General features: G+C 36.4%; 1 protein-coding gene across 1 annotated transcript; it reads right to left on the minus strand.

Annotated features, from left to right (window-relative positions):
- Window positions 1–22,143: 22,143 nt before the first annotated feature.
- On the minus strand, window positions 22,144–39,074 carry LOC112566911 (poly [ADP-ribose] polymerase 14-like). The gene is made up of 26 exons (XM_025243338.1): window positions 38,843–39,074; window positions 35,947–37,454; window positions 35,484–35,544; window positions 35,083–35,256; window positions 34,470–34,613; window positions 33,908–33,973; window positions 32,907–33,092; window positions 32,318–32,497; window positions 31,833–31,979; window positions 31,508–31,573; window positions 31,221–31,406; window positions 30,577–30,756; window positions 30,043–30,186; window positions 29,664–29,729; window positions 29,294–29,479; window positions 28,284–28,523; window positions 27,752–27,865; window positions 27,006–27,071; window positions 26,483–26,668; window positions 25,946–26,176; window positions 25,528–25,703; window positions 24,752–24,946; window positions 24,213–24,426; window positions 23,679–23,836; window positions 23,113–23,287; window positions 22,144–22,910 (listed from the first exon to the last, which is right to left on the minus strand). Exons 2-26 carry the CDS (start codon window positions 37,435–37,437, stop codon window positions 22,633–22,635), a joined length of 5,310 nt encoding a protein of 1,769 aa, XP_025099123.1. The 5' UTR covers window positions 37,438–37,454; window positions 38,843–39,074; the 3' UTR covers window positions 22,144–22,632.
- Between the last annotated feature and the right edge of the window lie 33,015 nt (window positions 39,075–72,089).

Below are 72,089 nucleotides of genomic sequence, written 5' to 3' on the forward strand. Positions count from 1 at the left end.
CGGTGCGTGTGTGTTGCCTTTCCACTCCTGGCGCCCTCTATTTTTACCACTCGCACCATCGGACTAGTTTTAATTATCTTCGCCATCATCTCCCAGCTTGGTTTTGTCTGTCAGCCGTTGAAATATGATGTTATTCAAAAAAAGATTTTAGAAGTGTATCAATGGGAGTTAGTTGCTTCAAAATTCTATCTTTCAAACAAACTTCTAATTGACACAATCATATATACTGTCATGCATGTTAGCATTCCTTTAATTACTTTCTTTGTCGTGTCGCTGTCAACCTTCATCACCGTTCTACTGCTGACTGCCGCAGTGGCATGGAGAGCCAAGACAAGTTCTACAAGTACTGGGTTAAACGCCCAGCAGGTGGCGCTTACTAAGATGCTCGTACTCTCCTCTGGCGTGTACATTGTGTCTACCATACCAGTCGTCTTGCACAAAATTGTTCGTTTGTTTGTAGAGGAATATTCAACAACTGGTAGGTATCACAATTTTTACGACATCTTCAGCAGACTCGTAAACGGATTTCCCGTCATAAACAGTTCTGCAAGTTTTTTTGTTTATTATAGTCGTTCCTCCAAATATAAAAAGGTAGTAAATAAATTAGCTTGTAGAAAGCTTAAAACAGTGGGGAACGTTTCTTAGTTTAAAAAAAAGCGAACATATTAATCATGTGATACAAGTTAACATATATGTCCGGACATACTTTTCTTCTATTAATCAGTTGCAAAAGAACATGGCAAGACAAACGTGAAAACTAGAGTAAAACTCCCCAATTAAATTGTATGAAATTATAGTCTGACATATCTTAAACACATTACGACCTACAAAGTGCAATTTTAACTGACTTTTAAATCGTTTTAATAACTAGAAGTTGGCTTCAGAAGACCTGTGCAGCTCTGACACTACAATGAATTTCAGGGGTACGATTACTAGTAGACCCTCTAGAAAAATACATAAATCCTGCAAGTAGAATACTATAAGATTTTTTTGAAGTTCTAAGGCGTCTCGCACAGTTTAAGCACTGTGTTAGCAAGACTGAGGTCAGTATTTACAAAACCTAACACGCAGCGTGTGGTAATCATGTTGGATGAGCAGCCGTCACTTCGAGTCTTCGTGAGACCGTCTGTGGAGGCAAAGAGCAAACTACCGAAATATAAGAGTTTATAGAGGAGGACAACGGGTTAAGCAGTTTCAGGAGTGTGTGAAAAATATCGGTCTGAGAGAGACAGATAGTAGCAGCATGTGTCAAAGTCTTGCGTCTTGACAGCAGAGACCCTGGACCATTGACCCAGTCGCTCCTTCCATCTCGAGCGAGTTCTTTGGCAAAGGACAGAAGTGAAAAGAGAATGTTGAGTGGAAATGTAAGGAGATTTTTGGCCTGTGTGTCAGATTTTTATTTTCTTCTCCCTTTAAGTGTTGTACAGCGCCCTGGAATTGTCGCAACATCATCAACGTTTATCGAAGAGCGGGATAATAAGACTTCTTGGACTCAACCTATTGATTCAGAATGATTCTGTTTTGACAAAGTTTTGGTATACTATTAGACATTTCTGCTGCTAAATTTGCCGTATTAGCAATTTTGTGCTTATGATCTTCTCAAAGGATCCTTGAGAAGAGTTTATGCTCAGTGTAATGACATATGTTAGTAGTGCAGGTATATATATATATATGTGTGTGCCTCTTCTGTCTGTGATTTCTTTATTTTTAACCCACTAGAAAATGTTCCTGTTCTTGAAAATATAATATGTATGTTATGGCAGACATAGACTCTCTGAAAATATGAAAGACCACGCGTGTCAGACCTTGAACAATAGTTAGCTATGCTTTGCTTACTGTTTTACTATACTTTTCAATGTCTCTCGGTGGACTAGCCCTATGGCTCTGGGACATGATATTGTGCTTGTAATCTCATCCAAGAGACAACAGCCTTGAAGGAATTATTCCCAGGAATAAGTTGCATGTCATTGCCAGAAAACATTCAAAATCAAATCAAGGCAATTGTGACCATCGTGCTTGCGGACTTTTGATTTTGCAGACACATATGGCGCGGCTTTAACTTCAAGAAAACCTTGTTTTAAAAAAAGTGGGAGCTTGTGTGCTTGTGTAAAACCTTTTACAGAGATATTTGTAAATCAGCTTGTCGAATGCTGACCAATATTGCAGACAATTGTTTTAGTGTTTTAACCTTAATGTTTGTGGTTTACCTACTCAATATTCTGCAGTTAAACTACACGAAGATTGACATATTTCTACACTTTGCTTTGCGCTCGCCTATTTCAGGGTTTACAGCTTTGCATGTCCATACGTAAATTCAAACTTTGATAGGTTTCATTTGTTGTTTGTTGTTGTTATTGTTGTTGTCGTTCTTGTTCTTCTTCTTCTCCTTCCTGGTTTTATGCAATCCAATGTCAACAACCCTTCAAACTTTTGAGATAGAAAAGATTTAGTCGTTTGATTATTTAAATATAATTTATTGTCCACTACTATGATGTACTTTCCCCGCCCGGCAGAAAAGAACTAAATCGATCTAGCAAAAGGAGATGAAGGAACTGGCAAGAATGAAGCAATTAGCTAAGAATGATTGCTAGGGTTGCCTGCCCCTTGCCTGCCTCCCTTGTGTTATAAAAACTGGGTACAACTATTTCATTTTAAAATTAGATAGATGGCAAACACGTTTAAAACATTGGCAATATACCCAACAATAAATGCAAATGTATGATTAATAAAATGGACTCTAAGACAATTAGGTAGTTTTACGCTTTTAAAATCCTATCTTCCTAGCTTCATTAAAAAAATTCTCTCAGTGTTTTTTAGCCTATAGACACGTAAAGACAAAAAAAAATATTATTTGCCAAGCTGTTTAATGTTTAAATGACAATTAACAAGTGTTTTAATCTGTAGACTGTATAACAAAGAACTTTAAAAAAGGGTTCACATTTAAAAGTGGCGGGTGCTTATTAGTATGTACCAAAAATGCATAATTATGTCTATTGCATCTTTGTGTGTAAAATGTTTTTAAGAAAGTTGATTTTATTTCCTACTGAGCCTTTACAGACACTCATATTATTTCACCTACTAAATATTCTGAAGTGTGTCAGATATCGGGAGCCCATTAAAATGAAACAAAACAAGAACGAGGCTACTCTCGCTTGAGGAACTCACTTGTTCTCTCGCTACCTCCTCCCTAGCTCAGGGGAATGGTTTCCCCCCTCCGTCGGTAACCATACAAAGGAAAAGGGTTCAAAAACCATCCACAACTGGTCTAATGTTAACAAAAGTGGAAAAGACGAGGTACCTTTCAGGGTCCAGTACCTTTATTTTTCCAACAACGGTGAAACACCGGGTGATTTACATGTCATTGTCTTCATCTTCTTCACCTTTTAGCAGCAAACTGATTGCATCAAGATTCATTTTTTACTTGCACCCAGCATTAGAAAAATGCTTTCACTTATTAAAACGCTTATTAAAATCGTAAGTTCAATATTAGTTTTGTTAATGACCACCTATCTATTACACCTGTGTTCACTTTGCTCAGCTAAAAGCAAAGAATAAAAAGCAATGTAAATATATTAAAATGACCATAATAAATCTTATCTCATTAAAAAAAGACTGTAAAAGTTAGTATAGGCTCTCATACACTAATATGCCCGTATCAATTTGCAAAAGCTTTAATTTGTCTTATTATCAACTCCAATAAAACTCATTTTCAATTCAAACGGTTTCACACTTGAAGGCATACATCAAATATTATGCTCATTGTTTTTGGTTTTTTGCAGTTGTAAGTTTCGGTCACAGTCTTCTTAGTAACGAATGAGTCTGAAAGACTTAGGAAAAAATTTAAAAAAGGGGACAAAAAAGACTTTTTTTCACCACATAGACATTGTGTTTGTTTTGTCTCACAGAGTTACTGAAATGTTTGCGAAACATTTTTGCTGTAACTTTTAGTTTTCCGGTTTGTGAAAACTCACAAGTGAAAGAAATGTTAACAATCTAGAATTCTAGATGAACGAAATCGCAACATAAAATGTAATGATATAATTACTAAACATTATGATAAGAGTATCCTTTTCTCTTACTGCATCAGCCATGTTATTTTTGTAGACTCTGAGGTTAAATGTACTTTTCCTTTTCAAGAAACAAATGTGTTGATAAAGTATACAAAAGGTATATCTTAGAACAGGCATAACGCAGGCGCTCACTGATATTTTAGTAAATGTAAAAGTAGCAAGAAAGTTTAGAACAAACGTATCTTTTTCCATGTACCAAGTGACCCCCATCAGTGAGGTCACCAGCTTGAGACTGGATTGTGATTTGGCAAGTTTTTCTACGTGACAACTTCATCTGGTGTATGAAACTCATCCATCTACCAGCATTTCAGGAAGACAAGCTGTTTATTCATATTTTAGAATTGTACAGGAATTCTTGCAGGTTCCCATGAAAAAAGAGCGAAGGTTCACATATTTAGGACATGGTGATCTATGAAAACTATAACTGATTCCACCTGGCAATATGAAGACAAAAAGATCATCGTCTTCTTCTCTAGTATCTTTAAACACAACAGTCGACAACACAGCTGTCACACATTACCTAGCCAAGATAAAATATATCTTTGTGCCAATAGCATATGTTATACCTTTTCACAAACAAAATGTTTTCATAAACCTCGCTGCTCCTAAGATAATAAACGCATGCTGAACCGCGTAAACTTAGGTAGTTAATTACAAATAATATTGCTTCTGGCTGATAACATAGCTGTTGATTGTAAATTTAGCCACAACTACATCGATGATTGAATAGCCTAAATTACTATTTTGGTATCGATTTATTAGTGTTTACTGTTTTTTCTAATTACTGACATAAATGCCATTATAAATATGTAGATATAAGTGAGAAATGTAATTTGACATTATCGAAAACACTACAATATACTCTAGAACTCTTGTATTATTTTATTTTAACAACTAAAGAATTTTTCATGAAAACTGTAAACTTGTTTTGTGTGTGTGTCCTTACATTATAAAATTCACTAAGGTAATTCAGAAGCATGTCACAACACTTTTGTAAAAGTTAGGTAAAACACCCGTTTTTTCAGTTGCAATTCTTGATCTTATTTTGTATTGTGTATGACAAAACCTTCGTTAGATAATCTATAAAAACCTTTTATTATTGGACTCGATCAAATTAATAGAACGTTTTACTGTGTAGTACTCCATCTCGGAACTCTTACTTTCAGCAACAATAAGAACGCCATTCTTCTCAATATTCATCGTTTCCTTTTTTAACGATATCTGTTTTTGCTCTGTGGTTATGGCATAATTTTCATAGTTCAAAGAAAGAGGAGATAAATGTTTGTTATCACAAAGTTTTTTCAAATGAATTTGCGTTTACGTTGTTTCTTATCAAATCCCTCCTGTACACAAAGATCACATACAGAGAAAACATGCTCGTGACAGTAAATTCAATAAACTAAACTGAACTTTGTTTAGATAAAAAAAAAATTATGGAAATTTAACTATGTTAATGTTCGGTTTTTAAACGTTTAACGATGCTTATTAACTTCGATACAATATTATAGTTGTGTTCATGTCCCTGAACTCTACTGCATCATCACCACCACAAAATGATATAAATCGAGGTTAATATTGGCCAGTGCAATGCACCTTCTGTTTGCTGCTTTTTAGTTGAATGTTGTTTTCTATAAGAGACCATTTAAATTTGTGGCCATAAAAATGTAAGTACTAAGACGGAGGTAAATGTCGACCATTGTATACTATGACTAAGAGTGAATGAGTTTTAAATTTTGCCATTAATCTTTTTCCAAGATTATGTACAGAAAAGGTTTGAGTTATGTGTGTTCCTTTTTTTTTGTAACCACAAAAGGGTTGAACGACTTGATTTTATCGTGGTCAGTCACTAAAAAAAGGTTTTGTTGTCATCCAAAGATGTCGCTCAGCAGTAAAAACATTATTTTAGTTCCTACTTCCATCTCAATGGTTGTCCTTAACAATTTCATGAAGTGTATATGCGCGCGTGACTGGGAAGTCGACTTGTACCTTTTAGCAATGTCAACCTACTACTTACTATTGTCTGAGCTTTTCTCGAACAAACTTGAAAAGATTTAATCTCGATTATCAAGGTTCTTCAATTACTAACTCATTCTAAACATTCATGAGCTGCTGCACTACTCATTCTGTATATTCCACCAAGAGACACTAAGAGAGTCTGTCATCATGAACGGTTGCAATTAGACACAATTACATTATATTGACAAACGCGATAGAAATAGGAGGAACCTAAGATTATTTCATTTTCATGATAGACACATCTGTTACGCGCTCTGAAAGTTATGTCCCTTACATATTACAATTGCTGCTTTCAGTTTCTGTTTGTAACGACTTGAACGACTGCTGTATATAAAGATATTTACAGAGCTATTTACAATGGAAAACGCATCTGAGAGAAAGATGCAGATAGAGTAAAGGTTACTCTGCAAGCCGTTAATGGAAAAATCTTCTTCAAAGAGACGCCAGGCCTTGATCACTACGCAGGGAGTTGAGCAGAGGACGTAGACACACGCGACGAACACCAGCATCTTCGTCAGCGCCACCTGCCGGTAGTTTTGCTTGATGCTCGCAGAACTCGTCTTCCTTCGCCAGGTCACAGCGGAGGTTAGGCGCAGGACAGTGATGGACGTTGCTAGGGATACGATGAAGAATGTCACCAAAGGAACTGTGACACCGAATGTTGTGTACACCACCGCGTTGATGATCTCCTTGTTGTTTAGCCAGAACGTGGAAGGAACAAATCTGAATTTTTTGCAAAATGTCTTGGCCACGTAATATTTCAAAGGTTGACAGATAAATCCAAGCTGTGCTATTGTAGCCAGGGAAACTAAAATCAGCCCCGTTGTTCGTGTACTGAGAAAGAATCCTGCTTGAAGCGGAAACAAAACACAAACACATCGCTCCACAGCAATGACCATGGTGTACAGACCGGAAGTAGTTTTGAGAGCGTACATCTCACCTGCCATGTAAATACTTGATGTGATGTGATGCTCCTCACCAAATCCGAACATTTTTAGCCCAGTCAAAATTTTAGCGGAGCTAAGGAGAGTAAAGAAAAAGACAAACAGCGCGTCGTTGAATGAGAGTAAAAACAGAGACAGGTTCATATGATCCTTCAGCCCTTGGCTGTAGAAGACCAAACAGTTGACCACGTTGGCCACAGTGCCGAAAATACTGATAATGAGACACGTGAACCCCGCAATGAATGTGCGCACCAGTAGCTCGGCATCATCACTAACTATGACCTTTCCTCTAGTGTCTTGTGCGCTGATGATGGCACAGACCTCGGGGTCCAGACATGTGGAGAGGCTAGTGGTCAACATGGAGTCGTTGCAAGCCATTGTCATCGATATGACAGTTCAGGCATGTGGACAAACATGTATGTCGGACTTTGTCGAACAGGTTCGTACATTGAACAACCAAAGCATTTTGTAATATGCCATGAACACAATACTACTTATCCTTTTGAAAATGTTTTTTTAGTCCTCTTAAAAGCGGGAAAGTGCTTTATTTCATTATTTCTTTCTTGGATAGGTTTAATCTTACTGTCATGTTACTGGGATTTTTTAAAAGAAAATGAATTTGAGAATCTGGGTATGTGTACGTGTGTCTCAAGTAACTTGTGTGTGTGTGTGTGTGCTTGCATGTGCGAGTCCATCGTTGCATAAATGTATATGCACATGATTGTTGGGTAAACTATAAAAATAAAGACAAACGCTTTAATGGTAAAACTAATTGCTTGTAAAATACTCTTGAAGTGGTACTTTTTCTGTAGCAACACGACGAATGTTTTTAAGCTTTCAAACTCCCTGGTAAAATAAATGTCAGCATCGTCAGCTTCGACAACTGTAGAAGAATAATAAATACGACGAAAATGCTGGCGATTACCAGATGCTTTTCTCAAGCAGAGTACAAAAATATTATGCAGAAAGCTAGTAACGAACTTAACATGAATATGTTTCCCGAGACATACAACTTAAAAAGAATTAACAGCCAAGGAATTCACCTTTTACGAAGTAGTTAACCATTTTTAGTGTTGTGTCTAATTGGGAGATTTGTAGTCATGTCATTAGAGGTAAGTGTAAACAGAAGTAAAAATTCCGGTGGGTTATTCTCATTTTGTCCCAGAGCAGTTTCACTAATAAGGAAACACTTTTCTTTAAATACGTAGCTCAACTGTTATGAAGCAATTAGTTGGTTGGTACCTACACATCCTGTGTGCACATAATAAGAACTTCGTACCAAACACGTATGAGGTGGACTTTGCCCTCTGTTTTACTTAGTTCTGTTTGGTTAACCGTGTCAGCGTCTGTCGTGGTCCTGATAACGAGTAATACATATATATATTTTTTAACTTGAGGCAAACAGGCTGTCTGCATTCAGAAGTCGGTGAAACTCTGTGAAAGAACATTGTAGCTGCTTCAAAAATTACGTTGGACATGAACTTGTATTACTGGACTGCTGGTAAAAGATTTTTTTTTTCTAGTTAACTGGCAAAACGAGGCAGGTGTGTACAAAGCTTCCGGTTTAGTCACATTTATAAATATATTTAGTGCTTTCATTTTTCTACTCTATTTAGTCCTTTAATACTCTGTGTGTGTGTGTGTGTGTTTTAGTGTGTGTGTGTGTGTGTGTGATCTTGTGTGTATATTTATGTGGACTGCGTCAACGAGTCTAAGAATATCTTTTCTTTCTATATACATGTATTGCCTACTGGTATCACTGGCAGCAATCTTGCAGTTGAAGGGCATCGTAAAAGGGACGTAACTGTTGGTACCTTTAGAAACTGTGCCTGTAACAATTACTTCCCTTAGAAAACACCTTGTCAGGTACAGTATTTTGCTTTATTCCAAAGTAAGCAGTATTTAAATCTTTCATTCGCCATGTTTAAGATAGTTGCTGGTTTCCTGATTTGACACTCATTTGTAGTTTATTTCTTTCTTGTAAAGGTTTAATCTTACTGTCATGTTTTGTTGACGAAAATGAATGTATTTGAGAATCTGGGTATGTGTACGTGTGTCTCAGGTAACTTGTGTGTGTGTTTGCTTGCGTGTGCTAAAAACGTCGAAAAATAGAAATATTTAAATTCTAACGTATATTCCGACAGAATTATTTCTTCGCACATTGTATATATATATATAAAGTGTAAATAATGCGTTTTTTAAAATTTTATTTAACTTGAGCTCTCCGTCTGTTACAAAAACCATCTGTTATTTGAATTAAGTGCAAAAAAAAAAAAAAAAAACAATTATGTGTTCGAAAGTCGTACTACGTCAATTTGACATTGTTTCAAAATCATTAAAGAGTATGACTATACCACATCTACGCTGCCTAGCATCGATATCAATTCCCTTATTCTTTTTCCTACACTTAACACTGTTTGTCATGTTATACTACATATAGTAGATTTCTATCAGAACCTCCATGGTGTCTCAGAAATGATTGTGAGCTGGTCTAGAATGGATAAGTCGCTTTTTATTCAATAGTTAGTGATACTGTTTATATGATCCACACGCTGGTTCATTACAAGTTAAGTAGAAATTTCAACCCTGTTCTGTCTCGTTATTAACCCTCACTATTCTAACCCATCAAGTGCTACTTGCACGCGTCTGTGTCCCTCGTGCCATTATTCTGTAGCTGCGTTGCGGACCTTCTCCTCTGTAGTTGACCCGCAGAAGTCTCCAGAAGCTCTTAGTTTCAAATTCATGATCAGTCGCTTTGATTCGGCCAGCAAAGTCCACGTCTCGTAGACGTACAATATGATATGGACAGGCTCAAGTGTTTCGAAATCTCCCTTTTATTACCTTTATTCATCACGAATTTATCCCATTATGTAGCAGGAGGTATTAGAAGAGGTAGGAGTCTATTACCATTTTTATGGAGGCTATTTATGAGTTGAAAAGAATGAAATCGGTTTGCATGAAAAAATGTGAATAAATTCATTATAAATTTACAAACTTCTCCCCTGTGTGTGTGCCTTTCCACGTAAGACTTTGTAGAAACAGAATCATCATATACATGTATTCTTTGATATTCCTTGTTGCTTCGTGCACGGTTAAATCGCAAAAAAGCTGTTGTAGAGCACAGAGCACACATAACGAGACTAAAAACCTATCCTTTTCGAAGACGAACAAGACATCGAAGAGACCAATTATCTGAAAAAGCACTGTCGTGTGAACAACAAGTACAAGTATGTAGAAGATGGGAGGAAAAAAGCCAATGGCAAGACAGTAACTTAACTAGCTCATTCGTGGAATATTCTTCTCGAGAGCTTTTATTGTCGTAAACATAAAAGAGGAGATGACTTCCGCTATGGTATAGAAGAGCTGCGACTGGAACTGATGGTCTGGCCAGGTGTGTAGTTACCTGGTAAGAAGCGAATCAGTCCCACTGCCACGTGCATCACGGTTACTCCCTCCTCCTTGTGTCACCTGCACAGTTTAGATTCTTTTGTCGTAACACCTGAAAGTGTCAACGCGACCTGCCGCTGGATTTGTTCAATACTTGTGAAACAGATTCTCCTTTCACAGAGCCACGATAATTGGTGTCTTGTGCATCGCACTACAAGCCTTCGATAATGACGAAGTCCCGGATGTAGTTAATTAAGTGAACCTAATGATGCTCGCACTGTGCTACTGGTATAATGTCTTGTCGATATCTTGCTAACAATACAGGAATGGACGAGAAACTACTAAATCAGACTTGAGTATTTTTCTTTAATTGCAGAAAATTTTAGGGTTAAATGGTAAGACCTGGATGACTGATCATAGGATTAATTTAATTAAGGATGCTCTGTGTTTATAGTAAGTGCATTACATACATCCTTTGTCCAAATATCAAACATTTATAAATAGATAAGAGCAATAGTCATTTACGATGTACTTAGCAGCAAACAGAATATTAGCATATTCTCCCTAGTTCACAGCATTAGGTGTACGTGGAATCTTTAGGTAGTACTTCTTCTACACTCGTGATAGCGAGTTTCAGCATCGTGCCAACTGTTCAGTGTTCCCACTCTGCCCGCAGTAAGATAATATTACCATTAATTACTCTATATATATATATGCAGCCCCGCCAGACATTGTGAGGCTTAAATTTACTAAAAACAGAAAATATATTTTTGCAAATGATTATTTCTGCTTGTAGCGCATATAAGTCATTGAGGTAACAGTATGATCAGAAAAAAACGAGTTTCTTTCTGAACGTTCACAATGATGCACATGGAAGTAAGTAAGTAACAAAACAGCAGCAACAATAACAAAAATACACAAAGACAATCCTTCACTGGAAATTTTTTTTCGTAAAGGCGTGGTTTCTCAAGTAAATTTAGACACAGAATCGAGGTAAAAGGGAAAATGTCATCCGGGCTTTTTAAAAGTCGAACTTCAAGATTTTACGTCAAGGGAATCTGTAAACGAGGAGAGTGTTAAAAAATAAAATTAACTGAAGTAACAAGACTTGTTTCGATTGCACAGTTACTCGTGTCATTAAGAGACAGTGGAGCTTTAAAGGTCAATGCTTTAAGTGATGTTACACTTTTTTACTGTGTGCGAACATGTTGCAATGGTAAATTGTTTTTTTTTTTTACACTGTAGGCCTCGTAAAATGTCTTGTTCTGTTTACCAGTTATGTAAGGATTGCCAACCAGGTTATAAAAAGACTGTAACTTGTGAATAAAGACATGTTTCTTATTTAGAGGCGGTTTACTCACTATAATAGAAGGCTGATGCCATGCAGCCACCCAGTACTCACAGGTCAGTAGCCATCTCGCCGGGTCTCCTTCACGATGCCAGCAATGCAACTGTAAATCTTACCTTCAAACAGAATTCTAACACTAGGGAAGTTTCCGATTTGGTTATTATTTTTGTCGGTGTCGGGGAGTCTATCATTACTATTCTTGCAGTTATCAGTATTGTTACCAATGTGATGAACTGTCTGGTCTTCTACCAACAGGGCCTGCGAGATCGAATGAACCTTTGTCTCTTCTCGTTGTCCTTATCGGACATAGTGTTTGTTGCCTCGCATGCCTACTTCGGTATTACCAGCTTGATAAGCGACAAACAGGTGTTTGGGATTGGTAGAGAGGAGTATCAAAAATCTGTGTCGTATTTTTATGGAATTAATTTTGCTTTTAGAACCACTTCCAGTTTCTATGTCATGGTGATCGCCATAGAGCGGTGCGTGTGTGTTGTCTTTCCACTTCTGGCGCCATCTGTTGTTACCACGCGAACCATTAGACAAATTTTAATTGTCTTCGCCATAGTTGCTCATCTTGGTTTCGCCTGTCAGCCTTTTAAATATGATGTCATTAAGACAGAAGTAGCGGAAACATCTCAATGGGTTTTAGTTCCTTCACAGCTATACCTCTCTAACAAATATGTGTTCGATTTAATTACATTGACAATTTTTCACATTAGTGTTCCGCTAATTACTTTCTTCATCGTGTCGTTGGCGACTTTAATAACTGTGATACAACTGACAGCTGCCGCCGCCTGGCGACGAAAGACAAGTTGTACAAGTATTGAACACAACAGCCAGCAGGTGGCGCTGACAAAGACTCTGGTACTCGCCTCGTGTGTCTACATCGTCTGCTCGATACCCGGGGTACTGCACGTGATGGCTGGCTTGTTCCTGGAAACCTATTCTCCATACGGCGCCCTCTACAGGCTTTACGATATCAGCAGCGGATTCGCGAACGGATTCCCTGTGATACATAGCTTCCTCACTTTCTTTATCTATTACAGTCGCTCCTCTAAATTCATGAACGAACTGAGAAAATTATCTAGTTTAATCAGCTTATGTAAACGTGGAAAGTGAGAACATTTTTTTATTGGCATAACATTTCTTCATGTCGATACAAACTGGAAACTTGAGTGTGAGCCTTGTTTAAAACGGTGTTAACTGAGATAAGTACATTGTGACAACCACAGGTCTGTAGAAGAAAGATAATGTAAGGTCTACTGTGTGTCAACATCTCGCTCCCTCTGCCTTATGTGGTTTTGCCATTCTGTTTACTCTGATGACATCAAAAATGTCCAAGCAAACTTCAGACTATCATTGAATAATTATGGCCATTCAAAAACAATCTATGAGACACCTAGATAATGTCAACAAAAACCTCAAGGGAGAGAGAAATATGAACATCGTGTCAAAATGCTTCAGGATCATCACTTTTATCAAGGATTAGATAACAATGTACAATCAGCTGCGGTGGAAGCTTGTTTATTCAAAGATTGTAACTGTGGATAGTACATGGTAAGTAGATGGTGCGTATAGAACCTTAATCATATCTCTACAAGCTCCTTCCAATGGCTGAAAGTATTTAACTTAGTGTGCAGTTTAATTCAAATGTAGATTATTTTTGATGAAGAGAGCTAAACAAGAAAAAGTGGTGAAGCTTTGTTTCTAAAATATATCGCTTGCATCTCCGAACTACCATACACTTTTTACTGCCGCTTTTATAAAATTAAAATCATTACATTTACGTATTCATATAATTTGTTATTGTTTAGTAGGAACAAAACATTCGTAAAATTTTACAAGTACAAGAATTTTTTTTATTGCTAATTTGATCATAACAACTAATTCTAAATATGTTTTAAATAAATCCACTCTGTGTTGACATACAGAAAATATTTTGCTGAAAAGGAAGTAACACATTTGATTTGAGCTCCATTTTTATTTGCTGGGGTAAACTGCTTATGGTTGTGGTTTGGCACATCAGGGCTATCTACTGTCAGTTTTCGGTTTTTACAGTCTTTAAAACAACTGCATTTTAAAAATAAATGATTTCGATTATAGATCAGTCTTCACACGAAAAAGATATAAATATGACAATAGTTGTCAGGTTCTTATTTATAAGTGTTTAGTTGTTATTTTGCTGTATTATCAGGACCAGATAAGTAGAGCGCTCAAATTAAGAATGCCATACTAAGTCAATAATACAATAGCTCAGTGGTAACATGGATATTATAAATTTAAAGCACCATTATGCCCCAACAATTTCACTGCCTATATGTCATTAATACGATGCACCATTGTCATCAACATACTAACATATAATATATGTATAAGCAGAGTGAGACTTAGAAGAAGAAAACAACTTCTTGAGCTACTCAAAGCCTACGTTTTCCTTACAGAGACATCGAACTGAACAAAATCAAGCAGACATTATAGTTGAACACTACAAATTATAATTTTTTTTATAGAAAGTTAAGAACATGAGATGACACAGAATGAGATTCTTTAAATGTTTATTTTTTTACATACGTTTGCTTGTTTTTCATCATCGCTAAAAAATTTAGAAGTTAGAGAAACTCTCAGTCTAATGTAATTGAACTTGTTAAGATCCCGCCAGTGTCTGCCATAGGTGATGAATATTTTCAAGATGGAAGCATCAGTAATTACTAAATAATTTAAAAAAGAAGAGTAGAAGGCCAGTAACTTTTTTATATTCGCGATCTGGGGGGCTTCCCGCTATCAGATTATTACTGTTTACTGTGATCTTTCATTAAAGGAAAGTCTTAAAATTGTGAATGATGATTTGTCAGACCTATACATATTTAAGCGCCCACTACCTGGAATTAAGCCAGACAGCAGATCTGTTAGTCTACTTGGCCAATGTTTATTTCAAGCGGTGAAGACTTTTTATATTCCGTGTGAGGGATTGAGTGAATAATAGTAAACAACGACTACCTTCCAGTCAGCGCCGACTTGAACGTTCTTTTTTTGGCAGAAAAGTGTGTAAAAGACAAATATTTTTTCCCGTGCTCGTCTTGTTTGCTTTGTGACTTGCATTTCTCTGCCCTTTACAAAAAGGGATTATTTTCTTACCTGCAGAATGTACTTTTCTAAATGCATATCCAATTGATAAAAATATATACTTTAGGGTCAGAACAGAGTCTCTCCTCTCCTTCATAATTATATTTTGAAATTTGAATTAATCATAAACATTTAACTTATTACAAATAGGGTGATGATTTTGATAGCCTCTATCAAATTCGAAAAATGGCAGATTTTGCAAGATACACATCACCACACACACACACACAAAATGCAACTACTACACTGTGTAAATGTCACCCAAACAATGAGAAAACAAATCAGAAAGTATTCACTCAATTTGAATTAAGTAGCTAGGAAAAAGATGCTGATCGCGATGAGGTAAACTACACATAATGATAAAAAAAGATTAAGCAATACAAATTGTTTACCGCTAATAGAAACATTTTCGTTAATGTCGGTGGGCTAAATCTTTTAATATGTTTCGATTTGTTTTTGCACTATCAAACAATTATATCTTGTAATCAATTATTGAGTATGTGTCGTATAAAAATATTGATGGTAAGTATGTGTAAAACTGTGGGAAGAATGTGGGACTAGACAGTACACAACAGAGCATCTGATGAGGACGCGCCTTCACACAGCCACCCAGTCACTCCGAATGTCCATATGCTAACACTAATGTACTTAAAAGTCGACTGAAATGTATAAACCATCAACACACAACACAGTTAGATTGTCAAATTTAAATTAATATTATTACAAAGTTAATTAGATTGGACAACGAAATACACTTAGTAAGGTTATATGCTTATATATTCATAAATACAAAGGGCTATCTCTGGCAAACAGTTCATAAAAATGTCAGGAAGATGTTGGATCCCCGTTCCTTACATTAAACAGTTTACTTAATTTCTTTACTTTTGTATAAAAAATACACACTTGCTCGGCATGTAGACATTAGTTCAGCTCCACACACCGGTGAGGAGAACGGCAATAACACTGGATGCTAACAACAGTCGGTGGCGGAGGACGGTCCAGTGGATGTTGGTGCACCATTGTTTCTCTCACTGTGGTCACTGTTGGCATCTGCTCCTGCTCATCACAGCATCACAGCAGCTGCTCCAAGTCACGAACAACAGACTAGCGATCCCAAAGATCAGGTCTGTCTATTCACACTGCTTACGGCGGACAAAACAGTCGCAGATGGACTGTCATCACTTGAATGCTTATACACAGTTTACATGTTTAATGTTCCACATCGCAATACACTTTTGATTGTAACATGGTTTAATTCTGACGCTGCCCACAAAGAATTAAAAACAAAACGACATAAACCTGTAATAATAATAAATCTTCCCGACCCTGTAGAGTAGGGTATAAAGATAAAATATACTGTACCTTCTCTCTGTGTGCCTTTCTCTCTCTGATCTACTCACCTTTACCTGCTTTTGCTTTTGGTCTAGTCGTGACTTATTCACGACAAAACCAGTTAAATAAATCTTAAAGTATGATCCATGACAATTTGTTCATCCTATATAACTATCCATAAACTTACCGTATCTAGTTATAATCGTATTTTAATAATAAACAATTTCATGGAGAGAAAATTGTCTTCATCTTTTACCGTTCACTTTTCTCTTTTTGCATTTCACTCCCCGTGTGAGTGTGTGCGCGCGAATTTTCAAAATTTAATATACTGGAAGACAAGCGATTTTAAATAAAATGAACCTATATTTGATAAGAAACACACGTAGAGTGCAAGAGAGTGTAAGATAATTACAAGAAGATAAAACACAATGAGGGAAGCGAGAATGGTGTAGATGAATGTAAAGGTATAAAATAGATAAAAAAGAAGAAAGTGAGTTGTAGGTTAGGAGGTAAAGTGCAGGTGAGTTGGTAACTTATGTAATTTTTATTTTCGTTGTAGTCATTTCCTTGGAGTCGTTCTCAAACAATACTTAGACAAAGTAAAATGAAGTATAAGGGGAGAGCAATACCAATGCAAATATACTACATCGTCAGCAAACATTTACTTCCCTTTAACAGAAGAAAAAGAGAAAACTCCTCCCAATTATGCGATCCAATATTTTAAAGATTACTGCTAACCTAGGGAATCGACATGTCAACGTAATTTTGTGGATGGAGATAAGTCTAGTACAGGGTAAACAGTATCATATAATACAGTTAGGGATGTTTTTGTAAAAAAAATTAAAGCCAGCTTGACATTTTGTGTATACTTTCATAAATTGCATTTTACGACTTTCCTGCAATAATATACAGCTCCTGGCGAAATCTCGAGGAACGACGACAGTAAATAAAAAAGTTAAGACAACCGTTCAATTTAGAAGATGTATAAATAATTGAAGAGACTGTCACACGCCAGTCCTCATCAAATATCAAGTTTGATATAACCTGTAACAATGCACACGGCGCCATAACAATTATAAAGATGCTGGCCTCACTTATTAGCATCTTGGTCAGCGCCACCTGTCGGTTGTTTAGGTTATTGGTGATACAACATCTCGTTTCTCGCCACTTGAGGCTTGATCTCAGTGTTGTTACTGTCACAATCGTTGCTATCATCACGACTATCACAATAACAAGAGGCCCGAGAGTTTCGAGTGTGTAGTATAAAAATAGAACTACAAGTAATGTATTTTCTAAAAAAAATTTAGTATAACCAGTTTTCCAGTGTACCCGCTCTCCTACAGTTAATGTAAAAGCTCTGAGAGAAACTGGGTACAAAACACCTAAGACTTGGGTGAGAAGGAAACACGAGGCTATCAGTGACGCCATTGTCTTGGTGCGCATAATGCATGGCAGCACGGTGTGGAAACACAACACACACCACGTGTCTACAGCCACCAACCATGTCTAATACAATTGGATGTCAACGCAAAACCCACGTGCAACACCTCCAATTGTTACTTTTGCTTTTAGAGAGGTACTCCTCACTAAAAGTGATATCATAAAAACTAGATAGAATGAACAGCAACAGAAAATACTGCAAACGCGATGGAAAAATAGAAGAAGTAAGACAAAGCCAGTGAGAAGAGACACAGGTTGATGCGGTCTCTAAGACCCTGTCGCCAGAACACCAGGCAGTTGATGATGTTGGTGGGGATGCCCACCAGACATTGCAGACTGAGAAGACCTGAATACCATACAACCTCTACTACATAGAGACTGTTGCTGGGAGTGAGGTTGGTAGACATGTCTGAGTCTAGCACTGCCGTGTCTGATGTGTTTGAGTTCATCATGGCATACATCAAGCTTAAAGAAAATCGTTCCTAAACTTTAAAAATAAATCACACTTACACCAAAATACAGAAACAACTATGTTGGGAAGAAGCTTCTACAGAGTAACGCAGAAATGAGCTCAAAGATGGCAATGTTCTTGAGCTTTTCCAAACATTTGTAAACTTCCTAAGAAAATAAATTATTGTTTACTAATTCCATATTGCCAAATGCTTCTTCAAAAACTGCTTGATGAATCTTATTGATTTCATTAGGATTGTTATCGGCATTAGTCAAGTTTAGTGAGATTCATCTTTAAACGACGTATGTAGAAAGATAAGAACTATAAAAATGTATTATTTACAGGAAAAAAATTGTGTTTACAATCATATATATATATAATATTATATACACACAAATAAGAATGTGTTAAGTACTAAGAAAAGAAATATTTTTACGGCTTATAGTTTAGTTACAGTTGATAACCATAGGATTGGATCACAAATCATTGGGTCCGGAATTTTGTCATGTGTCCACCAACTGTTGATGCCATGAAATGTCATGGTAAACAAAGCTAGTAATTAACTGTAGACAATGACTGCAACAAATCCCAGTACAGTAGGAGATGTTCACAATTAAACAAGTTGAGTTCTCGAAGTTTTGGTGATTAAATCCGCATTGCAACAGTCCTTACAAAAGCGTGATTAGTATTTGTTTATCTAAAGGCGGGGCTCTTAAGGTTATTGAATGCAGATCTTACCTTGGAAATAAAGGTGGAAGAACAGTAGAGTAATATTTTCTTTTTGCCCGGGTTTAGTGGCTTTGCGGGTAAACACCTAGCCTCGAAAGGATTCCAAAACTAAAATTTAAATTAATCCCAAAATTATGTGTATAAGTTAATTCTGATGTGATAACAAAACATCCGTACTTGCGGTTGTCCTCTTTTCCCTTGTACACAGAGCGGGGACTATTTCTCAAGCCTGGTAATGTCTTCTAATTCAAACATCTTTAAAATATTCATAACACAAATAACAGGATACTTTACTGATGCTGTGTGTACAAAGTGTATAACAAACTACATTTATACTTAAAGCAACATTATTTTTAATTTAGCGTTGTTCTGCTCAATGTTTTTTTTAATCTTTACAAATGGTTCGTTCATAATTTTGACCAAATATTAGCATAAGGGACAATAAAATGTGTAAAATGAAGGACAATTGCGATAAGAAAAGAGTGTTTAAACACGAGGCTAAAAGAAAACCCAACTGCTATACAGTACAGTCAGAAAAATGTGAAGAGCATCAATCACATCGTTTGTATTTACAAAGACTGTTTAAAGAAGACAGAAGTTTTTAGAATAATCTACGCATAATTATAGCTGTTTAGCTTCAAGATTTATTTACTATTATTTCAACATGAAAGTGGACTGCGTATCTGTTTTACAAGTGTGTCCCGGTAGGAGGGTTAATTGGTGCGTGCGTTTGTGTGTCTCTGTGTGTGTGTTATCTCTGTATTTTATTGCTTTTCTAATTTTTTCAATGGCAATATGTGTGCACCTATCCATCTGTCTGCAAAAATACTTGTGTTCAAGGAAGTTTAAAACGAGATACTTAAGGGATAACCAAGATGTGAGAAATGCACTGGGGAAATAATGGAAATAATGACAAAATCGCTTAAAGTTCATTTAAACTTGTTAAAATTCAAGTATTTTCTTTTTACTATTTTATTTTTGCAAAGCGTTATAGTGCTGTAGGCCTGATCTCGTAATCGTTTCTCCAAGGGTCGGCAATTAGCGCCGAGTACTAGCCTCAGGCCGGCCTCTCGCAGACGCGTTGAACCGGCGCGTGGTCCCCACCCGGTTAAACGCACCCCGAAAAGTCCTGAGTATCTGTGTGTAGGTCTGCACGATTTCTGCCGGTAAGCTTACACGACTACAGCGAAGAATATGGTAGCGACGTAAGTATCTTGGGGGAGAATGCTTGCTTGGAGTGGACAGGCTTTTGGAGGAAAGAAAAAAAGAAAAATTATTACAAAATGTTAAAACTTTAAAAATAGAAAAAGAGGGTGTGTTTCGCGGTGAAAATGCTTGCATAAGGGTGCATGCCTTTGGGAAAAGACCCTCCCCTCCAAAAAAAAAAATTAGAAAAGAAATAGAAACAGATGGGGACTATCTGGGACAAAACTTTACAAGAATAACTTTGAAAATAAAAGAAGGGATGACTATTGCGCAAAGCTTCAAAAGAATAACGATGAAAATAGAAAAAAAAAGAAATAAAAAGAAATAATAATTTTCTCATGGAGTTAAAATGAAATCGCAGATATCAGCTTCAGGCTTTCTAAGATGAAGCTGTGATCGCTTTTTAAACCGTTGCTAGGTATGCCCTCGTTCTATTCTCGTTGGTTTTCACAGCAAGAGGCAGTCTTTCAAGCTGTGCATCGACCTGTCGGTGTACACCATGTTGGTGACCTTTAATGACACTAAAATTGGTTGCCAAAGCAAGCAGGACACAGCGTACAAAGTCCAGAATCCTTTAATACGCCATTAAAACTTAATACTAATTCATTACATTTTTTTTAATATGAACGTATCGACGCAACGCTATGAGGATCTAAGGGAAATAACTGCAATTCAAAACATGTTCATTGTGTTGTCTTCCTTTTCAGAAGCTTTTAACCTTACTTCTAATGTTTTTGCATGGACTATAAAATGACTAATTTTTATATCTGTTTATTTTAAAAAGTTTATGCCAGCGGATGTAATATCTGTGACACAACAAGTTTATACTGCGATAAGGTTCATGATGGTTGTTTTAGTCATTTTTTTCTTTTTATATTTGTCTTGTCCACAAACCATTTTCGATAAAGTGCTATATAAACTCAATATACTTCCCAACTTCCCCAAATTCATAACTTGGTTAATCCTTGAAGAAATGAAAAACAAAAAAGTTGTTCTTTATATATGTATTAGGCGTGCCATAAAGATAACATATATATATATATAAATAACGCGTAAACAAACAGAAAATTCTGTTCTTTACATTTCTGTATAATTGCTAAAGTAACTTTACCACTTAATGGAGGACGGAGCATTTTTGTTACATTTATGTACAGCAAGATTTTAGTCTTCTAATGTGCAGATAGGACTTGATCAGAAAAGTAAACTAGAAGAGTTTCGTGAAATGGTTGTCATGGAAACGGTAAAAATATCCTTGTCTAGTAAGCTCTTGCAAAAACAGATGAACTGGAATGGTTGGATAGTCTCTTATCCTACTAAAGGCGAACTGTTACAAAGGTCAAACTGGGAGAAGTAACAAGAACGCAAATTAGTCTTTCCTTGTTAAAAAATAAGATAATATAAGAACAAAACCCAAGAAAACTAAAAATGCAATTATTCTTCTTTTGTCGAGGTTTGTTTGTTTGCTCAGACAGGTAAAAGTGAGCACATTATAATGACAAAAGTGTACTGTAGTCAAAGCAAGTCTCATTAGGCAATAAAAAGATGGCCTCCTAAAGTAGGTCCATTAGCGAAAGTATCGACAAAATTAAGCCTTGCTCAAAGTGTTTTGTAGAAAACTAAGTAAAGTAAAGAAAATAAAAGTATATCAGATCTCAAGATTACATTTTATGAACAACTACTAACGTGTTCATTATAGACAAAAGGTTACGGAAACTTAATGTATTACCACTTTTTTTCCCTCAGAATTCGAAACAAAAATACATGGATCTGTGATTTAAACATATCGAAACAATAAAAGATTTAATAAATAGCATGCAATGTATTTAAATTGATATGTATAGAATAAGAAGAAACAACATTTAAACAATTTTGCGTAGAAAGATAACTATACAACTACAAGGCATTAGTTTAAATGGATAATGACAGGCTCAATTAAAGTATGAGTATGCATATCCAGTTTTTAAATGTTATAATTATTATAATGAAATCCTGAAGTTATATAAATAAAATATCTGAAAATGCACAAGAAAGTTAATAGTATTACATTGAATTCAGTAACTTTTGTTCGAAGTTCTGAAATATACATTTTATCGAATGTGCTACTCTAAATTGTAAAGTGAGTTTATTTTGTAACTAATATGCATTAGTGTGCTTTATTATAACATCTAGGCTGCTGTTTTCTATAAGAACATACATTAACAAATATGTCTTGAGAATTACAAATTCTTTGCAAAGTAATATTCTTACATCTTTCAAGATGGAGTCGTTACTGCCATTGTCGGGTGTATGCTTGCGCGAGGGGTCAAAGACACATTATGCAGGATTTGTTAACAGTTAACATTAGTGAATGTCTACTGTCCTTTAATGTTGTAGATCTTTCCTTTGCGTGGAGAACGGCAGAATGCACACACACACACACACAAATACACAAATACATGTAAAGCACATTAGTATCATTTCACAGGTTGCGTACAAAGATCTCTGTCATCTTATGAATAAACACGGTTTATATCACATCAGTGGTCTTCAAGAATTCATACTTATCCTGATCATTTTGTTGATACTTCAGGACTGACTATCAGAAGCCTACTGGAAAACAATCAGATATTCTGGGTAAGCCTGTGAGTCGTGGAAGATGATATACATTTCCGGATTGTCTTCATCGTTTGTGGCAGAGTCGTATGTGATGTCGTCGTCGCGACGAGGCAGAAATTTCATTTGATCCGTCCCTTTAAGGGCATACCCCACTAAGACTTTGCACTGGTAAATGTATCTTCTTCCAACCGAATCAGGCGGAGAATACTGGCCATGCATAGAGTAACTGGATCTGACAGCAAAATAAACGCCTTGTCCATATAGTGCGGCTAGAAAAAAAGAAGTTACTGAATTAGTGTATTTTTCATAAACTAATACTATACCTTTGTCGTAACAAACATAACATATAGCAGTGAGAATCCCATAAAGGACAATCAAAGTTGTTGTTTGTATTTTGCATTTACATAATTATTGACATTGTTGACAGTAACAAGTCAATCAAAGTTTTTTTTTAATTTAATCATCACTTACCGTTTTTGCCACAAAAGCTGCGGTTGAAGCCATAGCGATTAATATTTCGAATTGCTCCATTTGCGGTTCCGTGCCACAAAGTTTTCTCTGAATGCATTCCTTTGTTCTGCTTTTCCATTTGGGCCTTCTTAGCAAGATACTGAATGTACAGCTCGGGGTTTTGTACGCGCACGATCTGAAGTAGATAGTATTTCATATAAATATGTGCTATTAAGTAAATTAGTAGTACAATAGTTAATTATCTATTCCAAGGAAAAACGAGAAGAAAGAGTTGTCAAGGATACTGATATCAACTATAAAGTTATTAGCATTTTGACGTGTTGATGGAGTATTTTTGCGAGCATCTGACGATAGTTAAAATCCTCAGAATTTTACTTTTGCTCTGTTTGTAATTTCTTTTATTTACGCGCTTTGAGCAAACATAAAAAAAACCAAAAACTAATACGATGATGATGAAAAAGAAAGAAAAAAGAAGAAAGGTGAATAGCGTTTGATTCATTTTCTGTCAGTGTAAGTGAAAAGACAAGTGCTAGCGTCCTGTGTTAAATTAACCCTTTGTTACTTACTGTAAGCAGAGATAAGACTCCTTCTGCAGTCTTTAGAAAATTATTTCGCACTCTTTGATACTCAGTACACCAGTGTGGAAGATGCACGCGCTTAAGATCTTCCCCAACACCATGTACTTCCCATTCTTCTGGCAGGAGACTTGAGAAGCTGGCTCCACCTGGACATAAGAAACATTATCCGTACCATTATTCGTTAATCTTCAGTCGTCATAACAACAATTACTCTGATAATAGTACATTTCAAATACTACGAAGCATGCTTCGTTTATAATTTTCTTAGTTCTTAATCTGGTTTTTCTTCGACATATGAAACTAGAGAGTTTCTGACTGACTAAATTATTTCAGTTGTTTTTAAAAATGATGCGAAACTAATGGGCCATGGTCAATGGTTTAAATTTAGAAAAAAAAAATAGTTTTAGTTACTTTAACATAATCAGTGGAAGCTATGGTTATGAATAGGTTATCTTTTATAGCTGAAACTGAGAAACAGCAGAAATTCTACTTGTACATACTTCGAAGAAAAATGGTTAGTACCTTTTATTATTTCTTTTCTCATGATCCTGACGCCGTCATATGGATTTCTTTTGTCGTATTTCTTCATCTCCGTAAAATTAAGGACGAAAGACTGGTCGTTGTCAGAAGACTCCAGTGTTTCACTATTCTGCTCATTCTGAAAGGCATGGAAGGCCTCCTCTATAGCAAGGTTCTCTCTCCCTCCAAATGCTTTCCACCCAGTTCCACTGGTTTTCTATTGCATAAAATAGTTTCAATACATATCAGCTATCAAATTGGTTCTCAAAGGCATATTAATAAACAACATTTGCTTCAAGTAATTGTTCTCTGTTTAAGAGAGCTTAAAACAAACTGTATAACAATAACTTTTTCAGTTGAGACTGTATAATGTATCATTGTTCCTTTTATCATTTAACGGGAAACTTCTCTCTGATTTGGAGCTTTTCTTCAGATTGTTTCCTTACAGGGACCGACGGACCGTTAAGCTAATGATTAGCAGAACTACAGAGAGCTACACAAAAACACAATCACTAGTCTAAGACTTGTTATGGAATATTTACCTCAAAATAGTGCCATTGGACAAGGTTTGCCATCATAGTCTCCTGTCGCTGTCGTTCTCTTTCCTTGACGAGAGTTTTGATTCTCTCTCTACATCTTTTAACATCCTCAGTTAAGCCTTTCAGCACGACGACTCCTGCTGCTTTCTTCTGGATGTCCACGTTTAAAGACTTACATAGCTCCATTACTTGTTCCAGCTTACTCAAAAAGAAAAAAAAAAGAAACCGAATATAATACTTCTAGATGTATAGTGTATTAAAACTGAACGATAACTATCACATTAGGATGATAATTTTAAATTTTACAATTTCAAAAGAAAACAAAGTACATCGCTCTATTGGATTCCTTGAATGTGTATAATGTCTCATCTAATGTTTCTAAGCCAAAGTTTGAAGTTGGTTTGCTCTGATAATGTACATAGTCTTTCCGTTATCTAGGCAACAGACCGACTGCATTTGCGAAACGTCTTTCTTCCCCCTTTTCAAGAGTAGACAGTCTGCTAAATGAATGTAGCTCTATTTTACTCCATTTAGTTAATACAAATAAAAAGATTAAAAATTGATGCGCATAGTTCTATTGGGCCAGTTAATATACATATTCATCCTAAGCTTTGTTTTTGTAAACCGGATTATTCGGCAATATATTAGCACTTTCTTTATTTGTTGAATTTTACATGATCATTTAAATACTAAAAAAGACACTAATGACAGCCCTATGGACAGTGCACGCAAATTCTCATTTGTATATCTAATTACAGCTCTGTAGCTACAGCAGTTACCTCTCCAGGTGATAATTTGTTAACATTTTTTATCTCCCTGCAGTCATACTTGGCGTCGACAAAGTCGTACAATGCTTTGCAAAATTCCGCTTTTCTTGCCTGGTTTGTTGAGAAAATATAGAGCTTAAACACATCCGGCGTGTTCCTGCTGGAGTTGCTAGCATTTCCAATCTTTTCTGAAACAGTGATGTTTATTTTTGTTCTATTTTAACATTTAAAACAAGAAATTGACAATGTGTTAACAGCCACATGAAAAGGAAGCATTGGCCTGTTAAAAGGTGAAAAAATTAGAAATGTTTTAAGAACATTAAGAAACTAACCTACACGTAGTATAATGTCAGTAAAATTATATCTTTATTCCGTGGGACAACTAAAGAATAACTGATTTATTTGTATTCATAAGAAGTATTAGCTGCACCTATGGCACGGGGATGTTGCTTTTTCTCGGGCCCATCTTTGCCGGACATGCTTAATTTTTCAGCAGCATCTTCTTGCTTTTCTTGTCCCAGAACATCCCTGAACGTCTTCATCGTAGCACTGTCAACCACAACCACTGTCACATACCGAAGTGTTTTCAGGGTTGGTCTTTGAACGCATAGTGCGTTGGCCAGAGCTTGTGCCGACTCAGATGGCGACAGTTGACAGGCTCCTAAGAAAAACAAATACACACAGAACTCAAAGCAGTGTGGAGGAGATGGCGACATTCGCCCTATGACACTGACCTTTCACGACATTATTTAGTAAACATCTTTGGTAAAATTCACTTTTTAAAATAAGGCAAGCACACTAAAATATTTTTTTCAAGACAAGAGTAAGAGCCTGGTCACTCAGAATTTTCTATAAAATAAAACAAAAACGATATATATATATATAAGTTAAACATTGGTAATAGGACTAATTGCCATATGAGTAAAAGGAAAAATTGGAGAAGAAAAGATAAAAAAAAAACTCGTACCTGTGCCAAGTGCTGGCACAGCAAGGGAGTGGAATCCTAGTCTTTCCGCTTCTTGCAGCGCTGCTGTGTAGGCCTTCTCCCAATCGTTATATTTTGAGTAAAACATGGCATCTATGTGCAAAATATGTTTGCACTTAAGTTTGTATGCTGAGGTCACTACTATTTTGTGTTGAATCATCTCTGAAACTGATATTGATATAAAAGGTTAATGAGTTATTATGTATCTATTTTATTATTTCATTCAGACCCTCTATGTCTTCATACAATGCTTGAGTTAGGACGATTCTATGCGTTTATTTTTAGTGCATTTGACAAAACACACAAATGATTTTTATGGGGTTTGTTGAATGAGAGAGAAGGTGAAGACATAATTGTATGCAGTGACATGTATCTCGGAGAGAGATCTAAGATATTGTTACGATATCATAAACTTTTAGTATAACCAACGAGTATTGTATAAAGAGTGAGACCTATCCCAATGGAACAGAAAAAGCAACAGAAGAGACTGCGAATGTTTACTCACGCTTGCTGTTGCACTCACGTTGAAGAGCTTCTCCACACTTCGCTTTCAGGATTTTACAAACAGCTCCTGAGTTGATAAACAGGTGTTTTATGTGGTCTTTTGTAATAAGCTTAATGTTGAAGTATATTAAGGCTAACTGACACTGACATAAAAGCTGACGCAGCAAAAATCTATTTCCATTTATTTTTATTATTAAAAATAGGTAACAAACGTAAGGATGGAGTTCACAGCTAAAAATATTAACATATGAAACAAATAATGAAGAATATATTCATACATAAAAAGAAGAAAAGAAAGTCAAGGAAAGATCGATTAAACTAACAGAGGAAAAATGAGTTAGATAATTTTTGAGATGAAATCATAGAAATTATACGAATATAATAGCCTATTTAGCATACTTGTTGATTAGAGAAATAAATTGAAGAGATAATATTAGATTTGTGTTTACATATTTAGGTAACAATAAATCGGAACAGACTCTGCGCTGTTTAATCATGTGAAACATATTACAAATATTGATGCATAGACATAATTTCTTTCCAAATGCAAATGTTTGCGGTAGATGATTTTACTGATCATCAATATCACATTAAAATTCAATATAGCAACAACAAAGTAATAAATACTGTATTCCAATGCAAATTGATATTGTTATTAACGGCTTTACATTTCTGTAAGTAAATTTTATTGTAATTGTCTTGAATAATCCAGTATGAATAATGATAATACAAAACAAAGGGACCAACCTTGAGTGAAATCGAAATCCGGGTTGGCACTATTAACTATAGCGTCAACTTTTTCTTCTGTAATATCTCCTTGTTTGATGGAGATATGAACACCTTCATTTTCTGCATTAATACCTGCATAAATATAGTTCCGTTTGTTAAATCTTGAAATCAAAGATTGTTTTATACGCGTACCTAGGCTGCTAATGCCACTTTTTTACGTATTATTATGTTTATTGAGACGAAAATGTTGTGTGTAAGCAGTCAGAAGAAACTGTGATAAACACCACATATACAAAATTTTAACACAATTATAGTTTTTCAAAGATATATAAACGAAATTTTAATAACAATTTTCTAAAGAGAAAATAATTAAAATAAGATACTGAAGAATGATATCGCTCAATCCATTTTTCAGATCGTGGAATAGTAATGCAGTAGAACATTGATGAATGACAGTTATTATTTCTTAATGTTCTAAGAGTGATGGTCAACATTAAATGGATAACTGCTCAGGGAAAATAACATCTTGTTCACACAATTTCATGCTTACTTGATGTTTTTATGACACTTGGCTTCTCGTTTAACCTCAGACCATCAATGAACGCCTGTTGTTTGTCACTGTCACTCAGAACCACTGTCACAGCTCGCAGTGTCTTCAGAGTTTGTTTCTGAGAAGTTAGTGCGTTCACCAATGCACGAGCAGAATCAGACGGCGACCAATCGCATTCTTTTGTCTCATGAAACAGGTTATTGAAGAAGATGGAGGAAAATCGAGATGGCTGAGAATTTTCTGAAAAAAAGGCGTGGGTAATATTTTAATTTATACAAATTTCAGATCATTAGTTATGAGCATTAATATTGTCACACTATCCTTTCTTGCCATTTTATTTGTTAAAATTAAAATTGATGTTTCAATCCCGTTATCGATCGTTATAATGATCGTAATACTTAAAATCAACCTGAAGCAGCTTTTCAGCTTTAGACTAGAACAGTTCCTGGCAAATTGCTTCCTGAAGAATACTTTCAAATATCATCTTTAAGGCAATGATTATAATTCATTAAACAGAAATTGTTATAATTGCCATTTTTTCGTATTACTGAGGTCTGGTTGTTATTTACTTAATAATTGAGTAAATCTAGATAAAAATGTAATTAAGAGTCTAACATTTTATAACCTGTAAAACATTAAAAATAGTATTATTTCTACAAATATTAATTTGTACAAATACATCGCTAATAGGCTAGTACATGCGAATTGATAGATGGAGTGGTAATGACCGCCATAGTAGAAACGAAACTTAAACCTGTCAACACTTTGAATTCCAGATGTATTTATTTCTCTTTCTATCATCAGGAAACTAATATGACTATCATAAATAATAAAATCACAAAAAGAAACAAAATAGGTGTGTTGACCAAAAGTATTTTGCAGTATAAACCAGATTTATAAATTACTGGAAAAACAGCCTCATATAAACATTTATTGAAATTAGGTAGAAAAAGTAAAGAAAATCTTCCAAAAACGCGAAACACTTCTGATGACTTTAGTTTTTGTCTTACCTGTTCCAAGTGCTGGCACAGCAACAGAATGGAAACCTGACTTTTCTGCTTCCTGTAGTACTGCTGTGTAAGCGTTTTGCCAGTCGTTAGACTTTGAGTAGAACTCATCATCTAAGTGAACAATATGTTTGCACTTGAGATTAGGTGCTAAAGTCACTATCATCTTGTGTTCCCGCATGTCTGCAACTAATCAAGGTGTGTACACGGCGTTAGAAGTCAGACAACTATAGTACTGGGGTATTATAAAATTTATTGTGTTGGAATACATTATTAAGAACCGAGAATTTTCCAAAATATCTTGTATAATGGAATGGTATGATTAACATTCAAAATGTCTATTGAACATAAAAAATATAAACTGTTTACTTACGTTTGCTTTTACACTCTCGTTGAAGAGCTTCTCCGGATTTTGCTTTCAGTATTTTAGAAACGGCTCCTAATTAATACAATAAAAGTTGTGAAAATGTTATTAATTTGCTATTTCAACTTCGATTTCTCAGGATGACTATTTTATACTCATATAATTATAGGGGCACGTAAGAAAGAGAGTAAAATATATAAAATGCTAGACAAAAGTACAGTTTATATTTTATTTTAAAATTGACCATGTGTCCCAAGCAAGAGAGGAATTGAATAAAACCCGAGAAATCACAAACCACAACTTAAATGCGTTGATATTACACTGATGGCTTCATGTATTTTTAATTATTTAAATTATAATTCAAAAACAAATTAAAAAAATTCCTTGCCTTGAGTAAAGCGTAAAGACGGACTGGCGCTAGTAACAATAGCATCTACCTCCTCCTCTGTAATATCGCCTTGCTTGATGGTTAGATGAACACCGGCAACATCCATGCTGGCATCCAACTGTATTGTGTGTGGGAGAGAAACTGCTGACATACCTCTTTATGTTACTTGGTCTATTTTCTTTAATCATCGTGCTTCAATGTTAACACATCAAAGTTTGGTTATTTTGCATACAATATCGTAAAACTAACTTTGAGCTAAATGTTTAGTTACACTATAAGAATAGATAAATTTAACCCCATCTTAAGATAAACAAAATAACATTATTTTATGCCTGAAATGTAGAGGATAAAAAGAAGAGTTTGGTTAAAAAAATATCCTTGTACTTTGAGAATATACAATACTTTTTTGTGTTAACCAGCTGTGTTAATAAGTAACTTGTTTTGATAGGTTATATCTTGCTTAATAGCCCAAAAGACATTGATAAAGATATTAAGAGATATTTAATTGCATGTATGGGTGTATATCATGCTTACGTGCTTTTTGGAGGGCAGTTTGCTTCTCTACTAATCGCAAAACATCCACGAACGCCTGCACCGTGGCGGGGTCAATCACAACCACTGCCACTCTCTGCAATGTTCTTGGTGTTTGTTCATTAGCAGCCAGAGCCTTAACCAGAGCTTTTGCTGAGTCAGATGGCGACAACTGACAGGCTCCTGCGCCATAAGAAATATATTTTAACATTATAGGTTGAAGAAATCGCTATTGCAATAAGAAATATTTCAATATTGACATTCCATACGCATATGTTTTGGTACAAAAAATAATACAAATATATACAGTAGTAAAAATCATATGTCATCGAACAATTTGTTATTATAACACTAGTATTATGTCTTGATTACTAATCAGTAAATGTGTAGTATAGCTGCCGTAAAAATTGTGCACCAAATGAATACAATGCATTCCTGTTATTTTTCACACCTCATAACGATGTAGGACTTCGTAAGTTTTCAACGGTTAAAGATGTATGTCTAATCACCAATGATTAATGACGCCTTTACTTGTGATGGTGACAATAAAAACATTACCACAATGAGGATAATGACGACGACTATGATGATGATGATGATGATGATGATGAGGAGGAGGAGGAGGAGGAGGAGGATAAATCGCTTACCTGTTCCAAGTGCTGGAAGAGCAATGGAAGCAAAACCTGTTTTCTCTGCTTCCTCCAGCACTGCTGTGTAAGCCTTTTCCCAGTCGCTGTACATCAAGTAAAAGACAACATCAATGTGTACAATATGTTTGCACTTTAGGTTGTACGCTGAGGTCACTATCCTCTTGTGCTGGCGCATGTCTGCAACTGAAACAGGACCTCAGTCAAAACTTAACATTCAATGTCTAGTATGTACAAAAATAGAAGGTATTTATCAAATACAGAACACTTTTGCAATGTATACTCACGCTTGTTATTGCATTCGCGTTGAAGAGCTTCTCCGCACTTTTCTTTCAGAATTTTAGAAATAGCTCCTGTGTGAAACATAAAAGAGCTCAACATGTCACTATTTTCTTATTTAACAACTAAAGAATTAATTCATCTCACTTGCACTTCATTCTTTAGTAACCCTATCAGGCCTTAATGTGTTAGAAGTTGAATGTAATTCATTTTCCCACCATATGTGTTATCTGATTGTACTGTGTGAAGTGCAGCAAATTAGTCTTAAGTTCTTCTTGAAAGATAAATTACTATCCAATGTTGTGAAAATAATTAAAAGACAAATAGACTGACCTTTAGTGAAGTCAAAATCCGAGTTGGCGCTAGTAACAATAGCATCAACCTCTTCCTCTGTAATGTCCCCTTGCTTGATAGTTAGCTGGACACCGCCAACATCAGTACTGAATCCTACATTCATTTCTTGTGGCGGCTCGAAAAGGTCTGACAGAAACATATTAACTCCAGTATATTTGTATGTCAAACATTCTTCTTTTAGTTGAGATTTTTCTCTCAATATCAATACCCTTATAACAGGTAAGGTAAGTGTTAAGCACTTGATTTGCTTCAGAAAACAGACAACTCATTGTTTGTTTAATAATGATAGTCACTATAATTTCTAAGCGATAAAATAAATTAGGATCATAAAGGTATTGTAATATTGTTATCTTTTCAAGTGACAATATTTTTTATGTCTTAATACAGATGTAATACGAATAGTATTTATTCTATACCTACTTAAATACCAAAAGATTATTTAAACACATTTTTGTCCTACTTACCTACTATTTCAAATGCGTCTTCCTTTGCTTTTAAACTCAAAATATCAATGAACGCCTGTGCTGTCTCCTCGTCAGTCACAACCACGGTCACGTGCTGCAGGGTCTTCATTGTTTGTTGATGGGTGGTGAGTGCGTTGGCGAGTGCGCGAGCAGAGTGACGTGGAAACAGCTGACATGCTCCTGTGGCATAACAGTTCTCTTTCTTTCAGAAGATAGTAGTAAAAGTTGTATTACCATAAACACTTTTTTTTAAAGAAAAAGCTTACAAATAACACCATAAGTTTGTTTATATAAAAAATGTACATAATGTCCAGATATCTTTAAGCATCCGCAACTAAAAACACTGTCTGACCTATGCGTGCGTATTTTAACCTTTGATGTTTCAGTCTTTAAAGCTTTATGTCAGCATGTAGTTAATTTGTTCAATAATGAAAACAGCAAGATGATGATATTGATGATGATGATGATGATGATGATGATGATGATGATGATGAGGAAGAGGAGGAGGAGGAGGAGGAGGAGGAGGATGGGGTTGATGGCGTGGGATGGTAAGAAGGCACAAGGTGGAGGAAGGAGTTTCATTACTCACCTGTTCCAATGGCTGGTACAGCGATGGAATGCAATCCCTTTTTCTCTGTTTCCACCAGTACTGCTCTATATGCTTTTTCCCAATTGTTCGATTTCACATAAAACTCACCATCTATGTGTACAATGTGTCTGCACTTTAAATTAGGTGCTGAAGTCATTACTACTTTATGCTTACGCATATCTGCAACTGAATTTATGATACAATTATAATTAACTATTGTAAATAAACAATATTTATTTTCTATAAAATATCAAATAATAAAATATTTAGTATCTGGATTTTAATCCTTGAGATTACAACAAAGCGAGGTGATATCCTAATTTGCAAAGTTGTAGAGAACCCATAGTTAGCATCTTTATTTCTGAGAATAATGAGTGGCTAGGTGGGGGGGGGGGGGCTGGTGTTTTACGCGGTGTCAGCAACTCAGGCTATATTACGGCAAGCAGCCAGCCCTGTAAACAGATGCCACGTGCAGAGAAAGAACAGCGTGCCCGAGACGAGAAATGAACTCAGGGCAGCAAACCTTCACTGTATTGGTGACAGGCGCTAACAGCGCTAACCGTTGCGCCATCGGGCCGCTCAATGAGTGCTAGGTGACAGGCTAGGAAATTTACTGAAAATGAAAGAAAGTAAATAAACAAAAATATTTACTAGCAATTCTTAATCATTGGGTTGCTGCGTTGATATATATTTTTAAAACATTTACTAGATGAGACGGTGGTTTTAAGGCGAATATTTATCTGGATTACCTATGTGTCCTCACCTAGCAATATTTTAAACTGTTTTAGTTAACATTTTCTGTTCCAAGCAGAGTAGCTAATGCAATCATTTGAAATAATTTTTTGTTAAGTAGCAAGAAGGAATGCACGGTAGCTATGAAGTAAAGGTTTTTACATATTAGATCGTTTTAATCTACTGTCAAATAATAAAAGAGACAATAGTAAATGTGAAACAATAAAATGTGGCTACAGCAATAATACACAATGTCAATGTTTACTGACGTTTGCTGCTGCACTCGCTTTGAAGACCTTCTCCGCACTTTGTTCTCAGATTTTTTGAAACAGCTCCTTGATGAAATAATACAGTGTTTACAAATATTAAACACTTACTAGAAACAAAACACTAGTGCGTTTAAATGTATCATTTACTTTGGTGTGTTATCGATATGCTAACTAAGAAAAAAACTAAAAGAGTTCTGACCCTCGAAAAGAAATTACATTTTAAGAATTGTTTATTCTAGAATTAATTGTAAGTAAAGCTTTTTATATACCTATAACTCCGCTACTTCGCGGATTTTCACCTATCACGTCGGTTTTTGGAGCGTAACCCCCGAGAAAGATGAGCGATTACTGTATTATTATTATTTAAAGTCGTTAATAACTAAAAGCTTCCTTTAACAACCAAAAGTAAACCCAGTACATTTAAAAGGATAAAATTACATTTTGTAAACTATTAAAATTAAAGGTGGGTAACGCTACACACTTCTGGTCAGTATCAAAATTGTTTAAAAATTCGGATCAAAATCCAGTCTTATAAAATATATCGCTCAGCAAAGTGACTAACCGAGGGTTAAGTCGAAGTTTTGATTGGCGCTTATAACAATAGCGTCTACGTCTTCTTCTGTGATATCACCCTGCTTGATGATTAGATGAACCTCACCAAAATCAATGCGGTGTTCTCGATGCATCTGTAGTGGCTTGCAAACTGCTGAAAATTACACATAGTCTTCCATTTTTTGATGTTGGTGGTGGCGGTGGTCATCATGATGATGATATTACAAATATACTATTATAGAAAATACACATGCAACATATTTATCTGTATAAATATATTGTAACATGAAATCATTATGATTTAATGTAGAGAAAAGCTCAAATGGACTTCGACTAATCTATTTAATAATGTAGTTTCTTTCTAAGAAGTAACAACAACATTATTACTTGTGATATTTATTTGACGTTCGTGCAACATAAAACTAAATGCGCTCAGAACATGAGTTCTTATCACACTAGTAAACAGAATTGTTAGCACCAAGATAAAAATTGCAATTTTTATTGATAATAAAACTATTTTCTTACCTGAGCTTATTTGATTTTCGAAAAAGTGCATAAATTTATCACATAATTTTTTCTCGGTAGAAAGATATTTTTTTTCAGTAAGCCAAAAGTCGACTCACTTGTCTTTGCAGCTGTATCAAGCTTCCTTTCTGATCTCAGAACATCAATGAACGCGCACACAGCTGCACTGTCATTCAAAACCACTGTAAGTGATCGCAGGGTGGTTAGTCTTTGTTTCTGTGTGGTCAGTGCACTAAGTAGAGCTCGTGCCGAGTCAGATGGTAACACCTTACCTTACAATATTCACAAAGCTACACTATACTTACTGCTAATAGCACTCAGCACAAAAAATGGGAATTATCTATTTTTACTCAAATTAATAATGATAATAATTTTTTAAAAAACCCTGAGTGTCTGTATATAATTCTAGAAAAACCTAGAGAAGGAAAGAGTGCAGGATAATTTCTTTACGTGATTATTTCATTTCATTATAAGATTGAAAAGGCAGAATTCAACCCACCATCTTGCTGTAGTCTTTCTGCTGTAACTGTTTCTTTTACTGGCTGATTTGTAGCCACAATCTGCAGGTGTAAAGCGTAAGTTTATTTAAGTAGTTTTTATATATGATATATAAATTAAAGAAGAAAGTAGATGAATAACCCTTTTTTCTATTGTCTAGTTTTTACTAACATGTTTAATTTAATCTAAATGCATATTTAGTGGTTTTCATAATTCATATTAGTCACTTTGGTTCACAAATCATAAAGCAACAAAAATCGAGCTTCTTAAACGAAAATGAATACTTTTTATACAACCAAGAGTTTATTTAGAGCTGTGATAATTGATTTCCTTGCTAGTTTTTTCCCCTTTTTTTCTACAATACTAAAAAGTCATAGTTATTATTGCTTAAAAGTACAGGTTTATTTTTTTCGGTTCTTGGCATTTTTTGACATTGTCGTTTTCAAATCATAAACTTTTCCTACCTTCATTTCTGCTTCCTCTGGTGCTAGCGAAATCACACACTGGTGTGCTCTTGCAGTGAATTCTAGTTCAGTGAGGTTCTTTAAACCTTTGAAGTACAAAACTGTTTCTTGTTTTGTTACTATCTCCTCTGAACACACAATTGTTTTTTCCAGTTCTTCCAGTTTTGTCCTTACAGTTTCAATTCCTTGGTTTGTTCCTTTCACAATAATGTTTCTTTTTTGATTATCCAAATTGATCTCTACTTTTTTTGACTGCTTTTCAACAATGTCGTTCAATCTCTCTTCCCAAAAGAGAGCTAAAAACTTGTGTCGACTAGGAGAAAACCTAAAGACAGTGGTGTACGTTGAATGTTCTGACATAAACATCACAATAGTTTTTTTAACGTCTGGAAAAATGTCACTGAAAGCTGTGATCTTGAGAGCGTGTGGTGTTAAGGTAATACTAAGAAGACCATTGTTTTCTTGAATCAGCTGATTTTTGAGCTGAGTCCATAAAGGCATTTTTATTACCTCCAAAGAAACTTCGTCCAAAGGTAGCGTCTCTTCTGCAAGGGAAAGCTGAATGATCTCAATGGCTTTCTGGAGGTCTGTGCCACGAGCACAGTAGACTTTAACAACGCTTTTAGCTTGCACTTCCCAAGAGGCTACGAGTCCAGACGATGTCAGCTTTTCACGTATACGATTACCAGTGTTTTGATGGGCCAAAATACTAATCTTATCCTCAGTCAGACGAATTTCCAGCATCGATAACGAACGCAACATTTCAAGCATCTTCAGTTGCGCTTCTTTTACATCCGGCGGGAAACCACAAAAAGTTATCTTCCTCTCCTGCTCACGGATATCTACACGAAGTGTGTTGAACTGAGCCATAACTTCGTACTGAAAGGAGGATGTAATCAAAAAATCAACCTCGTGCTGTGAAAGGTCCTTTGTCTCACTCACTTCGCAATTTTTTAAAGCAAATTTGTTTTCTTCATTCTTGACAATGGCATTAATTTTCTCAGCAGTGTCCCCCTCTTTGTCTGTTTGGCTTAAAATTACTAATGAGTGCTCGTCGCTGAGTAGTAGGAGCAAATCGTCTCTGATATCACACGTTTTTACAATTTCTAATACATTAGACCAGATATCTGGAACGACATCTATCCTGTCTATTCTTACCAACTGAAAACAGGTGTCTAACGTGTTAACTACTTTATCTCTCCAAGTTTTAACCAAAATATAAGCTTCAGGTTCTGATTCGTTCAGAGTACAATCAACTTTGAGAGCATCTTCTGTAAGTCTAGCAAAAGCATGGACATTTGAGAGACATTCGTTGAACGATTTCAAAACCGCCGGTGAGCGTTGAAGAAATCGAATTTTGATGTTGCTGCTGACAGACAGTTCCAGTGCTTCAGGAAGCACATACGGGTCTTTTCTGCCTCCAGAAGGTCCAAGACATTCCAGATGAACCCTAACATGAAGTTCTCTTGCTCCAAGCATGTGTCTCTTCATCGCAACACGTTCAGCGACTGTAGACATCAAAATAAAAAAAAAGTTGATTAAATGGCAAAAAAGCATGCAATATTTAGTTTTGATAACTTTTACTATTTTGCATTTGTTTTAAAATTTCATGAAGGTGAATATTGGCAAATGAAATTCAATGCCAAAAGTAGTTGTTTGAAGATGTATTTTTTCTATATATTATTTATATATTATAATATTTCAAATTTCTTCGTTGTCATTTTTCCAATTTTAAAGTGTATATAATATTACATAAACATACACTAAAGTACATAATACACATAAGTCTATATTCATAAAATAATAGTGATTCTCCTCCTCCTTATTGTCGTCGTGGGTTTCCCAGTCACTTAATCCCCAGACACTTCATCCCCGACACTTCATCCCCGACACTTCATCCCCTAGACTTTTAATACCCAGACACTTCATCCCCAGACACTTAATCCCTAAACTAAATCCTTAACTATAAAAATTATGAAGTCAGAGAAAAATTTAATTGAAATTCAAATAATTCAAATTCAAATCATGCTTTTAACTTCAACGTCATTTGAATATCTACAACATTAGTTAAAGTTCATATAAGCTAGTAAATGTAATGTTCATCAACAATATGATATGAAAATAATTGCTGTTAATCAATATGAAAGGTAAGCTAATGATCGGAGGTACAGAAGACGATCCATTGACTCATATCTCTCTACAATGTTGCTAACTCTCCTGGCTAATTCAGCGTATTTCTTCCTTCACAGAGGAAGTGTCTGGGGATTAAAAGTCTAGGGGATGAAGTGTCGGGGATGAAGTGTCTGGGGATTAAGTGACTGGACACCTCGTCGTGGTCGTAGTCATCGTCACTGTCGTCATTATAAAGCAGTTTACCTCCAAGTAACATAAAGTGACCAGGCAAACAAAGCAACAGACTCGTCATAATAATCATCAATGCAGGATTCGAATAGCTCACACTCACACTCGTAAGGAACATGCTATCACCGTGATTAGGAACAAGAAGTAAAACATTAATAATTAAAAGTATTGCAACAAATAAAATGTGATAGGTGCCTTTTGGCGGCCAGCAGCGCTAATGTGGTACCTGACCCCGTGTGACCTTTCCGGTGTTGGTGCACGGTGTGCAAGAATGCGCATGCGCAACGTTTAGATGTAGAGTAAAAAAATCCTGTCATGAGGTAACTTTATCACCGACATAAAATCGCCAAAAATTTAGGTCGACTCGAAATAGCTACAAAGCACGGAACACTTAGTCTTTGTATTTACATATAAGGTGTCCTAAGAGATCCCATGTTATATGTATGCTCAGGTGCAGTACAATCAAATTGTTAAAATGATTTTTCTGGTTTGTGTGGTGAATTTACTGAGAAACAATAAAAACAGTTTTACTTGCCTGCAAAATCCTCAAAGAAGACATACTTGGTTTCTTTTTCGCATGTTTGCACTTTGAGTACTGTGCTACCGCCTGCCTTCGCTGATTCAAAGTAATGAGCAACATCATCATCAGTTGAGTTTGGGTTCAGGTTTTTCACAATAATGCAGTTAGACAGAAGTATCCTTCGCACTTCCAGCTTACATCCAAGAAGCGGCTTTGCTTGACATTTCTTTCGTATTTTAGAAAATACTGTTTTTCAAACAACAGAAATAAACAATCAATTCAAGGTATATAATACAATAGAAGAGACATAAATTTACAATGGTTTTAATAAAAAAATGTAATCAAGAAATTATTCTGCTTATCTCATTTCTTTGAAATAGCTTGAAATAGGAATCTTTTACACAGAAATACGGTTGTTTTAATATTGACTTTTATTTTTTACTATATCCCTCGTTGGGATCCTACTTCTCAAGGTAAGCTTATAAAAAGTTTGAAATATTTTACGCATACAAATCTATGTGCCAATAATTTCTCATTTCATTTTTGCTACTTTTTAGTCTTTAGTTGCGAAATTCAGGCATAGCTAAAACGATCCAAGTCAAATGGTTTATCTGCATGTATACTTTTAACAGTTTGTTCCTAGCTACAGAAGAAAAATATAAACTAGTAAAGTGATCTACCCAACCTGCACTCACTCAAATGATAGAAAAAGACAATTCAAGAACACCGAAGCACAAAGTGAAACACAAATAACTAGTCCGTAGAAAAGGTGATTGTTTAAGAAGCACATATAGTATATATTAGTTTAGTGACTTTTGAGTAGATAGTAATTCAAAGTACTCGCCAATTTTAAGTTTAAAGACGACCACGATGTTTGGAGGACTATCACTGTAGAAAATTTCCATTTGTTCCTGACCGCTGATATTTTCCATGTACATGACTAATAATTCTTTAGTAACCTTCTGAGACACATTTTGAAAGAGTAGTTTCTCTGGATAGAATGGCGATTGGTCCATAAGTCTTAGCTGCACGTCCTTTCCATCAATCTGGTGTTTGTCTCTTGCAACCCTCATTGCAACTATGAGCAGATTTGCAAACAGCAAAATAATATTAATGAAAGTAATAATAATGACAATGCATTTAATATCCCGTTATTTTAAGATTGTAAAAAGGATAATTAATTTACCATGATATAAAATGTAATGACAACCAAATGAACAAAACCATGCAAAACGCTTACTTTATGACAAATTAATACTTTAAAATAAAAATAAACATGTATTAACAAAAAGTTGCTATCTAGCGCTATAATATGTTTAATGGTGTTTAACCTTCCATTTCAGTGAATATTAATTAAACTCTCGCACTAACAGAGACACACGTTCATTCTAACCTTCTGCACTTTCGAATGTCACGAGCAGTTTCCCTTCCTCAGTTTTCAAAGTTACATCTTCTACTGATCCACCCTGACTTTCAAAGTACTGTCGATAGTGCATCTCATCTTTCAGCTGTGGTCCACAGGTTACTTCCACTGTTGTTAAGTCTTCATCAAGTTCTGAGTCTGCCATTTCTTCTGTGATGTGATGTCTTCAGCAATCTGTGCTTTAGTTTCATACCTTTCACCACGCACTGCTTCTGTCAAAACAAAATTATCTGTGCTTCTCAAAAACACTAATACCTTCTGCAGAGTTTCTTAATTTGATTCAAATTGAAAAAAAAAAGATTATATCAGTTTAAGACAATCTATGAAAATCATAAAACATACCATTAATAGTGCAGAAAAAAGCGACAAGAAAAATCGGCAGTAATGATAATGGTAATGGCATTGAATTGGATAATTGCGGAAAAATACATTATTTCTGATAGCATTCACGTTTTCACCAGGGACACAAAAATCCATTCTCGTTTTGGGGTTCTTTATGTTGTAAGTCGGCTCTCAAAGATACAAAAGAACCACAAAAATGAACTTTTGTTTTGATTTTAACAAATCCATGTGATACTGAGGTTGACAATAATGGTTTTATTGATTCAATTTAGAAATATGAAGTAGAGATTCAAAAGTTCAGCATAGTAACTAAGACTAAAAATGCAAGTACAGTCGACAGAATACTCCTTGATATACAGATGCTCAGCCCTGTGGACAGTCTCTTGATACGAAGTTATTCCCTCAGAACAGTCAGAACAGCTGCCATATTTATTGTTACAGTTGAGGCCAAATGAACCCTTATAGCAAGCTTCTTTACAGAAAAGTAACTTATCCTGCAGCACACCCTTTCTCACACCTGCCGTCATAGATGTGCTCTGTACAGGGACCGCATGTACCGCACTCTGTACAGGGAACTCATGCCACCTGTACTAGCAATGCATGAATAGTTACAATCGTTTCCCTGATATCCAGACGCGCAGTCCCTCCCTCATTCATTCCACTGTTACCACGTGAGAGCAGTTGCTGTACATGCTGTACAGTTGGGACCGAAGTTTCAAAGTGCAACAGTGTATGTAGCTTGTATCCTGCAGTACATCCTTTGTTACAGCTGCAGGTAGAGAGATTACACGGACTATTTTCTGTACAATTGCCAGACGTTTCCTTGCAGCCGTACGTATCAGTAGTGCATAACTGAATGCAGGATAGTGACTGATATCCAGCACTACATGATCCTAAACAAACTCCTGATAAGGCAACGGGAGTACTTCCTAGTATCATCTGTCGCAGCCTACACAGAAGGAACCTGATATCCGGGTACACAAGCCAGACAGCACACCCCACACTGGGTCGCATGCTCTTCACTGATATCCGCAGCTGTTTGTACAGTTGACACCATGTTAGTCCACGCTGCACTCATTGCAGGATGACAAACAGTATCCAGCTCATGGACGTGTATAGGTTTATTGCTGTCTGCCAGGATCAACGCTTAGCCTCTTGCAAGTTCTCCGCTGTTAGTCTCGGCGAGCATGAGCAATGAATGTGACTAAAGCAGAAGCTTTGTAGCATCCTGCCTACCTTTAGTAGTTAAGTGGAAAAAAAATTGTCTGCCATCCGTCCAGTAATAAAAGTTTATGATCCAGCTGTAAATCCTTGTCTGCACACACCTGCTACAGGACCACACATTCCCAACGAGTAGTTTCCACATCGATTTATGGAATTACACCGTAATACGAATCGTTGCACACTGACACTTAAACTTTACACAAAGCGAGAAACAATTTATGTTTCAGTTGGGAAAGTTTATCTTTGTGACCAGCCAGCGGTGGACTGGAAATGTCGATATTATCATAGAGAGTAAGAATCAGTCAAAATTTGAACTAGTATGTGTGTAAATAATTGAACAACTTCCCAAGCATGAGCTCTCCGTTCCACATAGTTACCATCATTTGTTTGAAATTAGTACCAGAAAACAGAAATCTATATTTCTTAAAAATCGCTCCACATAAGTCTTTAAAAATTCTCTTTAAAATGTTGCTGATGGTTGTCTTCATTGTAATCATCTAGTATAAATATTGAGACACTAACAGTCGAAATGTTCACATACATCTAGTCACTGGGTAGAATGATAAAGCAAGATAAATAAACATGATTACTTACTCTAGGAAGACACCTTGTGTGTTTCTGTAAGAATTAACTTTACTCGCGACAAAAATAAAAAAAAATAACTTATTAAACTATGTAATTAGATGGACACCGCTGTTTATCCTGACCATAGACTCGATGTTATTCACCTCTGTGTGTGTGTGCCTGCGCGCTCCTGTCAATAATGTGGCGAATGTACTTACCTCAGTTACTGAAGCCTCCACGATCTTTGATGGTTCAACAGCAAAAAGCCTTTCCACCTTGAACTACTCCACCCGTACTGATAAGAGTGCCTGACACCTAATACACGATCTAGTCACACTATTTTTTAAAAAAGTGGGTTAGGCTTATCTTCAGCACACGCACAGCCCGTGGTGTGAACAGAGGACATGTCTAAAGGCCACTGCATACAAAAATATATTAGTCTTCATTCACTTAATAATGCACAGATTCTTGTTAAAACGTGAAATGCATTGCGTTTGCTACTCAGATGTTCAGAATGCATGAAATGCGTATCTAAGTTACTCTGTATAGTGCAGTTCAGTGCTAAGGTGAATGCCACCATACACGTTTTAGTGCGAATAGAAATACCAGGAAACGAGCGACAAACTGCTTTTCTGCGAAAGAATACTTCGTCAGGGTTAAAGGTCGTAACGTAGGCTAGTCTACATATCTCTAGGTAAAATTAAGTTTAGGCAAATTTTGGTGTCGAGTGGGCAACCTAGCTAGCCCCCGTATGCTTCATATATTATGGATACCGTGTGATTTATTATAAGACCTCTTCAACAGACAGATTATTAGGACAACAATATTTCACTGGAAGTTCGTCATGTTTAAACCCAGATTTCAATTTCCGGCACTCTACTGTTGCAACACAAAGAAGCCACAACGGTTTCTTTAGTCACTATGTTGATGACAACGGGAAGCACAGCAGACCTCTCAATACAATATGCAATACAATACAACTTTATTGATCCCCAGTTGCAAATCGAAATAGTGCTCGTACTAGCTACAATTTATACATATACACCATATAAAAGAAATGATATAAATGTAAATATTGAAATAGTATCTCCCACACACACACACACATTCTCTCTTCCCTACATACACACACATTCTTAACAACAGCAGATACAGTGGGTGACCCCATGCCACCTCAGCTAGTACAATATGAAGTCCGGTAGACTTTATGTCTAATAACAAATATCAGTTTAAAGATGCACATTCTAGACAGTGCGCATCACTACTTTTTATTCTAAACCGTTTCCTTGGGGGTTGTTTGGAAGGAAGCTGAGTTGACATTTAAAACACATCATCATTCATGTACATGGTAATTGAAGAAAAAACCCCACGAAAGTCAGCTACGGCGTTGTATGATTTGGACATTTTAAGTCGCACTACTTCTCTGCGATTCTTATTTGCTCGCACACGCATCCATCATCCTTGCTTGTCAACGAATTGCATCGTATTGTATCTCACTTAATGCAGGGTATAAAGATGTCAGTTTTCAAGAGCAGGCAAACTCATAAAGTTGCACATAAATATCCACTTTACTAAATATTATTACTGCACTAAAATGTGAGCAAAAGGGGACGCAATTCGTGTCTTAAACTTGGTGAGCCACATTTATCAGATTACATCCCTTAGCTCACCAATTCTAAATATTTTATTGTATTAAAACGACGAGTGAAAAGCGGTGAAAAGCTACTCATTTTTTGAAGATAATTGTATGCACTTTAATTCTTTTTTTCTAAATTTTTAAGTCTATAATTCTTTCATTCAATTCTGTAGATGTAGCCGCGTCATAGTCTGGCTGCAGAAAATACTTTCTTAATTAAATGTTAAATTCCTAATTAAGAGCACAACATATTCATTCAAGACAATTTTGCAATTCTTTCAACAAAGCATAACAATTACCTTAAACTGCCCAGGTCATGTCTAGTCGCTGTGTTAGACCAAGAACATTCACAACACAAGAAAAATACATTCTCTGCTAGATATAAACAGTGTCCGCTTACAGACAGCCGACGCTTGACTCTTTGTGTTAAGAAATTCTTTTTAAGAGAGATCTTTTTCTTTCCTTTTGTAGTTTTTATTATCCTTGGGCGATCCGGTGGCGGACAGTTAGCGCCTGTCACCAATACAGTGAGAGTTGGCTGTCCTGGGTTCAGCTCCAGTCTCGGGCACGCTTATCTTTTTCTGCATGTGGAATGTGTTTGACTGCCTTGCCGTGATTTTGTCTTTGCTGCTGGATCGGCGTAAAACACTAATGCCCGGTTTCTTCCTCTTTTTACCACTTTTCCATAATTAGTTGATTTTGTATTTTACAGAAAACATTATTTTAAAAGTGTATTTTCTTCTCTGTGGTTAAAACCGTGATTTTGTACCCTTTTGGTACGACTCCTCAATCCTCTTTCTTAGAGGGTTCATTCACAAATGGAAAATTTTCTGCAATATTAGTTGAATGGTTGTTTACTTCATAGTCACTTGTCGCTGAACATGTGTAAGAGCCTGTTTGTTTTAGCTTTATGTTTTCATATCACTAAATTGCTTAGCTGTATTTTAAAAGTTACAGTGCACTGGCAGGAACAGTCAGTAGGTGTCTATGAAGACAGACACGACTAGGTTGATGAATACATCATTTTTTCTTTCACATTAAATCAGAAAAATCGCACTAACACAGTTGGACAAGCACATGCCGTGTCTTTGCTGGCCACTGTATTGTCGGGTATGTGTGACCAATATTAACACAACAATAAATAAAAAGAGCATTAGAATAGTGATAACAAAAACTGTATTTGGTATAAAGTAACAATACATAACTGCAATATCCCAGATGTACGTTAAATATATTAAAATCGCCGCTTATTAATGATAAAAGTATTTGTTACTGTTTTGTAGACAGTCCGATTGTGTGTGCTGGCCATTTGTAAAGGTTGAGTGCTCTGTCTCGCAGACAATAAGTCTTTGACAAGCAATAGATCACACTTACTGCATGTCCATTCACCAAATCAGTAAAATACAATGTAATTTATAGGGGCGGGGATTGCAATAAAACAGTACATATATACAGAAATGGTTTACTTTTAGGTCCGAACGGAATTTTAAAACTTATTTCTCCTCTATGTCGCTCGCCTGATAAATGTTCACAGTTCGCAGGTACTAAAACTATTCTACCCAGCTGCCGTGTGTTTAGAGCAGCGGGTCCGTGTCACTGGTCAGATGTATGGGCCCCGCCTTGACCATCCTGTCAGGAGCGGTTGCAACTTGACCAGTGCACGTTGGTGGTCTAAACTCTAACCAAACTTTGCTAAAAGGAGAAAATACGTTTTCCACTGTCTTTAAGATGTCTGAGTGAGAAGAGGTGCAGAGACTGCTTAAGACTACCAACCACTAGTGGCAGACCGCACCACAAGTTCAATACTCAGTAGCTCAAGAGCAAGGAAACGAGGGAAATTTATAACTGTGAAATCAAGAATAGTATGACTTACAGTAGAATCCCTGGAAGAACACAGGTCAACACTCAAGACCATTTGGAAGATAATCTGTACAGATGTTCTAGGGAAGAAGGAAAGAAAACAATAAATGGAGGACTCCAGAGACCTGGGCACAGACTGAATAAGGAAATGAACTGAAACAGAAGCCCAACCAATGTCAAGACCAGCAAGAAAAGGAATGTCTCAGAACTGATTATTGGGAACCCATCCACCATGTGAAGAAGTCTGTCAGGGAGGACAAGAGACTCTTCACCCATGAACTGACAGAGGAAGCAGAGACAGCAACTATACAGAAAAACATTATGCGACTATACGAAATAACATAAACTCTGTCAGGCAGGGACATCCACCCAAACCAAAGTTAAAGACAAAGAACATTACAAACGATGCAGGACAAACAGATCGCTGGATGGAACACTTCGAAGAGATCCTAAATCGACCTCGTCCGCCATCCTCACCTGATGAACCACCAGCAACTGAAGAACTTCACGTGAACACCAGTCCTCCCGCTAAAAAAGAAAGAATCAAAACTATAAAAAGCATAAAAGGTTGCAAATCAGCATGACCGCATGACAATACACCAGAAGCACTAAAGTAGACCCAGAAACAACAGCAAAATATTACATCCCCTCTTACACAAGATCTGCGAACAATAACTAATACAGACTAAAAACTAGGCCACCTTGTCAAGTTATCAAAGAAAGGAGACCTCTCCCAGTCCAATAATTAGCGGTCGATGATGCTGCTGTTTAGCTCCAGTAAAGTCCAGACAAGGTTAATACTAGAGAGACTGATGAAGGCACTAGACAAGAGACTGAGACCAGAATAAGCAGCGTTTCGACAGGATAGGTCACGCACTGACAACATTGCCACCCTCCGTATCATCATTCAGCAGGCTATTGAATGCGAAAACAGATGAGAAAACAGTTCTACTGTATAGTTCTTAAAAGAGCAGGATATTGAGAAAGACAATCAGCAACAAGCTCTAGACCTTTACCAACCGATGCCTACGCCGTATTCTGGGAATAAGATGGTCTGAAAAGATCTCCAACAGCAATCTGTGGAAAAGAACCAACCAGACTGCGACTAGCCAAGACATCACGAAGCGCAAATGGGGCTGAACAGGACTCACACTGCGCAAACCAGTTGACACCATCGCCAGGCAGGCACTTGACTGGAATCGTAAGGGGAAGAGGAGAGTTGGAAGACCAAAGCAGACTTGGAAAAGAACAGTAGAGAGAAAGGCTAAAATGCATCGGAACCACATGGATCCAACTGAGGCTGCAAAAAACCGGGTGCGCTGGCGAGGTGTTGTTGCGGCCCTATGCTCTTTGAGGAGTAATAAGTCATAAAATAAACTACATATACTATTTTAAAACGATGACAAATTTTAGCATTATACAAGCCCGAAAAATCCATTATCTTTAGTTATGAGTGCGTATGCCTTGTATTGCAACGTTTGTTTGTAAGATGTATTTTACTGAAGTACCGATTCAAGGTTTCGTGTAAGAATGAGTTTAGTTTAGTTTAGTCCTTGTTAGTTCTCGAAGCCGCAGCGTAAGAATGTGTAGCCCCCGTCGAAATTTTGAAGAGCGACTATAGTAAATGAAGAAATTAAAACAACCGTTGATTTGAGAAGACGTATAAATAATAGCCGTTGCGATCTGAAACCGTTCTTTAACTACAGGGTCAATTAGATTAAACACAAAGAACCCTACAGCTACCTGCTCCCCTAAGCACGGTGCCATGACAATGATGAAGAGGCAGGTCTCGATTGCGAGCATTTTAGTCAGTGCCACCTGTCGGTTTGTAAGCTCACTGGTGAGGTGGCTTTTATTTTCTCGCCACGTGATTGCTGTTCTAAGTGATTTTATTGTGACAACCGTTGCTATCGAAACGACTATCAAAATAGCAAGCGGCAAGAGAGTTTCAAGTATGATGCTCAAGAAGAAATATACAAATAATTTATTTTCTTTATGAAAGTTAGTGTAGTAAATAGACCAATGTGTCTGATCTCCAACTTTAATGGTAATGGCTTTGTAAAAAACTGGGTACATAGCAAACAAGACTTGTGTGAGAAGGAAACACGAGGCTATCAGTGACGCCATCGTCTTGGTGCTCATAATGCTGGCAGCACGGTGTGGAAACACAACACAAACACACGTGTCTACAGCCACCACCATGTTAATACAAGCGGATGTCAAAGCAAACCCACGTGCAACAGCTCCCACTGTTATTTGTCCTTTAACAAAGTACTCCTGATAACGAGACATATCATACAAACTAATAAATGAAGCAACAGGAAATACAGTAAACGAGATGGTAAAATATAAGCAGTAAGCCAAAGCTAGTGAGAAGAGACACAGGTTGATGCGGTCTCTAAGTCCCTGTCGCCAGAACACCAGGCAGTTGATGATGTTGGTCGGGATGCCCACCAGACATTGCAGACTTTGAAGACCTCCGTAACACACAGTCTCTACTGTTTGGAGGAAGGCGCTGCTAGTGAGATCAGTTGACATGTTCGAGCCTAACACTCTGATGTCACAAACACTTGAGTTTATCATGACAGAAAACGAGATCTTATTTGAAAAATAACAGATCACTTCATTGCTGAAAACAGTTGTCAAGAGTAGCAAATAAAAACGAGGAGGTCAGCAATAGACCAAACCTTGATCCTCATTTCCATTGGAAGCCTCATTGCTACAGTGGAAGCTGAGGTGATGAAATCACCAGTAAATTCTAAGCATAAGTCGTCGTTTAATATCTTACGGTAAAAGATCGTAACTTCCTTTGTCCACAAAGTATTAATTTACAATATTTTTTTAATCTTTTATACCTTTAGCAATATTTTCATAGGTTGTTTTTAAATAGCAAAAGACAAATAGCATATATTTTTTTATAGAAAAGTACGTTATATAAAAATCCTTGTAAAAGTAATAAAGTATCACGTGATGAAACACTCAATATTTAGGTAAATGACAAGTAAATTTTCACATCTTTGGTATTTACTGTATAAGGCAGATAAAAGCTTGCAGAAATTATTTCTCGAAATCATACATTTGAGAGCGTTGTGTCAACTTTACTAATATTTAACACAAAAATGATCCGTGTTAGTTGTAGTGCATGTGTGCGCTTGAGTGCCAGTGGGTGTGTGTGTGCACGTGTAATTGTAGGTGTGTGCGTGTGAGTGTAATCTCTGTGTTAAATTCTTCATTTTTTAAACAATATGACTTTGTGAGCTCTATGGAGAGATACGCGTGACTGTTAGCATTTACTTTTTGGTCCATGTATTCAAGGTGATTATTAAACAGAACAAAATAACGACATTTTAGTTTTAAATGAAAATAACAAAGGAATTAAAATATAAAATTGGGATTTTTGAATGGACAAAAGAAAACATTCAGAAAATGATAGTGAGTGTCGGTGTTTGAAGACTTAAAAAGTTTGTCATTGCTTAAAATGTCAAAGATACTTTCAGTCCCCTTTATTTACGCATGCTTGTTTGTTTTACCAATGATGCATTTTTTAAAGTATATTTAATCACATTCTTGCAATGTTTAAGCTGTAGTTTCCAAAGTTCACAGCTGGAAGACACACAGACACGCCCATGAATGTAAATCGCTGTACAACAGAATGAGAGCTAAGGGCATTTACAAGTTCCAGAGAGATGTTTACTTATCCCTGATGACAGGCGGACAAAAGCCTTTTTACTTTGCTTATAACGAAACGATGAAGTACACTGCAATATCTTTTTTATTTGGACATCGTAAGCGCTCTGAATTTGTATTTGTTTACTTAAAGCACATATTTCAAAAGAAGTATTTTGCTCAAAAAGCACTATTATATTACAGCCACCTAAAAGCAGCAAACCTAAACCAAAGAAGCATGATAATGGAAAGATATTAAACCTGCCCTGTATAACTCGCATCGTTGTGCAATCAAATGTAACTGTCGTGGGCTGCACTACAATACATAGCACCGTCAGCTTGTGATAAAAGAGATTGATTCTTCAGCCTGTTACCCGCGGGCTGGGTAAATGTTGCACCCACAGATAGCGAAAAAAATATCAAAGAAGAGCCAGGTTACACGTGCGTATCCACAAAAAAACACATTTGTTAACCAAGCAAGTTAACGACTAAACATTATCAAGATCTGGTGGCAGTGGCACGCGTTATCTTTGAATTCTCTGTCACTGGAGCAGAGCTGCTGCTAATATTAGGAAAACATCATCACATCTGTTCACATCTGAGGACGGCAATGATCATTCTACCATATTTTCAGTGGGCGGTGATCATTTCCTCTTGTATCAGCTCTCTCGACGTCTACCGTTAGTATCGCCATCGTCACCTCACGGCGTCGGGCAGCCTGCTGATGACGTCATCCACCGTCTCCCCCTGCTGCAGTTTCCTCCTCCTTCCTCATCGTCTCCAAGGCCATATCCAGCTTTGAGACCTGTTCTGCGATTGGTTCCTCATTGGTTCCTCAAGCAGCATTTTGAGGAGGGTCAAGGCAACTAGTGACTAAAGGCTTATTGAAAGTAATATATGTTGTGATACTGCTAACACTGGAAACATATTGTGACCACAGGCGGTACAGCTGCACGTGACTTATCGACTGCAGTCAAGTAGGTCACACATCATCAAAGAGTCGTAGTAAGAGACTAATAATAATTTTCTAACACACGATGTATTGATTGTACGTGTGGTTTAGATTATGTGAAGATCATTAAAATATCGTCAAAATTAACCGAGCAAAGTACAATTACAGCAATGGCCTGTGTGAATCTTTTCTTTTATTATTTTGACGACAGATGTTTATGATCAGTTTCACGAAAATTTATTTTAATTAGTGCTTTTTTAGTATCACTAAGGCTGAATTAATTCATAATGGGTCAGAAATGTACAAGATCCGTTACTACTTATACATCAAACTTGCCATATCTCTTTCAGGGAAAAGGAATCCTACATTGGTGCCTAGCTATGTAATGATCTTTATCTGAGGGAAAAGGGTGCAGGAACTACCCAGCTGCAACTTTACAATATTTGTGGATGAGATGGGGAAAGCAATGAAATCCAGCAATGGCGCTATGTGCTAAATGCAGACAAAGAAAGAACACCAAACAGATGCAAAATAATAGATTGTGCAACATCAGCCAGGTTTCTACTTTGGAGGTCAGCCTAAGAATTTTGGTGAAAACTTGCTACGCCTGCGGCAGGTCAGATGTCTCTTGTCAGTAAGCTCTATAGCTAAAGGAATATACTTTGTTTTTGCTATATTTTGTAAGATACTAAATTTTAGCTTCATAATACTCTCAAGCTGACTGGTTTAGAGGTTAATAATGAATGGAAAATTCATCCAGCTGCATTTCATCAAAAAGTTTCATTAGTAAAATGTTAAGGCTTATCTCATTGTGTGCATGATTATCCACTTAAAGTTCACAGCTACTACATGTTTTGCCTTGAATAATACTCTCAAGTATTAAAAGCATCTACAGAATCACCTTGAGGACAAAGAGTATCTTCCTAGAAAAATTGAAATCAAAACAATATCTGAAAAATAATGAACACAGAAGAAACTAAATCCGGACGTGTATAAATCAACACTTAAAAACAGTACAGAAAAATTACACAAGAAGAGTTCATGGTTCTTGTACAGGGAGATTTTAATCACTTTTGAAAAATAAATATATAAATCCTTGCAGCCGCATTCAGGAATGTAGCTCAAAAACACAGACCTAAATCTCAAGTTTTTCTGAAGGCTTGCAACAAGAAATTCCCAGGCAGAGTATACAACATAGTATCTACATTATAATGGTTCAGACATGTCAGTTATAATGTATCGTTTAAACCATGCAAGAAAATTTCATAATTTAAACCCTCTGTATCAACACATGCATGCACATAGATACATGCTCACCAGACATACAATATTCCATGACCATTTACAGACCAAAAAGTAGACAGCATCTTCTATTCTTTTATTTTTACAAGACAAAAGTTTAGGCTCACAAATATCCTAATTCGTGTAGAAAACATGACAATTTATACACGTGTCTGACAAACGCCCAGTGAACAAACATACCTGTTCTCGGTGCAGTTGTGCTGTGCTGTACTCTAAACTTTATTATTTTTATATTCAAATTGTTTATTATTCATTAACAAAGAAAATGACCTTCATCTGAAGGACAGTGTTTGAAAATTAGACATCATAAAAAGAAGTAAGGGTTAACATGTATGTTTTCTAGGAAATTATTTTTAACGTTTATTGTGTATGTTTACTAATTAAAATCATTAAATGCATACATGCCTACAAAAGAGGCTGAGTTCTTTGTGAACAACAGAACGCACAAAGATTCCAGGCGTTTACTTGGACTCGAGGGTCTGTGACAGATAAATAAATTCTGTTTATGTCAAATTTTATTTTGCCCTAGACTTTTTTAAAAATATGTTTTAAATTTTATTATCATATTTGTGAGCGGAGTTGTGCTGTGATTTCTAGAAGGATGTTAAGTGTTTGATTACACAGCAACAGAATAATGATTACTATACTTATTTTTTCATTCAGAATTTGTCGGTAATATTTGTGCCTTTAAGTATAGATTAGGGTCTGGCAAAGTATTAAGTACAACAGAAATCAGTAGTGTTTGTAACATTTGAAAACAGAAAAAGTACAAAGATAACAAATAACATGGCTAACATGTCTGATGGAGTCGTTTGAGATCATTAGGGGTGGATGGCTTTAAATGAATGGCTGGTTTCAAAGTTTGTGAGCGAATTCAAACAGGTTAACTTTACACAATACATTCTGGAAATAAACGCCATAATGTAAGCATTTGTTGTTCATTTCTTTATCCCTAGGTATGCTTACTCCGCAGCCGTTAAGGACAACCAGGTAGCTGATCCTCAGAAATCTTAAGTTTCATTCAATGTAGCACTCTACCATTAACACTGCATAGATAATACAAGCAATAAAATATATTACTTAACATTAATTAAAATTAAATAAATTTGAAGGAAAACGAAACCTAAAGCAGAACAATTTACGGCAAAACATTTTTTCTTGAAAATAAAGTGCACAATTTCAGTCGTGACAATCAAGACACTTTTCAACTTTAACGAATCAATACACTTTTGCCTATATCTTACAGTCATCAGAAAAAGAGCGTATTGTATAAGTATTTTTTATGTATGCAACATTGTTCCTTTAGAGCTTTCACTAACTGCGAAACATCATTCTACTGGTCTCGCGAAAGCGTTGAGAGCGAAAATAATAAACAAAAATGTGAACACAACTGTTAATTTGCGAACATGGTTGGACCGCTGACACCACTGTCAAATAAGTTGTGTACAGTCGAGAGTTAGTTAACGGGTCTGGCTGAAGGAATCCGGTGATTTGATAAGTAACGGCTGGCAGCAATGTCACTATATAAATGACTGAGACAACGACTAACATGGAGGTGAGAGCCATCTGTTGGCTGTTGATACTACAAGATGTCGAGGTCGACCTTTCTCGCCACGCCCTTGCTGCTCTCAGCTTGTGTACGGTTATAATGGTAGTAACAGAAACTATTACAAAGCTAGCAAGGGGGAGTATTATTTCAAGAAAGATGCCTTGCACTAGTTTAACGATTGCATTATTTTGTTCATAGAACATCGTTACACCCAATAACCACTCTGTTTTTTCCAGCGTGTTTGAGGCTTGAGGCTTGAATGAAAAGGTAAATAAGAGGCTGCTACCAAAGAACAGGAGAAAGCACGTACTAAGTAAAACCCATAAAGTTTTTGTTTGTACATAAAGAAGGGCTCTGAGTGGAAAGACAACACACACGCATCTCTCCACAGCGATGACGACGCCAATGAAGCAAGCGTTTGCTCGAAAAGCGATGTAAAAACATCCGACAGAGACCAGAGTCTTCACGAGGTACTCATCGCCTAGAGTTTGGTCATACAAACTTATAATTGATGGCACAGAGTATAATATAAAGGAAAACAACAGGTAAAAGCAGTCAGTGAGCGCGAGAGAGAAGAGACACAAGTTCATTCGGTCTTGTAGTCCCTGTCGCCAGAACACCAGGCAGTTGATGATGTTTCCTGGGATTCCAATGACACACACCAGTGTTGTCACACCAGCAGAAAACACTGTTTGTACTATATATTGTATCTCCTTACTTCTGGCATTGTCGTCCTTTACCGTGTCCCATACTGTGACAAGATTTTCCGTGGTCATTGTTGGGTCACTCATTAAGAATATAACAAAAGAGTACAATAACAAATTGAGGTACGCACAGAAGAATCTTGTTCGTCAAAGAAATACTTTTATTTTCCCTTAGAATTTATATTTATGCAACGCCGTTAACACTATTGTGTTGTGTACACATACCAACATAAACACCCGTATCTACGCAGCAAGAGGTGGTAGTGAAAAAAGCAAGCATTATTTATTCTTTTATTTTATTTCTTTACTGATTCGCACAGGTCTGCAAATGCACTTCCCATAATTTCTGCAGGCAAGAGTATGTTTAATCACGTTTCTGACAAAAGCCTAGTAAACAATCATATTCGTTTGCTTTCACTGAGTTTCATGATGTAGAACATACTTTTATCTCTTTTTAGAGCAGGGGATAAAACCTTATATTTTGGGAAAAAAAAATGAATTTACGCACATGTAAGAAAAATGCTGCATCAACACACTTACACACGCACACACACACACACACTTAAAATCACATATCGTGCAGTTATTCTTTGGAAATGGCAAGCGAAATGTCGCTGTTTTTACAACTCGCACCAAAAGATAAGAGATAACATGACGATGAGTCTGATGTGAAGACACGCTCTGTATTTGTCAACCAACACTAATACTACAGTTAGGTGTACGTGGGGGGCTTACCATCCTCAACACTACTGTACAAAATATTTCACCAGTTACTCGTCACACCTAGAGATATAGTTCTTGACTGGACCTAGGTCAGATGTAGACCGTTGAATGTGGGATGCCACATCTCTTAGCTGTGTACATCACATTGACAGCAGGAACTAGAGAGTTAACGACCTTACACCACATCCTCCACATTCTGAAGGTAAATCATTGATCCAACATGGAATGACAGCCTGCAACTCGTGTGTGGAGACAGAATGTTTACAGAGCTCACGGAACATTGAGTTCTTGAAAAAAGTAAACTACAGAGAGAGAGAGAGTAACGGGAATACTGAGCAGAACATTCCTTGTCAAATGAAGTTAACTAGCATTTTCTGTTATTTTAAAAACACTCAAATGAATTCATTACAGAATTTACATAGTTTTAGCAACTCAAACCTTAAAGGTTATGTGTGAGGGCGAGTGTCAGGAACTTGAGTTAGCAGCCTTATTATCGTGTTGTGTGCTTGTGTGCGTTTGTGAATTTCACCAGGAGTAAAAAGGAATTGAACGAAGACAGCAATTTAGCTTTAACTCGAATCAAGGTTTTTTTGGCACATTTTGTAAGATCGTTTTAAAGTTTGTTAAAAATTAAAACGGTATAATCTGTGTAAAAGAGATTAAAGGATCACAAGTGTAACGATACTCTTATTTGCAATCTGCATGTGGAAACAGCAGTTTGGTTGCTTTAACTGCAAAGAAACAATTCTAAGACGTGTTTTAAAAGATGTAAGTTTACAGGAATAATAGGGTAAAACTTAAGTGAGTCTACTCTTTTTTGAAGAACTCTCGATCCTAACTTGTGTGTAACAAAACGTTTATGTGAGCCTGAGCACCAGAAGAGAAGACTCAGCAAAGCTTCGTTATAAAAGTAACAGACGACAGTAACTGCAAAAATGGTGTACCACCCGATGCTGTCCTCTGATGGAAAAAATCACTAGACTCACTTCAACACTTCTTCATCCGCCAACATTTTTACACACATTTTTTGGAAAATGCTAAAATATCTCATCAAACAGTTCGTTAATGGTACACAACTCTACTCACAATCCCCCTGGAAATAATAGATCATACGTTCTCTTGTATGTTATAGGATTGACCTATGACCTATGACCTATGACGTACTTCCATTTCTTTAAAAGAAAGGTATGTAGAAAACTCGATATTTACATTTTCTGCATTTGAAATGAAGTATTCCTGTCGGGGATTATTATTTGTGCAGTATTATATGTGCAGGATATGCATCTCCCTTCAGTTTATTCCCTGGAGTATCGGAGTCATTATAACGTGTGTCACGTGGTGTGTGTTCACGTTTGGGGAGCGTGTGTACAACGTAATATTCTTGGCAGACGACAATCAGTAGCACATGACCTTGCTCTCAGTGTTATTCGTACAACACTCTGTCGTTCCATAACAATGTCGGTATATCCTGCTTACTGAGTTAAAGAGGGAAACAATATTATCAAAGACGGTGTTGCTAAAAAGAGCAGTCATTCTGAGACCCTACCACTCTCGAAACATGAACTACAACAGTGCTAAAGGATATTGTGAAATAATCAGTAGTCAGGAGAAGACTCGCATCACACATCTGATAAAATATTTTAATTTCAAGACAGAGGTGGTATACAACAGTACATATTGTGCAAGGCGCCTTAAGATGTTAACGAAGGTAATACACAAAAATATGAACATCGTCTGACAATAATTACACGAGGACTCACTGACATATTATAAGTCGACCAAATGTCCGTTGTGTAGAAAAAGCCAATATTTGATTTCTATACAATATCTCCAACCTCCCGTGTAAAGGAATTCTTAAACTACACTAACTAGACCCGTTTGACAGTGTCGCGTGTCAGCCATGTTTGTGTGTCTGCCTGTCTGTCAGCGCTGGTGACGCACCGGAAATAGACAGGCTTACAGCAGACGACATCTGACGTCATAGTCCAGGCTATTTTTACCCGTAGTCCCGCCTTTGCCTGAGTGTGTGTGTAGGTGTCGCGTGTGTGAGCGGATGTCAGCGTGCACCCGGCGACACTGGGGTCGATCCGCGACAGACAGTATCGTGTGTTATGTAACATTTGTAACAACTGATTGAACTTGGTAATTTAAAGACAAAAAATGTTGTGTTCCGTTGCTAAAAAGAAACTGTATTCGACAACACATTAGGTAGGAAATATAATGTCATAAGGCACATAGCTCGAGATATTTTAATCAAAAAACGTTATTGACAAGATGCTAGTTAGTTAAATCTGCAAATTTGATAGTTACTCACCGTTAATATAAACATCACTTCATAATTCTGTTGGAAGCATTGCTTTAGTACAGGTAGTTGGCAATTTACGAAGTTCCACATTTGTCTTTCCATTGTTTTCTCACAGAATTACACATGAGGATTGATAACGCAGGCAGCTGGTCATTTTAAATGATAGAGCATACCACAATATTCTATACGGTTCTTGGATTTAGCTTTGACGGCTAAAATATTTTACAGGAATATTATAATGTGTTTATGTGTGTTTGTGTGTGCTTGCGTGCAACGGTGTGTGTACGCGTGTGTGCATTTTTATTTTTCGCTTAAGTGTAGTTAGGTAGGTTAGATAAATACGGGAAATAACATCGTTAGTCGCAATAAATAATCATGTCTATTTAATTGGTACAAAAACCGTTCTGTCACAACATAGCATCAAATATTTGAATAATAGTTGTAGTCTCAACAAATTTCAGTTTTAAGTCCTAGGGACTATTTTTTGGCTTTGAAACTTTATTAAATCATGTTTCCAAACTCAAAAACATTTGTAACTTCTATAACTGGCAGTAACGTCCACCGACCCTGGTGACCACTATAAGAAACTTGAAACGTAGTGTAACTTTTGTACAGGACTTCTCCCATTTGCTCAAAACAAAGAAATGGGTTAGCATTCAGTCGCCTGCTAATGACTGAATCTAATAATCTTCAAAGTGTATGTAATGTCTTCTTAGAGAGGTAACCTTGACTGACGGTTCATATGTACTAAAATCCGATATTACTAATAGGTATGATGTGTAATATATCATACTTTGCATCTCTTAAAAATACCCCCCCCCGACCGAATTAGCACATTCTATTAGTATAGTGAATCAACAGATCCATTTAAATTAACGAAACAAATAGAATCTTACTTAATTAAATGTTAAACACTATCACAGACCCGTCACAAAGTTTAGGAAATCCAGTAAACTTGGTTAAAAATGAGAAAAGCCTTAAAATTTCATCTAAATATCAGAAATATTCGAGAGAATAACTATGCTGATGTGTACATTAGGAAAAAAACAGTTTTGTACAAGTAATAAATCATAACAGATAATTTTGTAATCTGTTGTATGCCATTATGACAAAAGTAAGAGTGTGTGTGCTATATGTCCTTCATACACGTATAAACACTGTACACAGAGACGACCATGTAGTATCATCCACTGATAAATTACAGTAAATATGCGTTGTCTAAATTACAGTGTCAGGTTCTGTGAAAAAGGATTTTAAACGTCTTTCGAAAGCGTTGAGAACGAAAATAATAAACAAAAATATGAACACAACTGTTTATCTGTTGAAATGGAAAGACCGCTGCACTCACGCTCATAACAATGTTGTATGGTCGAAGACTTGTAGGATCTGGCAGAAATAACAAAATGATTTGCCACGTGACGACTGGCAAAAATGTCGCGATGTAGATGATAGAGATGACGACTAACATGGAGGTGAGAGCCGCCTGCTGGCTGCTGATGTTACCAGAGGTCAAGGTCGTCTGTTGTCGCCATGACCTCGCTGCCCTCAGCTTGTGGACCGTTATAGCGGTACTGACACACACTGTCACAAAGCTAGCCATGCGTAGAACTAATTCAAGAAGGATGTCTACTAATATTGTGATTATTGTATTATTCTGTTTTCTGAAAGATGTAGTAGAAAGTAACCATTGCGTTTTTTCTGGCGTTTTAAAAGATTGAGGTGTGTATGATAAGGTCAATAAAACGCCAATACCAAGGAAGAAGAAAAAGCACGTACCGAGTAAAGCTCCCAAGGTTCTTGTTTGTATACAAGTAACAGCCGTAAGGGGTAAAACAACACACACGCATCTCTCCACCGCGATCACGGCTCCAATGAAGGTAGAAGTCGCTTGAAAAGAAATCATCCATGACAATGAGGTCATTGCATGTACATAATATTCATCGCCTAGAGCTGTGTCATACAAAGTAATAAATGGCTTTACAGAGAACGTGGCAAAGGAAAGCAACAGGAAAACAAAGTCATTAAACGCGAGAGAGAAGAGACACAGGTTCATTCGGTCTTGTAGTCCCTGTCGCCAGAACACCAGGCAGTTGATGACGTTTCCTGGGATTCCAATGACACACACCAGTGTGGATAGACCAGCATAGAAAATTGTTTCCACTATTTGTCTTATCTCCATACTTTCAGCGTCGTTGAAAACCTTTACTGTATACGACACATCTGTTAGAAAAGTTACCGTAGCCATTGTTGAATTCCTTTCTAAGCTGTTCATAATTAATAGACCAAAACACTACATACAGATTGAAATACAAATATTTCCGCAGATAAAATGAAATATAGTTTTATTTCTCTTATGAGATTATATACAAGAATTTTTTTAAAAATTATGTGCCTCACAACTGTTGAATATCAGTTGGAAATATATTAAAACCACTTTAGAAAATACAAAACAAAATAAAAAAAAATTACTTTTACAGTTTAAAAATCGTTAAAATACCCACGTACGTATGTAAATTAATGTAAGTACGGATACAAGTAAAACAAAGTTGTTATTTGCCCTCAACATTTAAAATTGAATACTAAGTGTAATTTTTTTTATTTATTAGATTAATAACTTGAAACACTTTTACTCATATTTGTTCGTGCACATTTTGCTGTAAATTTCAAAATAATAAGCAAAAAGAGTCATACTTACTGCATATCATCTTAAAATAAAATTGAAACAAGTCCCTAAATACATGTTATAAACACCAGATTAACTACGGTTAGTTGTCCTCAGAAACTGAAAAGTATTTTTAAAAAAACACCGCAAAGTATCATACACGCGCTAAAACAAACACGCACACGCGGGGACACACACACATAAAAAGAGTAACAGTCGTACTTATGCATCGATGACTACATAAATAGCAATGTTTGTTTTTCAATTTTTGATAAGTAAATGACAGATTTACTCAGGCTAACAAATGTGTACTCTCCAAATTTCTAGGAAAACTCAAGTTTAATCTCGAGCCTACAGAACGCCCAGTAAACAAACAGCGAGGAAGTAAAGACTGAATTTTTAATGTTTTACTGGAAGTGAGCGAACCCAATATTTAATAAAGCTGTAAGAAAAAAACTTGTGAATTTATTCTCTAGAAATTATATATATATAATTGGTTAGTTTTTACCTACGCTTAAAGATATAGGCCCTACATGTGTCCTGGTCACAATCCTTCCAATTATTTTACTTGCGATATGACATGTCTTCACAGTGTACTTCATACAGACAGCAATACTGCTTTAGAAACAAGTGAGAGAGCGCCAGAGGCTGTGTGTGCTCTTGCACCGGGCAGTTCACACAATAGTTTAAGAGGCAACTTATGTTTAGATAAACAAGTATAAGTGTGTACTCATGTCGGTGTGTACTGTACTTACAGTGCTCACCGCGAACATTTCGTTTTAAGCGCAGTACACGCGATCTCACTGCTGAGTTGAGCTTCGAAGTCGGGTAGCGGTGATAAAGACAGTAAATTATTTTCCCTGTCAAATCGACTTTGTAAGTTTTAAATACACTTTGGATTTCGTTAACTTTATTGTAGGCTTTAATGTGTTGTGTGCTAAGCATAATAATGGTGGTTAATTTTAACTCAACTGTTTACAACAAAAGCAATTTTATGATAAAAAAAATCTTTTCTCATATATATATACTGGTACTTGTGTCATGTGATAGCTAGTATAGGGCTATAGCAGACACAAGCGTGGGGTCGATTCTTTTGTTCTTCGGAAGAAATGAACGGCTGGTATCAGATAGCTCAAGGAGTCATAAACACTGCTGAGTAGGACATGCAGGTCAGTCGGGTCAGCTACCCAGGTACCCAGTTGGAGATAAGGGGTGGGTGAGTGATTGATGCGAAGTAATCGAGGGGCAGTAGTCGGCTCACCGCGCATCATTCAGTGACGGTTAGACGGGTGACAAACGACGTGGCTACTCTCAACAAAGGGTGGGCACCACAAGTAAGTTAATCTAGGATAAACAAGGTCTTCTAGAACTTGAGTGGCCGTAGTTGTGTTAGTAGCACTGATGCGCTATTGGTTTTAGTTTATAGATTATGTGCAAAATGTAAAACAGTTATTCAAAATTATGAATGAGTTGTTTATGTGTGTTAATTTTTGTTTGAAATGAGTTCATGCTCATTTTAATAGCAAAAGAAAAAATAATCTGTCTCACTTATTTGTATGTTGCACCTCGGTTATTGATAAAGTAGTTGTACTCATAGCGCTCATGTTTGCTAACATTTCAATCAGCTAGCCTTAATAAAAGATTCCTTTGCTTAGGGCTACAGCAACAAACACCCTGCAGGCACAAATGTTTCTGTTGCAAGTGAGATAGTTGGATGGACAGCGCTGATAAAACCTGACACTGCGGTAAACATTTGGGTTAGTAACATCCCTTAACCACGTCTAACACCGAATACTAAGCAGAGGATGTTCCTGTTTATTATTTTCACCTGCAGCCCACTGTCAACATGCTGCATGTGCCTGGCGCAGTCAAAGGGGCGTAATGCTAAGTTGCTTCCATGTTTTGACACGGTTACCTCCCTTGTTTGTTACAATGCTACGTAAATGCATGTGTTATAATCGCATTATTTCCAGTCGCCAATATCCAATTGGACCACAGTCTCCAATAAAAAGTTATTCATCTAGTGCGTAGTGTAATTTTGTTGTTATATCTGATTTAAAGAATTTTCACAACCACCTGTGCTACATTAGATATATGCAATTTTTCTTATCTTGTTTTTTTTTATATATTTTTGTTCAGATTTACATAGCTACACACCCACACATTAGACACAAAGTCGGCTAATTTTTTTTATAGTGTTTATACTTAGCTTTTAAAGAGGGGTACACTGACGGTACATTGTCTGCACCAAGAAATAACTAGTATAGCAACATAATTAATTATCAATCTTGCAGTCATTATGAGACGGTAGCACCATCACAGAAACAACGCAAACACCACGCACTCCAGACACATTAGAACTCATTTAACACATTCCTTGGTTCTTCTTTTATACTTTCAAACTGACGAGATACTTTACAACAAACCGTCAAGGTGACTATAAAGTGTGTCTGAACCAGCTGTTCCATAGAGTAACTGTTTTAAAGTGACCAAGACACCATTTTAACTTACCTGGATTTCCCGGTTTTAATCAACCAGTACAATTAAGAAATGTGTTTTTAGGTCTAGTCAAAGCACCGACTGAAGCAAATTCTAGTAGTGCATTAAGGCTGCTGTTATATCCTAAACATGTTAACAGTCCAGAGGACTCTTCCACAGTGCTAAATGATACAGTGAAATAATCAGTAGTCAGGATAAATACTCTCTCTCTCTCGTATAATACATCTGCTAAAATTTTTTAATTGAAAGAAAGAGGTGATATACATCAGTACCTAATGTACCATACGCTTTAAAACTGTGGACAACAATTTTTTTTAACAAAGGTAATACACAAACATGTGAACATTTTTTGACAAGTATGGCACAAGAACTCACTGACATATAAGTCAACCAACTTTGCTTTATGTAAAAAAGAGCACATACTTTGGTTTTGTACAATATCTTTCTCCTCCCTTGTAAATGAATTCTTAAACAACGCTAACTAGACCTATTGACAGTACTGTCTTATGTAACATATGTAACAACTGATTCAACCCGGTAATATAAAGACAAAAAATATGTTTATTTGCTTAACTACCTGCATTCTACAAAATATTAACAAGTAGGGAAATATAATGTCGTAAGGCACATAGCTCGAGATAATTTTACAAAAAAATTTATTGATAAGATTCTAGTTGCTTTAAGCTGCAAATGAGGATTCATAAAGTTGGCCATCGCCTGCTAATTAATAAAGTTAATAATCTTCAAAGTATATGTACTGTCTACTTAGAGAGGTTACCTTGTCTGACGTTTTATGGGCAAGGAAATCCGAAATTACTAATAGAACGAAGATGTGAAAGTTATCATATTTTGCATCTCTTCAAACTTCATCCCCCCTCTTTCCGACAGCGCAGTCTGTTAGTATAGTGAATTACCAAATTGATTTGCACTACCAAAACAAATATAAACTTATTGAACAATGATACCCTTTCACAGAACCGTCACAAAGTTTAGGAAGTGGAGTTGACAAAAAATTTTAATGGAAGCACGCTTAAATGTACAGCTCTGTTAGAATATCTATACATCATAAATAACCGTAAATATAATTATACTGCTGTTTCTATTATGAAAAAAAAATCAGTTTTTTTACAAAAAACAAATCATAAGCGATAATGTTGTAATATATTGTATGTTAATATGACAAGAAGTTTCTTTGTGTGTGTGTGTGTGTGAGTGTAAGACCTTCATACACGTATAAACACTGTACACAGAGACGACTATGTAATATCATCCACTGATAAAGTACAGAAGTATGCGTTGTCTAAAATACAGTGTCAACTTTTGGGAAAAATCGTTTGTAACGTCTTTCGGAAGCGTTGCGAGCGAAAATAATAAACAAAAATGTGAACACAACTGTTAATCTGTTGAAACGAATAGACTGCAGCACTCACTGTCATAAAAATGTTGTATTTTACAGGACGTGGTGAATGTTGCAGAAATAACAAAATAATTTCCAGAGTGACGACTGGCAACAATGTCCCGATGTAGATAATGGAGACTACGACTAACATGGAGGTGAGAGCCGCTTGCTGGCTGCTGATGTTACCAGAGGTCAAGGTCGTCTGTTCTCGCCATGACCTCGCTGCCCTCAGCTTGTGGACCGTTATTACGGTACTTACACACACTGTCATAAAGCTAGCCATGCGTAGAACTAATTCAAGAAAGATGTCTACTAATATTGTGATTATTGTATTATTCTGTTCTCTGAAAGGTGTAGTAGCAATCAACCACTGCGTTTTTTCTGGCGTTTTAAAGGATTGAGGTGAAAATGAAAAGTTGAATAAAAGGCTAATGCTAAGGAATAAGAAAAAGCACGTACCCAGTACAGCTCCCAAGGTTCTTGTTTGTATACAAGTAACAGCCCTAAGGGGTAAGACAACACACACGCATCTCTCCACTGCGATCACGGCGCTAATAAAGGTAGAAGTCGCTCGAAAAGAAATCACCCATGACAGGTACGTCCAAGCATTTACAAAATATTCTTCTCCGAGAGCTGTGTCATACAAACTAATAAATGGCTTCATAGAGAATGAGGTAAAGAAAACCAACAGGAAAACAAAGTCAGTGAGCGCGAGAGAGAGAAGAGACACAAGTTCATTCGGTCTTGTAGTCCCTGTCGCCAGAACACCAGGCAGTTGATGACGTTTCCTGGGATTCCAATGACACACGCGAGTGTGGATAGACCAGAATGGAAAACTGTTTCTAGTATCTGTATTATCTCCATACTTTCAGTGTCGTTTAAGACCTTTACTGTATACGTCCTATCTGTTACAAAAGTTACCGTAGCCTTCGTTGAATTACTCTCTAAGTTCATAATTAATAGAACAAAACAGTACATGCAGATTGAAATGCGTACGAGATATTTCCGCAGATAAAAGAACTGTTTTCTTTCGCTTATGAGATTATATAGAAGATAAACTTTTTTTTAAAAGTGTGTGCTCTTCAAGAGTTCAATATCAATCGAAAAATATTACTATCATTTTAGAAAATACAAGAAATAGATTACTTCTACAATTTAAAAATCGTAAGAATACATACGTACGTATAAATGTAAGTACGGATACAAGTAAAACAAGGTTGTTATTTGCCCTAAACATTTAACATTTAATATTCAGTGTCATTTGTTTATTTATATGATTAATAACTTGAAACACCTTTACTCGTATTTGTTCACGGATTTTTTGCTGTCTTTTTTTGAAATAATATGTGAAAAGTGTGAAAATTAGTGACTGCATATCATCTCATAACTAAATTGAAAGAAGTCCCTTAAAACATGTTATAAACACCAAATTAACTTCGGTTAGTAGAACCTCAGAAATTGAACAGTAATTTCTGAAACCAAAATTATAAACAACGCAAACTATCATACACGCGCAAAAAACAAACACGCACACTTTGGCGCGCGCGCACGCACACACACACACACACAGAAACAGTCGTACTTATGCATCCATGACTACATAAATAAAAATCTTTTTTTTAATTTTTGATAAGTAAATGACAGATTTGCTCAGGCTAACAAATGTGTACTCTCCAAATCTCTAGAAAACGCGAGTTTAGGCTCGAGCCTACAGAACGCCCAGTAAACAAACAGCGAGAAAGTAAAGACTGATTTTTTTATGTTTTTAAGTGAACGAAGCCAATATTTAATAAAGCTGTAAGAATAAAATACAAACGCAAATTGTGAATTTATTCTCTAGAAATTATATATATATAATGGTTACTTTCTACCTACCCTTAATTATACAGGCACTACATGTGTCATGGTCACAGCCTTACCAATTTTTTTACCTGCGATATGACATGTCTTCACAGTGTACTTCATACTGACAGTAATACTGCTTTACTTCAGTTTTGGCTGCCAGTACCACACAGGTGAATTATGAAACGGATTCCATGGGGCGCGGAGGTCGCGTTGGACCGATACTATGGTGTCATGGTACAGTTTGTAACCGTGTGCGTAAATGAACTAATACTTAAGGGAGAAAACACGGGAACCTTTAGGACTTGTTCCTCCAACGATTATTTCCCATTAAACCATGAAAAGGTCAACCAATCGTGTGTTACCTCGTGTAAATTCCACTCTATGCTTTGTTTACTTGAGCGCCATACAATGTATTGACATTCGTTGCGGGTTACTTGATTTGACGTGGATTTGTACTCAAACTACAGAAAATGAGAAGAAAACAGTAAGTAATATTTAAATTCTAATGTATCTCCTAATAAAATATATTCTTGTTTGGTACTTCATGCTTGTATATATCATGTAAAAAATTTTTTCTCAATTTCTGTCTTGTGACTTGTGACGTGTTCTGAAATCTTTGCCCCATACAGTTACTATCTTTGATGTGAGCTTACTACAAGAAATCGGAAACTATAATTCTTGAAATTAACTCCACGCAAAAGTTTTTAAAAGGGTCTTTTAAACGTTGTTATCACATATATTTGTCTTTTTGAAGTTTAACAGATATAATTTTTTTTTAAATACCGGTGAAAAAGTGCTTCACAGGCACTTGGTGCCCGTTGTGATTTTTTTTTTCTCGCCACTCTGTACCTTCTTAGCGTACGGATAATAATATTATTAGATGCATGAATCTGATTTTTTTTTTGACAAGAACCATGTTTATTTATTTCAAGTTTATATGCGGTTATCAAAGTGTGATTCCTGGAGGTGTAACTTATGCTACCATGATATATCCTATGCAACCCTGATTGAATTTTTTTTTAAAATTCAATTACACCTGCTTAATTTGCTTTTGATTACCTACTAAGTGACTGTTTATGCAGGATTCAAATGTAAACATTTTTGTTTTACACAGTTTGATCTCTTCTTATTAGTTGAGATTTTTTCCATTTCTTTTAGTTATTTTTTTATGATGTTTTAAAATTGGGGAATTTCCATGAAAACGAGGGCAGTTTGTGTTACGTTTGGAACGAAAAAATGAATGATGAAGGTTGACAGGGGAGAGAAAAGATTTGGTTGACGATTCTATTCCTTATCTCCCGTCCGTCTGTAACTTGACTCGTTAACGTCCGGAATCTGCGTTGTCAGTCTCTCCAGTAACAGAGTTACTCCAGTCTCAACGTGTGAACAGGAAAACCCTTTATTAACACTTTGTACATCAGTCCACACTGTATTATACACTCTGGCAAAAAAACAAACCTAGGCAACTCCTGCCGGTAACTAACAACAGAGACACACGCTGCTACTTCAACTAGTAACACACGCTATGCGTTGTGGCGATGCTTCAACCGCACGACGCCGATAACATCAGCAGCTGGCAGCCACACAGGCCTACTGCAGCTTGGCACTTCGAACTCTTGAAATGCTTAACTCTGGAATACTCAACGACCAACTGTTCAACTTTCGCTGATATCAACAGTACACCACAGTTGAACAAAAAAACATCGAGCATCAGCTCGCCTCTTCCATAGAATCCTCTAGATGCCAAAAAAAAAAAAAGACAAAAAATAAAATGACGCAACGCGTCTGACGTCAATTCCGCAAAAGGTCACATGACTTCGCTGGCGACCTCGCACAGACAAAAACATTTAATTTCGTAACAGTGTGACCTCGCTGAAGCCTTGCGACTCGAATACTGCAAATGATGATTGATAACTTTCGCCATTTCTCATTTCAAACGCTAGAGGATATTACGATATTGTCTAAGATTCTTGTAGTTACCTCTGACGGCTAAAGTATGTTGCATGAATATTGTAATGTGTTTATTTGTGTATGTGTGTGCATGGGTGTGTGTACACGGGTGTGCATTTTTATTTTTGTCTAAAGTGTACAGTTAGGTAGGTTAGATCAAATGCGCGAAATAACATTGTTAGTCGCAATAAATAATATTGTCTCTTTAATTGGTACAAAAACTGTTATTTCCTGATATAACATCAAAGATTTCGATAATAGCTGTAGTCTCAACAAATTTCAGTTGTAAGTCGTAAGCTCTATTAAATCATGTTTCCAAGCTCAAAATCCTTTTCTTGTAACGTCTATAACGGGCAGTAACCTCAACCGACCACGGTGTTTACAATAGCAAACTCGACACGTAGTGTAACTTTTGTTCAAGACCAGTAATTCTCCCATTTACTCAAAAAAAGGAATGGGTCTGCATTCGATCGTCTGCTAATTAATAAAGTTAATAATCTTCAAAGTGTAAGTAATGTTTACTTAGAGAGGTTACCTTTTCTGAAGGCTTATGTGCCTTGGAATATTACATTACTATGTAGGAGGAAGATGTGAAATGTATCATACTTTGCTTCTCTTCAAAATTAACCCTCACCCCACCCCAATTTGACATGGCGAAATGTGATAGTATATTGAATTACCAAATTAATTTTCAATAACAAAACAAATATTAACCTATTTAACAATGATACCCTCTCACAGAACCGACACAAAGATTCGGAAGTGAAGCTAAAAAAAAAAAAAATGGAAGCACCCTTGAATCGACAGCTCTGTTAGAATATCTATAAATCAGAAATAACCGTGAGAATAATTATACTGCTGTGTCTATTATTAAAAAAACAATTTTTTACAAAAAGCAAATCATAATGGATAATGTTGTAATATGTTGTATTCCGATCTGACAAGAAGTTTCTTTGTGTGTGTGTGTGTTTTAAAGTCCTTCATACACTTATAAACACTGTACACAGAGACGACCATGTAGTATCATCCACTGATAAAGTACAGCAACTATGCGTTGTCTAAAATACAGTGTCAACTTTTGGGAAAAGTCGTTCGTAACGTCTTTCGGAAACGTTGCGAGCGAAAATAATAAACAAAAATGTGAACACAACTGTTCATCTGTTGAAATGGATAGACTGCTGCAATCACTGTCAAAGTAATGTTGTATGGTAAAGGACGTGATGAATGTTGCAGAAATAATAAAATGATTTCCCAAGTGACGACTGGCAACAATGTCGCGATGTAGATGATGGAGACGACGACTAACATGGAGGTGAGAGCCGCCTGCTGGCTGCTGATGTTACTAGAGGTCGAGGTCGTCTGTTGTCGCCATGACCTCGCTGCCCTCAGCTTGTAGACCGTTATAACTGTACTGACACACACTGTCACAAAGCTAGCGATGCGTAGAACTGTTTCAAGAACGATGTCTACTAATATTGTGATTAATGTATTATTCTTTTCTCTGAAAGGTGTAGTAGCAATCAACCACTGCTTTTTTTCTGGCGTTTTGAAGGATTGAGGTGAATATGAAAAGGTGAATAAAACTCCAACACCTAGGAATAAGAAAAAGCACGTACCCAGTAAAGCTCCTAATGTTCTTGTTTGTATACAAGTAACGGCCCTAAGTGGTAAGACAACACACACGCATCTCTCCACGGCGATCACGGCGCAAATGAAGGTGGAAGTCGCTCGAAAAGAAATAATCCATGACAAGGACGTCCAAGCATTTACATAATATTCTTCTCCTAGAGCTGAGTCATACAAAGTAATAAATGACTTCATAGAGATTATGGCAAAGCAAAACAACAGGAAAACAAGATCAGCGAGCGCGAGGGAGAAGAGACACAAGTTCATTCTGTCTTGTAGTCCCTGTCGCCAGAACACCAGGCAGTTGATGACGTTTCCTGGGATTCCAATGAGACACACCAGTGTTGTCAGACCACCATAGAAAATGGTTTCCACTACCTGTCTTATCTCCGTACTCTGAGCGTCGCTGAAGACCTTTACTATATACGGCATATCTGTTAGAAACATTACCGTAGCCGTTGTTGAATTACTCTCTAAGCTGTTCATGAGTAATAGAGCAAGACAGTACATACAGATTGAAATACGTACGAGATATTTTCGCAGATAAAATAAATTGTTGTAGTTTACTTTTGCTTATGAGATTGTATAGAAGAAAAACTGTTTTTTTCAAAATTGAGTGCATTTCATGTGTTTAATATCAATCGAAAAATATTAATACTATTTTAGAAAAAAAAAAGTTTAGGTCGACAGTTTAAAAATCGTTAGAATACATACGTACGGAAATACAGTAATGCAAGTACGGATGCAAGTAAAACAAGGTTGTTATTTGCCCTAAACATTTAAAATTGATTATCAAGTGTCATTTGTTTATTTATAAGATTAATATTTTGAAACTCATTTTTACTCATATTTGTTCGTGCATTTTTTCCTGTTATTTTCGAAATAATAACTAAAAAGTGTTATACTCACTGCATGTCATCTAAAAACAAGATTGAAACAAGTCCCTAAATACACGTTATAAACACGAGGTTAACTTCGGTTGCAAGTCCAGAGAAATTGTACAATATTTTTTACAAGCAAAATTAAAAAAAAAAGCTAAGTGGCATGCACGCGCAAAAACAAACACGCACACTTTGGCGCGCGAGCGCACACACACACATACACAGAGAAACAGTCGTACTTATGCATACATGACTAAATAAATAGCTATTTTTACAAAATTTTCGATAAGTAAATGACAGATTTGCTCAGGCTAACAAATGTGTACTTTCCAAATCTCTAGAAAACGCTAGTTTAATCTCGTTCCTACAGAACGCCCAGTACACAAACAGCGAGGAAGTAAAAACTGATTTTTATTTTATGGAAGTGAACGAACGCAATATTAAAAAGAAAACTGTAATAGTAACATAAACACGCAAGTAGTGAATTTATTCTCTTGAAATTATATATACATATAATAGTTGGTTAGTTTGTACCTACGCGTAAAGATATAGTCCCTACATGTGTCATGGTCACAGCACTTCCAATTCTTTTATTTTACTTACGGCATCACATCTCTTCACAGTGTAATTCATACAGAAAGCAATACTCCTTTAGAAACGAGTAAGAGACTGTTTGTGCGCTCTCGTGCAGCTCAGTTCACACTTAGTATAAGAGGCAACTTATGTTTAGGTAAACAAGGATAAGTATGTACTCATATCGGTGAGTACTGTACTTACAGTGGTCACCGCACGCCTTTCGTTGTAAGCGCAGTACACGCGACCTCACTTTTGAGTTGAGCTTCGAAGTCGAGTAGCGGGAATAAAGACATGAAATTATTCTCCCTATCAAATCGACTTCGTAAGTTTTTACTACGCTTTGTCTTTCGTTAACTTTATTGTAGGCTTTAATGTGTTGTATGTTCAGCATAATACCGGTGGTTAATTTGAACTAAAAGGTCTTCTAGACCTTGAGTTGCCGTAGTATTGTTACTAGCACTGATGCTCTATTGTAGTTCATAGACTGGGTGAAAAATGTAAAAATTTCAATTATTCACAATTATCAGTGAGTTGTTTATTGTGTGTTAATTTTTGTTTGAAATGAGTTCAAGCTCATTTTAACAGCAAAAGAAAAACTAATCTGTCTCACTTATTTATATGTTGCACGTCGGTTATTAATAAAGTAGTTGTACTCTTAGCGCTCATATTTGCGAACATTTCAATCGCCTAGCCTTAATAAAAGACTCCTTAACTTAGGGCTCCAGCAACAAACACCCTGCAGGCAAGATGTTTCTGTTGCAAGTGGCAGAGATGGATGGACAGCGCTGAGAAAACCTGACACTGCGGTAAGCATTCGGGTTAGTAAGATCCTTTAAGCACGTCTAACACCGAATACTGTGCACAACATGTTGCTGTTTATTATTTTCACCTGCAGCCCGCTGTCAATAAGTTGCTTGTGCCTGGCCGTCAAAGGGGCGTAATCCTAAGTTGCTTCCATCTTTTAACACGGATAGCCTCCCTTGTTTGTAACACTGCTACGTAAATGCATGCGTTATAATCACATTATTTCCAGTCTCCAATATTCAGTCGGATCAAAGTCTCCAATACAAAGTTATTCATCTAGTGCGTAGTGTAATTTTGTTGCTTATATCTGATTTAGAGAAATTTCACATCTTCCTGTACACTAGCATAGCCGTCGCTTTTCTTATCTTGTTTTTTTTTTCTTCAGGTTTACATAGCTACACAGCCACACACTAGACACAAAATCATCTGTTTTTTTATCGTTATTATATTTATGTTGTAATGTTAGGTACACTGACGGTACATTGTCTACACCAAGAAATAACTAGTAAAGCAACATAACCGATCCTCAATCTCGCAGTCATTGTGAGAAGTAGCACCTCACAGAAACAACGCAAACACCACACACTCCAGACACTTTGGAACTCATTTAACACAATCCTTAGTTCTTCTTTTACACTTTCAAACTGACCAGATACTTGACAACAAAAAACAAGGTGACCTGGAAGTGTGTCTGAACCAGCTGTTCCACAAAGAAACTGTTTTAAAGTGACCAAGCCACCATGTTAACTCTCTCATAACACACAACAGGA

This window comes from Pomacea canaliculata, linkage group LG6 (assembly GCF_003073045.1).
Source record: "Pomacea canaliculata isolate SZHN2017 linkage group LG6, ASM307304v1, whole genome shotgun sequence".
NCBI lineage: Eukaryota > Metazoa > Mollusca > Gastropoda > Architaenioglossa > Ampullariidae > Pomacea > Pomacea canaliculata.

Excerpts from the sequence above, each read along its gene's own strand:
- LOC112566911 (XM_025243338.1), bottom strand. The coding sequence starts at position 37,437 with ATGAAGAGACACATGCTTGGAGCAAGAGAACTTCATGTTAGGGTTCAT. Across the intron at positions 34,614-35,082 it reads TGATACAGCTGCAAAGACAA|CAGTTTGCAAGCCACTACAG; the intron begins GTGAGTCGACTT and ends TGTAATTTTCAG. Across the intron at positions 26,177-26,482 it reads TGTGCCAGCACTTGGCACAG|GAGCCTGTCAACTGTCGCCA; the intron begins GTACGAGTTTTT and ends TGTTTTTCTTAG.